General features: G+C 41.6%; 1 protein-coding gene across 2 annotated transcripts; it reads right to left on the bottom strand.

The window, feature by feature from the left end:
• Window positions 1–12,171: 12,171 nt before the first annotated feature.
• STAMBPL1 (STAM binding protein like 1) lies at window positions 12,172–64,971 on the bottom strand. Of its 2 annotated transcripts, none has more exons than XM_040254700.1 (11): window positions 64,791–64,971; window positions 36,438–36,517; window positions 33,687–33,904; window positions 28,573–28,648; window positions 26,306–26,401; window positions 23,343–23,718; window positions 21,559–21,683; window positions 17,367–17,504; window positions 15,324–15,436; window positions 13,736–13,835; window positions 12,172–12,491 (listed from the first exon to the last, which is right to left on the bottom strand). In XM_040254700.1, the coding sequence occupies exons 2-11, from the start codon at window positions 36,465–36,467 to the stop codon at window positions 12,435–12,437; spliced, it is 1,329 nt and encodes a 442-aa protein (XP_040110634.1). In that variant the 5' UTR covers window positions 36,468–36,517; window positions 64,791–64,971; the 3' UTR covers window positions 12,172–12,434. The 2 variants fall into 2 exon arrangements, with proteins under 2 accessions (XP_040110634.1, XP_040110635.1); XM_040254701.1 differs by having other exon boundaries at window positions 33,687–33,926; window positions 64,791–64,938.
• Between the last annotated feature and the right edge of the window lie 7,118 nt (window positions 64,972–72,089).

Below are 72,089 nucleotides of genomic sequence, written 5' to 3'. Positions count from 1 at the left end.
TGCTAGTTATCCATTTTATATGTAGCAGTGTGTGTGTGAATCCTAAACATCTTATATAGAGAAAAACAGCAGTTGTTCCCTTAATATCAAATTATATAGGAGAGCTGCCAACTTCTCTTTTACTCATCTGGCCCAAGAGGTACAAAGATGTATAAAAGTATTTTCCCTGCCCTTAAGCATTTTTCCTCAAAGCGCTTTTCCTCCCAGGCTTATTAACATCCTTGAAGCGCCCCAGTACAATGCCACTTGTCTTCCTGGGGACAGCTGCCACTCGTTGTCTTTGGGAATGAGGGAGTGGGTTTCCATCCACGGCAGCATCTCACTACAGAGAGCTCAAAGCCAAAGACTGAACGCCTTTTTGATCCAGAAAAATCTGCTGGTCTTCTCTGCCCTATGCTGCTGCTAAGTCGCTTCAGTCGTGCCCGACTCTGTGCAACCCCATAGACGGCAGCCCACCAGGCTCCCCCATCCCTGGGATTCTCCAGACAAGAACACTGGAGTGGGTTGCCATTTCCTTCTCCAATGCATGAAAGTGAAAAGTGAAAGGGAAGTCACTCATAGCTTGACCTAATTAAATCAATACTACACATAATAAGAGCTGGTATGTACTGGGTCCCTGACATGACCAGATCCTGCCAAGCCCTTTGTATTAGGATCTCATTTTATCCTGCGACAGATCTATGGAGTAGATATTCTCACTGCCTTCTTACGGATGGAACAATCCAAAGTCATACTACTGGCAGAGACGAGACTTGGTTTATACTCTTAGTATTTAAGCTAGCATTTCTCAAAGAACAGCTCACACAGGTCGACCTCGTCGGAGGCTCGTCTTTTAAAGGATAACTAATTATGCACTTATTTTTGGCTGTCCTGGGTCTCCGTGGCTGATGGGCTTCTCTCCAGCTGTAGCAAACGGGCTTCTCATCGCAGTGGCTTCTCTTGTGCCAATCCTAACTCTGAAATTGGCAGACAGATTCTTTACCACTGAGCCACCAGGGAATCCCCTGGGGGCTCATTTTAAATGGGCCTATTTCTGGGAGACCCAAAGCCTGCAGGACAAGGACGTCTGGAGCTGTGGTTGGGAACTTGAGCTTTAATCAGATTTCTCTGGTGATTCTTTCGCACATCAAAACTTGAGAACCACTGTAAAATGCCAGGATTGAAATATTCCAGTTGTAAATTTATGCTTACCAGGCAAGGCACTTAATACCCACTAAACTTAAACTTAATGATTTAATATACAACTATTTGGAAACAGATCATAGTCATAATTGAGGGAAAAAAATCACCTACCACTTCATAGTCCATACAGGGTTCAGGTAAAGTGAACCAAGTTGACTGTGCTGTTGTACTTCATATTCACCACCAGAGGGCGCGAGGTCCCTGGTAAAGGCAAGCGCGTCTAGAACAAAGTATCTAGAAACTGGCGTTGCTGCTGCTGCTAAGTCGCTTCAGTCGTGCCCCACTCTGTGCGACCCCATATACGGCAGCCCACCAGGCTCCCCCGTCCCTGGATTCTCCAGGCAAAAACACTGGAGTGAGTTGCCATTTCCGTCTCCAATGCATGAAAGTGAAAAGTGGTGAAGTCGCTCAGTCGTGTCCGACTCTTAGCAACCTCATGGACTGCAGCCAGTGGCCAGAGGTAAAAATCAGGAAAACCAGAACGACCCGCTGAATGTGCATTCGTGAAATGTTCTTTCTATATGAGCACCCAGAGGCAGTGCCTAAGCACTTTCTTCCAGTCACAGATCAGTAATTCCTCCCTTTGATTCCGCAGATGCTAATGACGTGAAGGGCTGGACAGGTGAGAGTTTCTTGTTGAGCCTCACATGAATCTCCAGAGGAGGGAAACACAGTAACAGACAGGCTCGGCTGCTTCCTGAGTCCTCTTCTCTCCCCAAACTCTAACACTCCTTCTGTGACCACAAACTTTCCCACAACAGGCTTATATAGCCCTTGAAGATGACCTGGATTTTTAATAACATTTATTCATATCATGCAAGCTTTGCTGTGAGCATATGAGCAAGAGAAAACATTATTTTTGAAAAACAAATAATTCTGTTATCTCTGAAGCATCATTTGTGTAGTCAGGCTGAGCTTGAGTATTTTTTTAGCAGGATTTCAAACAAAGAACATTCTGGAAGAGAAGTTGTGATGACTGCAATGGAGGGGGCTGTCTGGACTAACACACTCTCTATCTGCAACTAAGCTTATTCAAAAAGATAGGACAAAAAAGGAGAGAGAGAAAAGGGGATGGGAAAGCTGGGGAGATGGCTCTTCTGCATCAGAATATGAAAACCAGGTGGATATTTCGTTCCTAGGAGAGCCAAGTCTTTTCAGGTAGTGCTTGAAGGGCACATGGTAAGTTTCTGCCTGGATGGAATTTACAATTTATGGAGAAAATGGACGTGAAACAAGTAGCTAAGGTGCGTCGTGAGGATTGCAGAAGTGGAAACACACGGGGTATGAGCTCTCATGACTTCAGGAGGCAGGGCTTCAGCAGAGGCTTAAACAGCAAGAGTTAACTAGAATAAAAGCAAAGGGGATGAGAGGGTTGAGGCTGGACGAGAGAAAGTAGAGTATACAGGGGGTGTTCCAGGCACAGGCAAGATTCGGGAGAGGATGCTGCCTGTGTAGAAAAGAGGAGGCCAAGAACTGAACCTGCATACAGACTTTAGAAGTACACGCTGTGTGCTTAGTCGCTCAGTCGTGTCCGACTCTGCCACCCCATGGACGGTAGCCCGCCAGGCTCCTCTGTCCATGGGGATTCTCCAGGCAAGAATGTGGGGTGGGTGGCCATCTCCTTCTCCAGGGATCTTCCAGACACAGGCATCCAAGCTACATCTCCTATACTGGCAGGTGGATCCTTTTCTTCAGATGAGACTCTGCAATAAAATTTTTACAACAAACAGTTCAAGAAAAATGTAACTTTGCTTTAATTTGGTTCTTTTTTTATCCATTCACCTGAGGGTTATAATCAAAGGACCTAGAGCACAAATAATATCTTAGTGGATCCCCAAATCTAGTGCTGTGTCTTTTAACAATTAATTCCTGACATGAAAGTAGAAGCCACTTGCTCCTTGGAAGAATGCGCTTATATGCTCAGTCGCTCAGTCCTGTCCAGCTCTTTGTGACCCCATGAACTGTAGCCTGCCAGGCTCCTCTGTCTGAGAATTCTCCAGGCAAGAATGCTGGGGTGGGTTGTCATGCCCTCCTCTAGGGGATCTTCCCAATCCAGGGATTGAACTACAGGTGGATTCTTTACCGTCTGAGCTACCAGGGAGTACAATTTTCCAAAGTATAGTTCATAACTTTTTCTCTATGAATGTCTATCTTGAAATTAGATACTGATTACAAGCAATTAAGGCAATGTTGAAGTGAGAGCTTTGGTATCTCTGATTTATTTCTCATTCCTGAGCATTTCCCCTTACAGGTTAATTCAACTCTTCATTTCAATTTCAGAAATGTATCTGGGAAATGAATGCACTAATACCATCACCTCTCTCTAATTTGTTCCTGATGACTTTCGCTATGCCGGGCTGTTCTTCTTAGGGTAACTTCATGCCCCTTAAAGACAGAGGGAATAGAAACGATTACCACTTATCTGGTTATTCTTGGAACATGTTTTCTTCCAGGAAAACAGATGTTGAAACAGGCTCTTCTGTAGGGTAGTTAAAGACAATTTTCAGTGGCCTAATGCTCAGGGATCCTTAGGCAGGTTTTCCATCACTGGAGATAAAGCATTGTTCAGTCACTCAGTCGTATCCGACTCTTTGTGAACCCATGGACTGCAGTACGCCAGGCTTCCCTGTCCTTCACTCTCTCCCAGAGTTTGCTCAAACTCATGTCCACTGAGTCAATGAGTCACGCTGTAAAAAAGCATTGCAGTCACACCAAAAGACGCCCTTTTCATATTTCATATTCTTATCAGATTGTGTCTTCTATTTCTTTCCCTCCATATGCAGCTTTGAACCTTATTCCTTGGCCCTTTCATTCAATCACTTCTCTCCGCTCCCCTCGACCATTGCTTTCAACTTTGCGTCTGCTACAACAAAACACCTTAAGAAATGGCCTAAAATCATTTACTTCAACCTTTCTTTATGAAGTGGCTTCACCTACTCAGACCAAAATATATTAAGCAGGTGAATCATATCCTCCAAATTTACAACCAGCCCTCATTCTTAAAAATAGAAGAAGTTATGATTTCAGATGGATGCTCTGATGTAATCTTCTCCTTTGTGAATGTACGTGAAAGTGAAAGCGTTAGTCACTCAGTTGTGTCTGACTCTTTATGACCCCCTGGACTGTAGCCCCCCAGGCTCCTTCTGTCCATGGAGTTCTCCAGGCCTGAACACTAGAGTGGGTTGCCATTTCTTTCTCCAGGGGATCTTTCCAACCCTGGGATTGAACCCAGGTCTCCTGCATTGCAGGCAGACTCTTTACCACCTGAGCCACCAGGGAAGCCTGTGAATGTATAAACCAATGCATTTGATGAAAAGCAAAAGCAGTATTTTAGAGCACTATTACTGTGACTCTAGTTGGTTGCTTGCGCTTATGCAGCCCAGAGTTGACCGTCCTTGATAAAATAAAAATCTGCTTCTGAACTTAGTTCTAGTGAACTTGGTAAGGGCCTGGGACTAGTCACCCACAACAATAAAAGTGTGATAAGAGTGGATTCTAGAAGATCCAGATGCCTTCATCATTACTTCTGCTTTTATTATTAAGTTGACTCTTTGAAAGAATTAATAGTATATTGCTCTGTCAAATGGAGAAGGAAACAGCAACCCACTCCAGTACCCCTGCCTAGAAAACTCCATGGATGGAGGAGCTGCAGTCAAACACCACATCGCACCTACGAGGATGGCTATAATAATAAAAAATTAGGTTGTTGGCAAGGTGAAGAAATCGGAATCCTTGAACATCGTTGGTGGGAATATAAAATGTTTTAGCTGCTATGGAAAAGGTAAGCATAGAATTACGTGACCCTGCAATTCTACCACTAAATATGTGCCCCAAAGAATTGAAAACATACACTGAAACAGGTACATACACACACAGGCTCAGAGCAGCCCCTGATACCCACAACAGCCAAACGGTAGGAACAGGCCACAAGTCCACTGAGGGGTGGATGAAAAGCAGTGAGAAGGAATGCTTTGCTCTATGTTACAACACAATGGACCTTTAAAATGTTACACTAAGGGAAAGAAGCCGACACAAAAGTTCACATACTGTATGATTTCAATTATATGAAATCTCTACAATAGATAAATCCGTAGAATCAGAACGCAAATTGGTGATTGCCAGAGGTTGGGGGAGGGGCATGGGAATAAATGGCTCGCTGGGTAAGGAGTTTCACTTTGCAGAGATGCAAATGTTTCGGAACTAGACAGAGATAGATGATGGTTGTACAACTCTGGGAATGTACTGTGACTGACTTGTTTGCTTTAAAATGGTTAATTTTGTGTTATGTGGATTTCACCTCAATAAATTTCTTTTTAATAAAAAAGAAAAAATAATATATTGAGCTGGAAAAAAAACATTGACAAGTATAAAGTTTTATTGCTGAAAAAACCCTGCAAAATCAGTTAATTCAGACACCTCATTTCTATAGGTAAAGAACCCTTGCCTAAAGTCAAGAACAGAGTAAATGTCTTCCAGTTGTTTGTTTTCCTTGCGCATTAGCTATTAGGAGGAAACATAATGAAGGTTATCTTTTGTACAACCTATAAATGCTTTTTTTCTTGAAAACCTGAAATTTTAAATATCCTCTTCAGATTCAAGAATACAGATTCACTACTCATTGCATTGGTACATCTGGAACACACCCATTCAATGACTAGTTTGAGTAAACTATTTTTTCATATCAACTCTTGTTAACGTGATGCAAATGAATAGTTAATCCTCCTTGACAGAAGTGAGACAAGACACAACTAAACTAATTCTCTCCATTTGGTTTTAGAATGTCTTTTGGTCGAGATAATGCCCAAGACATTCACTTCACACAAATTAAGAAAAGTCGGTCTCCAGTATTCTAATTCTACCCTCTCTCCCCCAGAGTCCTTCTCTGTTTTCCTGGTTTTTCTCTCTCTTATCCTCTGCATTTCCCAAACCCAACTAAACTACCGTTTTTGTCAGCTGCCCCCAAGAAAAATACATTCTTGCCTGGTGAAGAGCCAAGATACTAAAAAAGGAAACAAATTTCTTAAAACAAACAAACAAACCCAGAAGAGTTCTTGGTTGTCTTACCATATCTTAACCAACAATCACATGGTTGTCTTCACAATAAGTAACAAGCTAAAGCCTTCCAAGAATAAGCAGTTAAAAGTTTACCTTTCTTCTATCTTTGCCAAAGACATGACCTTTCTCACACATCCTTTTCACAAAAGGCATTTGCTTGCTAGGAAATTCTACAAGACATGCCAGAAGAGAAACATCTGCTTTCCACATTCCGGACAACTGTAGTTGCTTTTGCAACAGAAACTTCTATTTAAATCCAAACATTACAACAAGGAAGTTGCCAGCATGACCAAGTGGCTGCAGCAGAGGATGAATTGGGGAGAAAAATACTGAGCCAATTCTAGGATGTGGCCATAGCTGACATTTTATATCAAAAATAATGCCATTTTCCCCACAACCCAATTCTACTAAAAAGAAACCAGAAATAACTTCAGTAGCTGAGAATAATCCATAGGCATCCTGCTTTTCTCCTCTATAACTGAAAAGGTCCGTGGAAAAGAGGATGATTTTTGCATGACAACAAAGAAAGTCATTTCTATTCCCTGAGGGGCGGGGGCGGGAACCAACTTCAGTAAATATTTTTGGAGTATTGTGCTGATTTGCTAGGGAGGCCATAACAAAATACCAGGACTGGGTGACTTGATTTAAACAACAGAAATTGATTTTCTCACATTTCCGGAGGCTGGAAGTTAGACATCAAGTTGTTGGCGGATTCGGTTTCTTCTGAGGCCACTCTCCCTGCAGATGGCCATCTTCTCCTTGCCTTCGCAGAGTCTCCCCTCCGTGTCTGTGTCCTGAACTCTTCTTTCATAAGGACCCAGCCACACTGGATGGGGGCTGGTGCTGTGCTTAGTCACTCAGTTGTGTCTGACTTTTTGCAACCCCATGGACCGTAACCCGCCAGGCTCCTCTGTCTTTGGGGATTCTCCAGGCAAGAATACTGTCATGCCCTTCCCCAGGGGATCTTCCCATCCCAGGGATCAAACCCAGGTCTCCCACTTTGCAGGCATTTTTTTTTTTAGCCAGCGGAGCCACCAGGGAAGCCCCCTCTAGTGGCCGAATTTTAACTTAATTATGGGCTTCTCTGGTGGTTCAGAGGGTAAAGAATCTGCCTGCAAAGAAGGAGACCCAGGTTTGATCCCTGGGTCAGGAGGATCCCCTGGAGCAGAAAAAGGCTACCCACTCCAGTATACTTGCCTGGGAAATTCCATGGACACAGGAACCTGGCAGGCTATGGTCCATGCAGTCGGAAAGAGGTGGACCCGACTAAACGACCAAGTGTATGTGCACAGGCGTGTGCGTGGACACACACACACACACACACACGTTGACTATAGAACATGTGCTGTGCTGACTATCAGTTCAGTTTAGTCGCTCAGTCGTGTCCGACTCTTTGCGACCCCATGAATCGCAGCACGCCAGGCCTCCCTGTCCATCACCAACTCCCGGAGTTCACTCAGATTCACATCCATCGAGTCCGTGATGCCATCCAGCCATCTCATCCTCTGTCGTCCCCTTCTCCTCCTGCCCCCAATCCCTCCCAGCATCAGAGTCTGTTCCAATGAGTCAACTCTTCGCATCAGGTGGTCAAAGTACTGGAGTTTCAGCTTTAGCATCAGTCCTTCCAATGAACACCCAGGACTGGTCTCCTTTAGGATGGACTGGTTGGATCTCCTTGCTGTCCAAGGGACTCTCAAGAGTCTTCTCCAACACCACAGTTCAAAAGCAGCAATTCTTCGGCACTCAGCTTTCTTCACAGTCCAACTCTCACATCCATACATGACCACAGGAAACCATAGCCTTGATTAGACAGACCTTTGTTGGCAAAGTAATATCTCTGCTTTTGAATATGCTATCTAGGTTGGTCATAACTTTTCTTCCAAGGAGTAAGCGTCTTTTAATGTCATGGCTGCAGTCACCATCTGCAGTGATTTTGGAGCCCAAAAAATAAAGTCTGCCACTGTTTCCACTGTTTCCCCATCTATTTCCCATGAAGTGATGGGTCCAGATGCCATGATCTTCGTTTTCTGAATGTTGAGCTTTAAGCCAACCTTTTCACTCTCCTCTTTCACTTTCATCAAGAGGCTTTTTAGTTCCTCTTCACTTTCTGCCATACGGGTGGTGTCATCTGCATATCTGAGGTTACTGATATTTCTCCCAGCAATCTTGATTCCAGCTTGTGCTTCTTCCAGCCCAGCATTTCTCATGACGTACTCTTCATATAAGTTAAATAAGCAGGGTGACAATATACAGCTTTGACGTACTCCTTTTCCTATTTGGAACCAGTCTGTTGTTCCATGTCCAGTTCCAACTATTCCTTCCTGACCTGCATATAGGTTTCTCAAGAAGCAGGTCAGGTGGTCTGGTATTCCCATCTCTTTCAGAATTGTCCACAGTTGATTGTGATCCACACAAAGGCTTTGTCATAGTCAATAAAGCAGAAAGAGATGTTTTTCTGGAACTCTCTTGCTTTTTTGATGATCCAGCGGATGTTGGCAATTTGATCTCTGGTTCCTCTGCCTTTTCTAAAACTAGCTTGAACATCTGGAAGTTCACGGTTCACGTATTGCTGAAGCCTGGCTTGGAGAATTTTGAGTGTTACTTTACTAGCGTGTGAGATGAGTGCAATTGTGCAGTAGTTTGAGCATTCTTTGACATTGCCTTTCTTTGGGATTGGAATGAAAATGGACCTTTTCCAGTCCTGTGGCCACTGCTAAGTTTTCCAAATTTGCTGGCATATTGAATGCAGCACTTTCACAGCATCATCTTTCAGGATTTGAAACAGCTCCACTGGAATTCCATCACCTCCACTAGCTTTGTTCATAGTGATGCTTTCTAAGGCCCACTTGACTTCACATTCCAGGATGTCTGGAGCTAGGTGAGTGATCACACCATCGTGATTATCTTGGTGGTGAAGCTCTTTTTAGTACAGTTCTTCTTCTTGACTACAGACAAATACTTAACTTCCTAATAGTCACATTGGATTAGGGAGCCCTCTAGCGGCCAAATTTTAACTTACTTAACCTCTCTGAGGAGATCCAACCAGTCCATTCTGAAGGAGATCAGCCCTGGGATTTCATTGGAAGGACTGATGCTAAAGCTGAAACTCCAGTACTTTGGCCACCGGGTGTGAAGAGTTGACTCATTGGAAAAGACTCTGATGCTGGGAGGGATTGGGGGCAGGAGGAGGAGGGGATGACCGAGGATGAGATGGCTGGATGGCATCACTGACTTGATGGACGTGAGTCTGAGTGAGCTCCGGGAGTTGGTGATGGACAGGGAGGCCTGGCGTGCTGCGATTCACGGGGTCGTAGAGTCGGACACGACTGAGCGACTGAACTGAACTAAACCTCTCTGAAGGTTCTATCTCCAAATACAGTCACATTCTAAAGTATTGTGGGTTTATGACTTCAACATACAATTTCTGGGGGGACACAACTAAGCCCATAACAAGTACATACCAGGTGCCAGGCGCTGAATACAAACAGTGGCACTAAACACTGAAGAAAATTCTCAGTATTCTGAAATGACCTATATGGGGAAAGAAGCTATAAACGGGTGGATATATGTTTATGTGTTAATATAATAGTATAACTGATACACAACAGAAACCAACACAACACTGTAAGTCAACTATACTCCAATAAAAGGTGTAATTGGTTCTTTTTTCTACAGAAGCACCAATCTGAAAAGAAATGAACCATCTTTGCTTTTGATAGAAATGAACTATCTTCTCCTTTGAAGGTAAGGAGGTGGCAAATTGGGTTCTGGAATGGATTCATTTTCAAAAGCAAATTGGGTTCTGGAATGGATTCATTTTCAAAAGAGTGAGTTGCACCGCCTGCTGGAAACGAGCTCTGCCAGAGGAAGCACTTCCAGGGAACATCCATGGTCGCACCCACCCACTCACACTCACGCTCACACTCAGAACCTCCAGGGTGACTCACATGGGTTCGGCTTCAGTCAGCCCAGCCCTCAGGGGTGTGGCCGCCTGGCTGATGACTCCTCTTTCAGACACAGAGAGTCTCCAGGCAGGGCCAGTCACAGGTTGGTTGCCGTCAGCTCTGGGACAGGGTTCTCCCGGCAAATCTGGCTAGTTGGGTTTGCATCCAACTGTAAGAAAACCGCACACCCTTTAAGGGCAACTTTTGCAATATTCGTTTCAGGCCTGACATTTTACATCTCCTTGCAAGGGAATAAAAATGCCAAAAATGCCCCACTCCTTTAGGAGACATAATCTTTTTAATGAAAAATGAGTTGTCTAATTTGCTATTCAGAAGGGATGTAATTGGCTCCAAACGGTCACAGTAGCTCTTTCTGTTCTCTCCAGAAAGCTAAGAAGCTAAAAGTTCTGGGCTTTCAGTTGAGCCCTTTCTATCTCTAGGCACCATTTTGTGACCGTAGGTTTTTCATCAGATGTTTCTCATCTCACACCCTTGTGATCTCTTCCTCTTTGGTTTCTACTCTGAGAATATTCATTTCTCAGTTCTGCCCAGTCCTAACAGTTATTTTTACTTGAATAAGTTATATAATCTTTTCCTGTGATCAAGTATGTCAGGATCACGCTGTCCTTAAATTCTAAGATGTTGAGGACAGCATCACTCCGGGGAATCTGGGTTGTTCGTGGAGCCAGGTTCACAGAGGTCATTTGCCCTTAGCTGACAGAGACTATGGTCTCAAGTCTTGTGCTTTGAGCAGGCAAAGATCTGCTTCCGGGGTCTGGAAACTGAACTTTCCAAGCCTACAAGTTGTCATAGGCAGAAACAAGCCACTGAGCTGCCCACAGTGAATGAGAACTGGAGTAGAAGCTGGCTGCCATGATACCTGTATTAGGGAGCAGACAAAAGGAGGAGGAATGTTATTTCACCTAAGCACAGAGTGTAGGGAGTATTCCTTCAAGGATTACAGAAATCCTGGCACTAAAAAGTGGAAGCTTGTACATGCAGACAAGAGCATTTAGGATACAATGCCAGGTGGAAGGTAAAATTTGGGAAAGCTGTGGTTGACAGGCAAGACTTTAAAAAGAGAAATTAGATCAGGTTAGCTTGCCTTCCTTTCTTCTTTCTTTTGGGCTAAATTTTCTTCATAATGTTTCCACTCTCAAGGTTTTCCTACCAATTCAATTTGTCAACACACTCCATCAGTCCCTCTTTCCTTTTATTAACCCATTATCTTTCAATCCAGGTAAACACTTTTATTATCCAGGTACCAGTCACAAGCCCCATTCTAAGCCCATTGTATTCATGATACCCTATTCAGTTTAAACATATTTTTCTTCCTATTCCCTGTGCCTTGGTTTATATAGACACTTTTAATTACAAATGTTCTTTTCAAATGATTGTATTTCTTCTTTTTGGTTGAGAATTATCAGCATTTCCTATGCCTCATTTCTTCTCCCTGTCACCCTACTGACTTTCACAGAAACAGGTTTTATGCTTCCATCTGAACCTTTTTTTATTCCTCTCTCAAGTGTCTCTGCTCTTACTCCTCTAAATCAAGTTCATGAATCACAGGTTATCTCAGGCCCTCTGACACCTGACCCCTGGATAGTAGCTCAGGCTCTGGTCTCCTACACTAAGATTGACTGCAGACTCTGAGCCAGGATTCCCTGGCACTGAAAATCACAGGATGGACTCAACTGTCTGCAGCTGTATTTCTTCTCACACTCTTCTGGACCACCCACAGGGAGAAGCTGCAGAAACAGATGGCCTGTCCTAGAGATCACCTGGTACTCAGAATTTCTTGTTTGGAACTGCATTTTACAAGGGAAAAAAAACAGTGAAACATCTGAAGCTCTAAAAACTCATGCAGAGATCTCTCAAAATACCAGACAGTATAACTTTTAAAAACTACGAATCACTATGTTGAACACCTGAAACGTATATAATACTGTACATCAACTATACATCCAAAAAGTAAGCTTAAAATCAGACATGTTGTTTGCAGCACAATTTATTATGTGGTCATAGTATCCAGACACACTAATAGGTACTGACAACTCCACTGTAATCTCTTTTAAGACAAAGCAACCCAAAAATAAAGCGTCAAAATGTGCAAAAGTAATAAATATCAAACTCTCTGATCTAAAATGTATAAATATAAAATATCAGTCATTTCTGGAAACATCTTAAGAAAATCTGGCAACCACGGGTCCATGGTAAGTGTCTGGCGTGGAGGGTGCTAATCTGCAGAAGGTATCACCTCAGATCCAGCACGATTATCTTTATGTCTTTCACCAACACATGTCTGCAGACCTAGGAAAGAAAGACTGGCTTTAGCTCATAATGTTTAACATGACTCTCTCTAGAGGAGGAGTATGAATTTCCCGATTTTAAAATGTTCCTAATTTTGAAAAATATTTCCACTCAGAACAAACATAACCATATATACTCATTTTCAACAGCAAGAAAACTATTTACAGAAGGTGCCAAGTAGCTTTCATGTTAAATAAATCCTAACTTCAAAATCATGTTTCTCTGATGTCTCAGACAGGGAACAGCCAAGTAAACAGAAAAAGATGTATTCAGATAATATTACTCTGGAGTTATACAAAGCTCATCAAAAAACGGGATTACAGTTTTCACTGAACTGCTATGAAAAACTAATTTGGTCATATCAAGCAGTAATAATTCAAGACACATTTAATCTCATTTTCTTTAATAATTGCTTGCTTCTGGGGACTCCAAAGAAAACTATAATTGTTTAAATATATATAGACACACATATATACAGTGATGGGAAGAAAACTTTATATGTAATCAACTCTGCTACAGAAATACTCTTTCCTTTGTAAATAAAATAATAATGACAAGACATCAGAAGGAAATACAAAGACTTTGATTAAGTTTTTGAGATAATAAAATTCTAAACCAAGCAATGATGGGTTTTATTCTATATCATACTGCTACTATTTCCCTCTTAAAAACAGAGGCTTATTTGTTTTATAACTGGAGATTTATACCTCTTAATCTTCATCTATTTCACCCTGTAAACCCCCTACCCTCTGTCAACTACCCATTTGTTCTCTGTATCTATTACTCTGTTTTATTTCTGTTTTTCAGATTCCACATATAAGTGAAACCATATGGTATTTGTCTTTTCTGTATGATTTGTTTCACTTAGCATAATACCCTATAGATTCATCCATATTGTTGCAAATGACAAGATTTTATTTTTTTATGACTGAATAATATTTCACTGTGTGCGTGTGTGTGTGTGTGTGTGTACATATACAATACCACATCTTTTTAAGCCATAGGGGTGTAACATACAGCATAAGGAATATAGTCAATAATATTGTAATAACTTAGTATGGGGACAGATGGTACTAGACTTACTGTGGTGATCATTTCATAAGGTATGAAAATGTTACTAAACTGTACAACTGAAACTAACATATTACATCAGCTATATTTCAATTTTCAATTTTTTAAAAAAAGGAAGGGGTGAAAAGTAAATACTGTGTACAGAAAATAATCAGCATTGTCTATCTACTCACACTGAACAGCCTGGGGTCCTTGGTGTGTGGATGAAAGCCCTTCTTTTTACAAGCGGAAACCTCAACCATGCCAGCGTCAGTGAGCCTGAAGATGCCGGTGCTAAATTTTAGGGAAAAAAGGTACAAAAATTAAGGATCATCTGGGCTTTGCAGATGTTTTATTTGAACGGCACATGCATACATATTCCTCAAATGGAATGGAGAAAGAAGCTACAAACTATAAACTTTACAGTTTTTTTTTTTAATCAATATTGTGCTGGTGGCCTAGAGGAAGACTGGAGATACCAATGCTAATGCCAAGCGCCCGAAGGACAGTAACGGGGCAGTGGGTCACCTTAGAGGAAAAGCCAAGACCCCATGGGAAGAAATTACAAGTGATGGATATTTCTATCCTCTATCTATCGTGTATGCCGTCATACATAAAATGACCGGCATACTCATTTTATTGCACTTCACTTACAGCCCTTTAATGATATTGCATTTTTTACAAATTGAAGGATTGTGGCAATTTTTCATTAAGCAAGTCTACTGGAGCCATTTTCCCAACAGCATCTGCTCACTTCAAATCTCTCTGTCACATTTTGGTAATTCTCACAATACTTCAAATTTTTTTGTTATTGTATTTGTTATGGAAAAGCATGATCAGTGATCTTTGCTATTACTTCTCTGACTTGGTGAAGACTCAGATGACAGCATTTCTGAGTAATATGGTTTTTTAAAATTTAAGGTATGTACAGTGTTTAGACATAATGCTATTGCACACTTAACGGACTACAGTGTGAACCAAAGTTTTATGTGCACTGGGAAACCAAAACATTCATGTGACTTGCGGTAGTTGCTTTATCGTGGTGGTCTGGAACTGACTCTGCAGTATTTCTAAGGTATAACTAATATTTATACAGTCACAGCAAATATGTTTTGAATGCTGGCTATAGTTCCAGGCACCATGCTAAGCCCTTTACATAAACTACCATCTAGGTTCACCCTCATATTAATCTGTGATGGGCAGGTCAGGGATCTGACAAGACTGAGGCTCACAGTGGTCGCTAATCAAGCTGGGATTCCAGTGGCTGACTCCTCTGTTCATAACTGTGCTGCAATAATTGTCCCCAAGACTTAAGAAGATTTTGGAGATAATTAAGCTAAATCTGGAAATTTTTTTTCTTTCTTTTTTTATTGGCCACACTGTGAGGGAAGAGGATCTTAGTTCCCTTCATGCCCCGACGAATGGAAGTGTGGAGTCCTAACCACTGGACCACCAGGGAATTCCCTGAGCTGGACATCTTCTCACAAAAGAAATCATACAACAGAACTAAGATCCCAAATGGCAAACTGAAACATCTGGTTTATCCACTTCAAGGTCACACTAAGTAAAGAAAGAATTCTACGGTAATTCTACCATGGAAAAGATCTTAAAAAGCAAAAGACTGCAGAGCTACACATATTTGGAAGCCAGCAGGAACCAATCTCTTTTCCCTAAGGGCATGGTGTACTTGCTTATCCAAGGGCTTCAACCTGGTGTGCGGGCACACCTGCACCCAGCAGCCCCCGATGAAACCTTACTCACACCCTCTTGAGTTACACTTACTCTTTATGCTTTGGTGAGCAGACGATGGCAATGGCCTCTGGCAACATGAGCTGATAGGAACAGTGAGTGTGGAGATCGACACTGGATAAGAAAGCAGTTTGGGTTGGATGTGTCTATAAAAAGAAAAGAGGACAATCTTATTGAACAAGCAACAGATAAGTCTTGGTCAAAACCAGAGCCCATTCCAAGAAAAAACTCTAGCTATTTGCTTTATCCTTTTTACCACCATGAATCAAATAAGGATTTTGAAAAATGTCATACTGAAAGAATCCTTCCCTTCATACATCTATGGAATAACTATGACTTTGAAAAGAGACTCTCGGGAGTGTTTATAAACTTTCTGCTTATTGGGAAAGATAAAACTGGAGATTTGCCAGAGGCTTTAAACAGATCCTCATTTAATCATTGCAACTCATCTGGGAGATACTTATTATTAATATCTCAGTTTTATGTATAAAGATCCTGAGGCTCCTTTAAGTAACTTGCCTGCAAGGAACAGAACCTCAACTGCAAGGTACCTAAGATATGAAACTGTGCACACAGAAGGAAAATTCTTGCTAAATATATCCCACTATGCTGGTGTCCTTTCATGGGTCTCCACTCTCTACAATAAGAGAAAGGAATTCTCGGAGCTGTTGAAGATGTTTGGCGCTCATCTTGCATGATGAGAAGTAAGGGGAGATTATAAATTAAAAGAACTATCTTCTGGGTTTTAGAAGTGTTTATGAGAGGCAAATCAGAAGTCTATATTTGACTATGAAAAACACATGCATTCATAATGGTTTTTAAATTGACAATAAACTCCAACCACTTTCGAAAAGGAATGTGACCACTTAAATCATGAATCCAAGGTCATATTCATGCTGGGTCCTGGCTTCCTCACTTACTAGTTGTATGACACTGAAAAAATTCTTTAACATCCTCATACCTATGTCATCAGTTGTAAAATAACGATAATAATAATTTTCTTAATGGGATTACTATGAAAATTAAGTGAGACAACCAATGTAAAATTCATAGAACAGTGCCTAGTACACAGAAAGCTGTCAAAATCATTAGCTGTTATGATTGCTGTTATTGCCATTACTGTTATTTTAATAGTGTTATTAAATACTTCTCTATAAAGCAAGCAAAATAAAAGGTGGTTCTTTCTCAGTCTTTGGTGAGACGACGTGTTCCTACCCCAAGCCCAGTGTGAGCCTGGATGGAAAATGTTCACCAAATAGGGAAAACATGGATAGCAAAAGTACCGTATCATCACCTATAACAACTGCTTCAATATTCTGGGTCCCTAGAAGAAAATGTGTTGAGAAATTCGCCGACATGCAAAGTCCACTACTATGTCCCCATTTTATGGAAGAAAAGCTGATGCTGAGATTGCTTAAATCACTTGCCAACATTCCTACAGTGAATTCTTAGCAGAGCTGATATTTAAACTCATGTCTTTCGATTTGTAAGCCCTGTCCTGCTTCTATGGTGGCTGGGTAAATGCTGGAACACAAATTTTTGGTCCCACTCTTTGGCTATATACACAACGGCACAAATATCTGTGGCCTGTAGGGGAGGTATTTATACAATGGAGTGTATGGTCCCTGTTTGACAAGTACACACATTGTTTACAAGAAACATTTTCAGAAACATTTTCAGAAATTTTCTTAATCTACTTTAGACCCACAGCCAGTGGAAAAGGAATATTAATAACTGTCTAATCACATTAGACAGATAAAAATCTGCCTAGGCCTCCATTAGACTACATAAAATCATTAAGACAAGCCAATCTGACTTCCAAAAGTTTCCCTTTTAACTTAGAATGGTAGGAAAAAAAGCATATTTATAATAGCCCTCTCCAAATCCAGATTTGACATATTTAGACATTGCCTCACATTGAAGAAAAAGCTTTAATATTATGTATTTATTACACTTGGAAAAATTAAAAATAATAAATTATTTCAATTAAGCTGAAATTCCTCCAGGAGGAAAAAAGCCTTACACACACACACACACAAACCAACAACAACCTAAAACCCAAAAGGTCGAACGTACATGGATCCACCCCAGAGTGAGGAGATCATGTTGATCCTGAACACTGAATAATTCTTCTACATTCTCCACGTCACAATAGTCTGGTCCCGCAGACTGCTTTGGCACTATTAAGTGGGTAATAGTAAATTCATTATGTGTCTGAAAAACAAAGAGCAAAGAGAATAAACAACACCTGAGAGAGAAAAAAAAAAAAAAGCCTGAGTAGGAAGTGTAATGTTTTAATAAGACTAGAAAGCACCCACCACTTACATCCTCCTCCTCCCACCCACATCACAATTCAAAAACAAAGGCCCAGACTTGAAAACAGATCATTTACCAAAAACTTTGAGAGTCAATTGTTTGGCGCTTGAAACCCATTTTCACAACAGAAAAACGTATCATAAATAGGAATCAGTATCCTGGGCTGATCCCTGGAAGTTTAGATAGTAAGTAAAACGCTGCATTAGAACTGCCATAGAAAAATCAGAATAAAATAGCAGCAGGTTTCTCTGGAAGGGGAGATGGTCATTAAATAATTCTGTGGTTTTATTGAAGGACAATTTCTAATGGTTTGTGAAGGTTGATGGTCTTTCTTATTATTTAATTTCACCTGAAGACTCACGACTTTCTTTTACTATTGCGGGGAGGGATTCACAGGGATTTTCCATAATTAAGACACTGTTTTGGATAGGCAATTATATAAAGGGGAAAGAAAAAAAATCTTTTATCCCTTTGTTGTTGTTCAGTCATTAAATCACGTCCGACTCTTTGCGACCCCATGGACTGTGGCACGCCAGGCCTTCCTTTCCTTCACTATCTCTCACAGTTTGCTCAAACTCATGCCCATTGAGTCAGTGATGCCATCCAACATCTCATCCTCTGTGACCCCCTTCCCCTCCTTTATCCCCTTAGGTAAAAGATAAAGAGTTGAAAGTAGAGGGTTGTAGTGATAGGATCCTCAGGTAAGAGATGTTTGTGCAGTGAGGAGCTATCCCTCCTTCGACAGCACCATCCTGTCTGCTCTCAGGACGCTTCTGCAAACTGGACGCTGTTCCTTTCACCTTGATTATAACACTTCCCTTCACCCCAGCCCCTCCTTTCATGGCTAACTTTATGTATTCTAAACATATGTAATGTAAATATTACCTTTCAAGGGAAGCCCCCTTTTTTTTTGAATTTTAAAAATCATTTATTTATTTTAATTTGGCTGCACTGGGTCTTAGTTGCTGCATGTGGGATCTAGCTCCTTGTCCAGGGATCGAACCCAGGCCCCCGGCATTGGGAGTGCAGAGTCTTAGCCACTGGACCACCAGCGAAGTCCCAAGGGAAACCCTTCTTGACCCTCTTCCATACACCTTCCCAGGATGCCCTACACTTCCACTGAGAGCACCCAGCTCCATTTATAATTAATTAAATGTCTGGTTCTTTATAAGCATCATATAGGTATCGTGTGGCAAGACTGTGGCTGTTGCAGGCTTCTGAATGCCAACATCTAGGGCAGGGCCTGTGAATATCTGTTTGATGAAGGGATGAATGAAGAATGAATGAATCAATCAAACTAAGTACAACAGAAGAACTGTACAAAAAAGACCTTCACGACCCGGATAATCACGATGGTGTGATCACTCACCTAGAGCCTGACATCCTGGAATGTGAAGTCAAGTGGGCCTTAGAAAGCATCACTATGAACAAAGCTAGTGGAGGTGATGGAATTCCAGTGGAGCTATTTCAAATCCTGAAAGATTATGCTGTGAAAGTGCTGCACTCAATATGCCAGCAAATTTGGAAAACTCAGCAGTGGCCACAGGACTGGAAAAGGTCCGTTTTCATTCCAATTCCAAAGAAAGGCAATGCCAAAGAATGCTCAAACTACTGCACAATTGCACTCATCTCACATGCTAGTAAAGTAATGCTCAAAATTCTCCAAGTCAGGCTTCAGCAATACGTGAACCGTGAACTTCCAGATGTTCAAGTTGGTTTTAAAAAATGCAGAGGAACCAGAGATCAAATTGCCAACATCCGCTGGATCATGGAAAAAGCAAGAGAGTTCCAGAAAAACATCTCTTTCTGCTTTATTGACTATGCCAAAGCCTTTGACTGTGTGGATCACAATCAACTGTGGAAAATTCTGAAAGAGATGGGAATACCAGACCACCTGACCTGCCTCTTGAGAAATCTGTATGCAGGTTAGGAAGCAACAGTTAGAACTGGACATGGAACAACAGACTGGTTCCAAATAGGAAAAGGAGTACGTCAAGGCTGTGTACTGTCACACTGCTTATTTAACTTATATGCAGAGTACATCATGAGAAATGCTGGACTGGAAGAAACACAAGCTGGAATCAAGATTGCCGGGAGAAATATCATAACCTCAGATATGCAGATGACACCACTTTTATGGCAGAAAGTGAAGAGGAACTAAAAAGCCTCTTGATGAAAGTGAAAGAGGAGAGTGAAAAAGTTGGTTTAAAGCTCAACATTCAGAAAACGAAGATCATGGCTTCTGGTCCCATCACTTCTTGGGAAATAGATGGGGAAACAGTGGAAACAGTGTCAGACTTTATTTTTTTGGGCTCCAAAATCACTGCAGATGGTGACTGCAGCCATGACATTAAAAGACGCTTACTCCTTGGAAGAAAAGTTATGACCAACCTAGATAGAATATTCAAAAGCAGAGTCATTACTTTGCCGACTAAGGTCTGTCTAGTCAAGGCTATGGTTTTTCCTGTGGTCATGTATGAATGTGAGAGGTGGACTGTGAAGAAGGCTGAGCGCTGAAGAATTGCTGCTTTTGAACTGTGGTGTTGGAGGAGACTCTTGAGAGTCCCTTGGACTGCAAGGAGATCCAACCAGTCCATTCTGAAGGAGATCAGCCCTGGGATTTCTTTGGAAGGAATGATGCTAAAGCTGAAACTCCAGTACTTTGGCCACCTCTTGGGAAGAGTTGACTCATTGGAAAAGACTCTGATGCTGGGAGGGATTGGGGGCAGGAGGAGAAGGGAATGACAGAGGATGAGATGGCTGGATGGCATCACTGATTCGACAGACGTGAGTCTGAGTGAACTCCGGGAGATGGTGATGGACAGGGAGGCCTGGCGTGCTGCGATTCATGGGGTTGCAAAGAGTTGGACACAACTGAGCGACTGAACTGAACTGAACTGAACTGAAGTACAACATGTGGTTTTGGGGAAGACGCATCTATAGCATACTGCCTCCCTGCAGGGCAAAGAAGGTAGCTGTGGGGAGGAAATGACAGGTGCTTATCTTCTCTGCTTCCTCTGCCCTGGAGGAAACCATGATGACGCAACATTGGAATACAGTAGGAGAATGTGTGTTGAATGAAAGTGAAGTCACTCAGTCGTGTCTGACTCTTAGCGACCCCATGGACTGCAGCCTCCCAGGCTCCTCCGTCCATGGGATTTTCCAGGCAAGAGTACTAGAGTGGGGTGCCATTCTCTTCTCCAGGGGATCTTCCTGACTCAGGGATTGAACCCGGGTCTCCCGCATTGCAGGTGGACGCTTTACCCTCTAAGCCACCAGGGAATGAAACATATCATTAACTAACAGTCCTCAAGTAAATGTTTAGGAATGAAAATGTGCCTGGATTCAGAAATATAAACTGATACCCCAAAGAAAGTATATTTTTCTTGAAGTAGAAAAATATACGCATCTTCTCTCTTTTATCTCCTAGTTTGACATTGTCTTTCATCACTTATTTCTGATAAAATCTTCCATACTTAAATATGACCAGTGCTCTGTGATTGCGGTTTCCTGAAACTACTGCTTTAAAGAAAACAACAACACCCTAGCTTTATTCATCACATATCTGAAAAAGGGTGGCAAGATTATCACTGCCACAGATACAAGCAAGTTGAGTTAATTATAGGAATGCATCCAAAACTAACAGTGGCAAGGGAAATCTGATTTAGAAAACTAGACAGTTCTGGAAATCTAACCCCCCCCTTTTTTCTAAACAAAGACTTAATTTACAGTATGATTAGTTCTTTACAACAAACTTTATAGCCTCCCTGAGATTCTGCAATCTATTTTCTAGAAGGATAATTCCACTAATGACAGTATTTTTATCACAATAATCTATATACAGGTAATTTCATCATGACCCTGAGGATGTTTCTGTTCTGCTCAACTCATCACAAGAAAGCCAGTTTTACTGACAGTATCCTGTGCAGAGAAGACATGAAACAGTCCATACCAGCTTCCCACAGAGTATTCCACAGGTTTCTATTCCTCTCACTGTATTGGATTCTGCCAGCAGCAGAAATCTGTGGCAAAGATCTCTTGATAAAACGACGCATCTCAGTCCTTCAACCACGAAATCTAAGAAACAGAAAAGGGAGAAAAAGCTAAAAAAACAAACCTTACATCCCCTCCCTCAAGTGACTACAGATAAATATAAATTCTAAAAATGAAATTATCTGGTGCTCCCCTTCCTGCATTTTGTTTTAAAACCTATAAAAGTGAACAATAACCGGAAGGAAGGTAGAATTGCCCTTTGCATACAGATTGTTTGTGTGTAAGTGGGAAGGTGCAAGCGCTTTTCCATCGTGGGGTCTTAGATCCAATGTTCACACGCGTGCGTGTTGTTTTCACTTGGCGCAAAGCGCAGAAGCTACAGACAACACATCTCATACTCTGTAAGCCTTAGGATATTCTTTTTTCGTGTTTGCCATGTGTTGCTTATATCTTATGAAGTTGGTCATCATTAAGTAATAGCACCATGTTTTCAGCAATAACTAGCAGTAGAGTAATTTATAGCATGACTGCTTATCATAAGTCTTTCCAAATAAAAAGAAATACAAACTCCATCTGACAGCGTTTGCTGGGAAATTTTCCCATTTGGTTTTGGAAACCTGCCAGCACTGATGTAACAGTCCCAAGCAGCACTAATTCTTGGCAGAGACACATAATCCACTGGGAGGTTAACCACCCCTGTGTGCATGTCCTCCTGGGCCAGGGAAATGCTAAATATTTACATTTAATGACTGAGCAAAGTTCTGGACAAACAAGTTTGCCAGCATCTTCTTTCTTCTCCAGTGTTAAGTGTTTACCTTTTAGGATTTATGTGTTTCTTGATTAAAATACATGAATGAAAAAAATGCTCAGAATTTTTCTCTTCTAAAATATCTGTACCGTGATCAAATATAATCTTGTTTATTATGCAGTCTCTGCTCTGCTGCTGCTGCTAAGTCGCTTCAGTCGTGCCCGACTCTGTGCAACCCCAGAGGCGGCAACCCAACAGGCTCCCTTGTCCCTGGGATTCTCCAGGCAAGAACACTGGAATGGGTTGCCATTTCCTTCTCCAAGGCGTGGAAGTGAAAAGTGAAAGTGAAGTCGTTCAGTCCCGTCTGACTCTTCGCGACCCCATGGACTGCAGCCTACCAGGCTCCTCTGCCCATGGGATTTTCCAGGCAAGAGTACTGGAGTGGGCTGCCACTGCCTTCTCTGAGTCGCTGCTCTATCAGGGGGCAAATCACATTTCCTGAATGTTAAGGTTACATATAGCAAAACGCAGATGACACAGTCATTCATACCACATCATAACAGGGGAACTACCACGGCTCATGATAAAATGAGTAGACCCTGCCCAAATGTCACAGAAATAGGGTTCCACAACGAACAGACTTGTGGACACAGTGAGGGGAAGGAGAGGATGGGACAAATTGAGTCAGTAGCGCTGAAACATATACGTCACCATATATAAAATTAGATAGCCAGTGGAAATTTGCTGTATGACCCACAGAGCTCAAATCTGGTGCTCTGTGACAACCAAGAGGGGTGGTATGGGGTGGGAGGTGGGAAGGGGGGCTCAAAAAGGGGGGACATATGTATACCGATGGCTGATTCACTGATGTATGGCAGAAACCAACACAATATTGTAAAGCAGTTATCCTCCAATTAAAAATAAATACATTTAAAAAAATGAAAAACAAACCAAAAAAGAGGTGATTGCATGTCTTGTGGGCGTGTATCACTTACTCTGAACAGCACTTAGAGTGGCAGCTGGCTTTAAGGCCCTGTTGACGGGAGGTGAGTGGCCAGCATAACTAGTTGCGTCGCTTTTATTAGACTGATCTGCAAGTACATTCAGCAAGGAATTGTTCTGGTGTGTGGAAAAGCAGGACAAAGCACTGCCATCGATCTGCTCTGACAGTGCCGGCGTTTCCTGGCTTCGCAGCTGACTCCGGGCTAATTCCTGATTCCGGGCTAATTCCTGCTTCTTGAGCTGATCTTCAAAAATCGAAAACTGCTCTGACTCCAGCTGCTGCTGGCGCATCTGGGCGATCCTCTTCCTTTCCGCCTCAATCAACCTCTGATGCTCCAGTTTTTTGAGGATTTCAGCTTTGTATTTGTTCTAGAAAATGTGGTTGCCACAGGAAAAGGTTAGTTTCCAGGCCAAAAAAGCAGATGCTTTCAATCTTCCAGCAGACACAGCTATATATTCCCACATGCCTACAGGGACACTCCTGAGACCACCAGAGAAATATATAACATAGTGGCTGCTGCTGCTGCTAAGTCGCTTCAGTCGTGTCTGACTCTGTGCGACCCCATAGACGGCAGCCCACCAGGCTCCGCTGTCCCTGGGATTCTCCAGGCAAGAACACTGGAGTGGGTTGCCATTGCCTTCTCCAATGCATGAAAACGAAAAGTGAAAGTGAGGTCGCTCAGTCGTGTCCAACTCTTTACGACCCCATAGACTGTAGCCTCCCAGGCTTTTCCATCCATGGGATTTTCCAAGCAAGAGTACTGGAGTGGGAACACAGTGGCAAAAGCCCCTTAATCTGATTTCAGGAGCAGTTTGGAGTCCGCTCATATTTTACCAGAGATGAGCCAGGATAATCAAGTTCCCTCCATCCTCCTGTGCTTTTAAATACTAGAAAATCAAAGTCAGGACTGTCTGCATAGCCTGGCTGATCAGACCGTTTCACAGAAGGGTCATATTACCCTAGACTGCACTGTCCTATAGTAGCTACTAGCCACATGTGACTATTGAAATTTAATTAAAATGAAATGAAATCTGAAATTCAATCCCCCAGTCCCACTAGCCATGTGTTAAGTACCACAGGTTAGTGGCTCCCATATGAGACAGTGCCGGAGAGAACACTGCCATCATCATCCGAAGCTCTTAGGGACAGTACCACCCTTGAACCCTTTGCATCGGACTCTTGAAGTCATAGAGCTGGGACTTAATGGAGAAGGGGGTATCCCTAAAAAGTGGTTCTCAGAATGGGGTCATCATCTCTATCAGAACAAACTAACAGGAGCTTTGTTAAAAATGATGATTCTCAAACTCCCCAGCCTTAACAAAAATATCTAGGGTCAGAGAATTAATCTTTAAGAAGCTTCCCAAATCATTCTGTTGAAAACTAAACTTTGGGAGCTACTAGGAGGCTGGAGCGAGGTGGGGGACACAGTTTGAAGCAGCACTTTATGTTCACGAATCTCCTGGGTCCTGTTACAGGGCAGACTGGCATTCAGCAGGTCTGGGGAGGGGCCAGAGAATCTGCATTCTACCAGACTGCAGGTGATGTGAGTGTTGCCTGCAGCAAAGGCTTATTGCCATGTCTATGTCTCCCAGACATAAAGGCTGCCATGCTACCCCCCAAATATTTCTACTTGTCATATACTTGGGATCCTATTGTGGACTATCCTTAGTGTCACTAACAGCAGACCACAACTGCTGACGCTGTTCCTCCCAGAGAGCAGAGGGGACTAGCGTTCACACCGCTGAGTAGGGAGGGGAACTCAACAGGCTTCGCACCCCCCTTCCTGTTGTCCTGTCTGGGCCGCCAAAATTACTTCAATCTTTCGCGTGTGTGCTTGCTAAGTCACTTCAGTCGCATCTGATTCTTTGCGACTCTATGGACTGCAGCCCATCAGGCCCCTCTGTCCATAGGGATTTTCCAAGCAGGAATACTGGAGTAGGTTACCATGCCCTCCTCCAGGGGAATCTTCCTGACCAAGGTCAGGCAGGGTCTTTACCACTTTAACCCTTTCCCAGGGGCCACCTGGGAAGCCCCAATCTTTCACAGTTCAAATCAAATGATCACTATCCACACTGGAGGGAATCTTCTGATTTCAACCTTCCTTCTGTTACTCAGTGCACATGGCTCACTCAAACCTACTTCCAGGACGCCAAAGGAAGTAAACAAGGCCTGTGACCATGTTCAGCAGTAACGAGACTGGACTGAACTGAGAATCAGTAAGAGTGAAACTTTCAAAGCACATAAACACACAGTCAAACAAAACAGCAAAAAGAAGCTGTAAACCTTAAGAGTTCAAGTGCTGAACTGGAATATCTTATAGACTAATCGGTCAGTTTCATCACTTAATGCCCTTTGACCTCAGACATAATTTTTCTTTTCACTCTCTATTTAATAAGAATCCAGAAGTCATCATCCTTTGATGATATGATTACATTTCACTCATATAGCTAGTATTATTCTATGTTATTATAGCAATTATAATATTTAAGAATAACATAACATTAAAATATTTAAGAATCAAATTAGATACCTCAGAAACTATGTACTATTCTCCCTACCTCTCTTATTGCCTCCTTTCATTGCTAAAGAGCAGCCATCTGGTTCAAGATTACACTGGCAAGAGTTGGTCAAAAAGCTCTGTTTATTCTTTTTTTCCCCCAACTTTAAACTTTTAATTTTGTATTGGGGTATAGCCAACTGACAATGTTGTGGTAGCCTCAGGTAAACAGTGAAGGAACACTCTGGTTAACTTACTGTAGAAAGTCTATTTTCTAATGCTTCACTTTATTAGATCTTGTTGGGGAATAAAAATTTAAAAATCTTTGTGTTTTCCATCACTGTTTCTTTAATTTTAACTTAAATGCATATGAGATTTGAAAAACTCATGAAAATAAAATTCAAAAAAATATTTGCACAGAAAACAATTCAGGAAATAAATGTACCAATTGAACTTACTTTGCTTTGCAAATATTCTTGGTATTCTACGTTGTATTTCTTTAAAAGGTCCTTTTTCAATTCATCTGTCCTTGGGAATGCAATCTCCTTCAGTTTCTTTTAAAAATATATATATACATATTGATTAGTAGAATTTTCAGTATAGTCTTTCAGATCATCAGCTGAGAAAGGAAAACAACTGGTATGTGTATTAGAAATCAAGACACAAGTAACCAAACAGGAAGGTGGAAAAATCAATATTTTCTAGGGCTCCAAAATACAACTTTTCAGTAAAGAAGAGAAAAAATTATCCCCTTTGTAAGACCTTTTTTGACTCCACTGGTTAGGTAAGCATTTTGTATAGGGAGGTACCTCATTTTCAGGTAGTGGATTTGTAACTGCACATTCCATGGTATGTAAATTATATGGCATCATAGTTAAAAGGGACATTGGAGAACACGGTAAGTAGAGATCCCTAGGCTTAGCGGGACTGTAAAAAGCAGCTGAGGCACCTTTTATAAAAATATAGATCCCCAAGCCTAACCCCAGGTTTACTGAATCAACATAGTCAGAGAAAGGGTTGGGATCTGTATCTCAAACAACTTCTCAGTGATTCTTGATGGCATGAAAATACCGTCCAAGTACCCACCCCAGCCTTAGTACAGATGAGGAAACAAAGGCTCAGAGAGATCAAAAGGCTTGTCCAGCGTCATATAACTGACTTATGGTCTCCTTATGACTAAAACCCAAAACGCCTAACTCTAGCTAAGCTCTTCCATTAAAATTTCTGTGCTCTTAATTTTTTGTCATCCATTGATCCATTTATTCAATGAGCACAAACAGAAAATGTATATGCTTTTGCAGAATTTTCTCTCTATGAGTGAAAATAAGAATAATCCTAAATTAGAGTGGGCTTCCCTTGTAGCTCAGTCGGTAAACAATCTGCCTGCAATGTAGGAGACCTGAGTTCAATCCCTGGGCCGGGAAGATCCCCTGGAGAAGGAAATGGCGACCCCCTCCAGTATTCTTGCCTGTAAAATCCCATGGACAGAGGAGCCTGGCAGGCTGCAGTCCATGGGGTTGCAAGAGTCAGACATGACTTAGCAACTAAACCACCACCACCAAATTAGAATAAAAGAGTCATCTTGGCAGCCTAACACCTTGGTTTTCATCCAGAACTTTCTGACATTAAATGAACAAGAGAACTGAAGGGAAATGTTACACGAAGGCTGGATAAGCAAGGACCCTTCAGACAGTGTACAGAAATTTAACAGTGAAGATGACCATTTGTGTCCTACTTACAGGCACCCTCAGGCCTGACATAACTGGTTGTTGTAGTTTAGTTGCTAAGTGGTGTCTGACTCTTTTGTGACACCATGGAATGTAGCCCACCATGCTCCTCTGTCCATGGGATTTCCCAGGCAAGAATACTGGAGTAGGTGGCCATTTCCCTCTCCAGGGGATCTTCCTGACCCAAGGATCCAATCCACATCTCCTGCATTGCAAGTGGATTCATGACCACTGAGCCACAAGGGAAGCCCGACATAACTGGCTAAGAGCGTTTTTATTCCATTATGTGGTAAAATATTTTTGGAGAGTAATTTCAAATTTCATGTTGTGATTGACTTTGTGTACATTAACTCCATCACATAAAATCAATCCAAACTACTTAAGATAAATAAATGGAAAACATTGCTTAAATGTTATATAAGAGGATATATTGTCAGCTAAAGATATCTGAAACTATATATGTAGCAAACATTGATGCTAAATAAATACATTTCAACAGCCTTCCTTTTCCTTTGGAATATTTCAGGTCACTCACTAAAGACTTCATTGTCTAAGAGGTGAGTACTATTAGAAGAAAATGACCGAACTTTGTGGCTGCCTTGATAATCAACACTGATTTTCAAATAGGTATTGAGTTGAGGATTGTATGGAATAATCAAAACCAGCCAAAATGATTGTCTTAAATAAATATGGGGAAAGAGACAACTATTCTTTCAATCTCTGAGAGGAATCATAAAATAATTCCTTCTTCACATCATAAGATAAGTGCATTCTTGATTTTTTTCTTTTCTTCTCCCAGTTTTAAGCAGACATCCCACAGTAATGATGACTAAAGGTCTAAGAAGAGATTGAAATATCATAGCTAATGGAATGATTTTTTTTTTTTTTTTTGCACTGAAACTCTCGAGAGGATTAGACAGAGGAGGAAAGAAAAGGGATGAATCAATAATGGATACTTAGGGAACTTGAACCTCTGGAGAGAGTTGATCACTCAATACCTTCATAATATCTTGCTTTTCAGGTACTGCACATTGCTGGTAATCCCGATGGTTGGGAAGCTTTTCTACAAATAATCTGGAGAAAGAGAAAACACATCCTTAGAGTTATATGACAGTAAAAGCTCAGTGATGGTTTCTAATCTAAGAATGAACCTCCTTTTCAAAAGGACACGGTTAATGACATTTTTTATCTGTACTCAGTCGTGTCCAACTCTTTGTGACCCTATGGACTGTAATCCGCCAGGCTCTTCCTTCATGGGATTGTCCAGGCAAGAATACTGGAGTGGGCTGCCATTTTCCTTCTTATTTAACCTATATTCTTTCCATCTGCCATCAAAGGTTGGTATGAATATGATTTTGGCATTACAGAGGAATTAAGCTCGGCAAACTAAGCACTGAGGTTAAGAGGGTTAAAGTCAGGATGCTTCTCAACAGATCACATCACTTTAGTTTTTCTCAGGTCTTGGGCACTTAACCCCACTAGAGCACCATTCTACTTGTGTATGTATAGTGCTGGCAACACTGAGTGTCACATGAAAATGTAAGAGTTCGGAAAGACGGATAAAAAACACCTTCTCATAGAAACAGACTCAAAGGGCCACTGATGAATCAGCAGTGCCATGGTGTGAAAGTTACCCAGTTGTGCCCAACTCTGTAATCCCATGGAATAGTCCATGGCATTCTCCAGGCCAGAAGACTGGAGTGGGTAGCTGTTCCCTTCTCCAGGGGATCTTCCCAACCCAGGGATCGAACCCAGGTTTCCCACATTGTGGGAGGATTCTTTACCAGCTGAGCCACCAGGGAAGCGCGACATGGTATACATATGTGTATTAAAACCTTGTATATGAAAATTCATAACTCAGATAAATGTCAGCCAGAATCCTTAATGGAATCTCACAGGCCAGTACAGTAATGTTCAAAATTCTCCAAGACAGGCTTCAGCAATACATGAACCGTGAACTTCCTGACGTTCAAGCTGGTTTTAGAAAATGCAGAGGAACCAGAGATCAAATTGCCAACATCCGCTGGATCATCAAAAAAGGAAGAGAGTTCCAGAAAAACATCTATTTCTGCTTTATTGACTATGCCAAAGCCTTTGACTGTGTGCATCACAAGAAACTGTGGAAAATTCTGAAAGAGATGGGAATACCAGACCACCTGACCTGCCTCTAGAGAAATCTGTATGCAGGTCAGGAAGCAACAGTTAGAACTGGACATGGAACAATAGACTGATTCCAAATAGGAAAAGGAGTACGTCAAGGCTGTATATTGTCACCCTGCTTATTTAACTTATATGCAGAGTACATCATGAGAAACGCTGGGCTGGAAGAAGCACAAGCTGGAATCAAGATGGCTGGGAGAAATATCAATAACCTCAGATATGCAGATGACACCACCCTTATGGCAGAAAGTGAAGAGGAACTAAAAAGCCTCTTGATGAAACTGAAAGAGAGTGAAAAAGTTGGCTTAAAGCTCCACATTCAGAAAACTAAGATCATGGCATCTGGTCCCATCACTTCATGGCAAATAGATGGGGAAACAGTGGAAACAGTGACAGACTATTTTTGGTGGCTCCAAAATCACTGCAGATGGTGATTGTAGCCATGAAATTAAAAGACACTTACTCCTTGGAAGGAAAGTTATGACCAACCTAGATAGTATATTCAAAAGCAGAGACATTACTTTGCCAACAAAGGTCTATCTAGTCAAGGCTATGGTTTTTCCAGTGGTCATGTATGGATGTGAGAGTTGGACTGTGAAGAAACCTGAGCGCCAAGGAATGGATGCTTTTGAACTGTGGTGTTGGAGAAGACTCTTGAGAGTCCCTTGGACTGCAAGGAGATCCAACCAGTCCATTCTAAAGGAGATCAGTCCTGGGTGTTCATTGGAAAGAACTAAAGTACTTTGGCCACCGGATGTGAAGAGTTGACTAATTGGAAAAGACTCTGATGCTGGGAGGGATTGGGGGCAGGAAGAGAAAGGGACGACAGAGGGTGAGATGGCTGGATGGCATCACCGACTCGATGGACATGAGTTTGCGTGAACTCCAGGAGTTGGTGATGGATAAGGAGGTCTGGCGTGCTGCGATTCATGGGGTCGCAGAGTCGGACACGACTGAGTGACTGAACTGAACTGAATTAAGAGTTAATTATTTTTCATCACCTTTTCAGGAACAAGGGACAGTAAAAACGAAGGGAAATCCTTACAGCAAACCAGGTTCATTGTTTCCAGGTAAAGTTAAGGTTTTGCTTCCACTAGGGCATGAAGTTTTGTTTTTTTTTTCCTCTTACTGATGTATCCTCAGCCTGTAGAATAGTGTCCATCTCATCATAATAAATGCCCAATAAATATTTGTTACATGAACGAATGGCCCTTAGAGCAAATACTAGTTTTGATTAACATAGTAGCACATTCTTCCTTCCTCTGAAATTGTTTAATTATTGATTCACCACAGACATGTTTCAATTAACTACTTAGTTTTTTATTGGCTGAAAGAGGTTAGGCTATACTGCAGTAACTTAACAACCTCCAAAGCTCAGGGTCCTAAAATAACAAATGTTTATTTCCCAGGTATGGTTGGTATCAGTACAAGCTGGGGTTTGTGAGAAGGTTCAGATACTTGGGAAACCAAGCTGATGGAGGATGGAAACCGATGGAGACCCTGGTATCTTGTAGTTACTCTGTTTGGAACATAGGTCAGGGAAAGAAAAGGGACTGGAGCATCACTAAGGACTTCTGATTGTTTCAGGTTGGAGCTGATACATGTAATTTTCCTTCACATTTCATTAGGCAGAACTCCTCATATCTTCCTAACTGCAGAATGGCTAGGTCTCCTTTACAGAAATGAGAATAGGAATTTTTGACCACTAAGAATATCTACACCTATGGGTGGCTCAGATGGTAAGTTAAGGAATCAGAAGATAAGGAATCTGCCTGCAATGCAGAAGTCCTGGGTTTGATCCTTGGGTCAGGAAGATTCCCCAGAGAATGGAATGGCAATCCACTCCAGTATTCTTGCCTGGAGAATCCCATGGACAGAGGAGCCTCACAGGTTCCAGTCCATGGGGTTGCAAAGAGTTGTACATGAATGAGCAACTTTCATTTATAATTATTGATGTTCTGTTGTTTACAAATCGTATACACTTACATCTCGTCTACTGAATGCATAGGCATGGTATTATAATTCTTATTTCTCAAATGAGAAAATTAAAGCTTACATAAACTACATAAGGTGTCAGTTACCTAAGTCTTTTATATGTAGATTAAAGTCACTGATATGCAGAGATGAAGAGACCTCAGATTTTCACCTATAAGCCTTTAATTTATGTAGATGAGAAATTGAACTCACAGCAGATAACTGAACTAATGGTCATATCGTTAGTGTTGGGAGAGAATTCAAATATTCTGATTCCTCAGCAACTCAGAGAGATGTGTGTGCACTTAGTCACTCAGTCATGAACAATTCTTTGTGACCCCATGGACTGTATGTAGCCCACCAGCCTCCTCTGTCCATGGAATTTTCCAGGCAAGAATACTGGAGTGGGTTGCCATTTCCAACTCCAGAGGATCATCCCGACCCAGGGATCGAACCCAAGTCTGATGGGTCTCCTGCATCAGCAGGTGGATTCTTTACCACTGGTGCCAATGAGAAGCCTTCAGATAGTATAGTGGCCCTTCACCACTTATGTGTGTGTGCAAAACTCAGAAGGTGAAAAAAATATTATAAATTTGTAACTTACACTTCAGAAACTAAAATGGAAAATGTGTACTATCGATGACAGTTGATAACATCCAATTTGATAGTTATTTCTTAACCTTCTTGAAAGTCTCTGATTTTTCCCAGTTAAAATGAATGTTGCCAACTATTCTCTAAATTTCCAATAAGTTAATTAACGTGAATAAAATGAAGAGATCACTTTGCATACTATACTAATTGCCTTTAATTTCACCCATGGTAGAATCATGGATGCAGCATTTAAAAGACCTTGACTTCCCTGGTGGTGCAGTGGATAAGAATCTGTTTGCCAGTGCAGATGACACAGGTTTGATCCTTGGCCGGAGAAGATCCCACGTGCTGAGGAGCAACTAAGCCCATGTGCCACAACTACTAAGCTAGGGCTTTATGGCCTGAGAGCGTCCACTACTGAAGCCCCTGTGCTTACAGCCTGTGCTCCACAACAAGAGAAGCCCCCCAGCACCACAACTGGCTACAATTCCAGAAAGGCTGCACAAAGCACCAAACACCCATCGCAGCCAAAACCAAGTTTTAAAAAACAGTTAATCTTTTCAATTTCTTGCATGTTCTCAGATTAAATCCCCAAGTAAATTAATACACTTAATCAATGAGTGATTTTCAGTGGAAACAAAGATAAGGGCTTCGACTCTGATGAGATCACTTTTGGTAACAGGAGATCTTCACAATCAGTAAGAGGGCAAATTGGTATAGGAAGTCCAAATCCCGTTTTTTTAGTTCAAATGAGGATACATTATTAACAAATATCTAATGTGAAGTGTGATATTTTTACATGACTATTTTGATGTTGCTACTTTCAACCTATTGGAAGATCTTTTATACACAATTCTTACACAGCTAAATAACTGCCTTAAGAAATACTGACTGCAATGTTAAATCAACTACTACACTCTGTGCCCCAATCAGTTCCTTCCTAGGATCGTCGATTTACCCCTTGTTTCAACCCATCAAATTAAATTGCAAGAATGTTCATGGCACGTTTCAGATGCTCTAGATAGAGCCACAATATGATGTCTGCTCTCAAAGGCTTGCATTCTTGTGAACGGAGAATGACAGGCAACAAGAAATTTTGTGGAGAGAGAGAAGCAGGCACTCAGGTTACAGTGCTGGCCTATGGATATACATCCCTGTACCTCAGGCATCTCTGCTCTTCCACCCCTAAGCCTCAGAGATGATATTGGAACACCTTTGAGTACACGACTTGGTAACTTAAAAACCTGGCCCTCTCCTGCTTCTGGAGATTGTAAATTTGATCTGAGTATGAATACATGCCTGGCATTGAAGCTGTCTCATCAAAATAGCATGTAAATATTTGTTCCCAATGTTCTCATTTCAAAGATCTCCAAGATAAAATACTTACGTTATAAATTTATTATAGAGGACAAATGCACTTTCCAGGTTTCCTTCTTCCAAATACACAGACGCCATCCTCTCCATTTCTACTCCGGATCTAAAGTAGCGGCGTGGAGTGATATCTTCATTGATGGTGATGTTCCCGCCCAGCTTGCTTAGGGCACGGACTCGTTCTTCTGGGGTGAGGGAGACATCCGTGTGGTCTGGCATCGCAGCTAACTTTCTCTGCAGAGCCAAATTTGAATCTCTGGTTATAAGAAGAAATGAACAGACTGAAATTATAGATGTATTTTTTGTACTAAATATCTGACATCAGTACCTAAGGAAAGTTTTTTTTTTTTTTAAATGAGTTAATAACATGATAAAAGTGAGGTCTTTTTGCTTAAACATGTGGTCTGCACACCAAAAAAGCACATATCTGCAGGGTAAACACACCCTTTTGGACTAAGATGTCTTGCAGGTTTCAGCTACAGTTATGTGGCAGTTCCTGGGTATGTGAATGTTATAGGTCATTTTAGGTAAAATATCATTGTCCATTATATCCTTATGGAAGTAAGCCAAGAGATGGATTCCTGCCAGGGTAGGGATCATATCATTATACTTGAAGGGTCTCCAAGACATGTTTTGGATCCAAAGTTACTGTATGTATTCAGTTCTATTCCAAAATACATTTGGTTTAATGAGAAGCTTTCAGGGCCTTTTTGCATCTTTACCAAGTGAATAAAACCCCACCAGTAAGTCTTAGAGAAGCATTTTTCAGCATATGGAAACACCACCTGCCCGCGCCCCCCCCCCCGCCCCGCACTACCCCCCAGCCCCCCAACATAATTATACTGTTAATTCATCCCTAAGAAAATAATGATAATAACTGAAAAAGGATCTGTGATATTAATACATTCGTGTTTTATTAATAAAACCACATACACATTTGGAAAAACACAGAACATATAAATTCAGGATAATTATTCAATAAAAAGTCAGTACTTATGAAAGGTGAAAAAGTCAACAATTTTTTTTTTTCCTGTTAAAGGCCCTATAGCACATCTCTTAGGCTCTGTGGGACAGAGTCTCTGTGGCAGCTTCTCAGCTCTGCTGGTGAGGAAACAGCATAAAGCCCATGTAACCAAATAATCCTGACTGTGTTCCAAGAATGCTGTTATATGACCACAGATTAATGCTTCAGTGACATCAGAAAAAAAATCTAGGAAAATTAGGGCAGACTTCCAGCATTGCATGCATAAAAGTAACTTGTCCATTTTTTTACGATGCAGTCTATGCTGAGTTATAATTATTTGTTTACAAGTATTTTTGACTCATTATAAGCTCCTTGAAGGAAAGGAATCATTTTACACTCATCTTTGTGCTCTGGAATATAGTATAGTCCCTGTAACACAAATGATAACCAATAAATACATCAAATAAAGGAAGAAGACAGAAAGGGAACAATGTGATTATAATTAGACTATCTTTTTACCTGAAGAAAAAAATATTTATTTTCCATCTATGGGAATGGTGCTACTCTGCTTAAGCTTAAAACTGGTTTCAGAGATAAACTGGGAAACAGCCTAAACTCTTCATCAATCTATAATTTTTCTATAATTTTTCAAAATGAACTTCTTGGATGTAAATAAAATTTTCCAGATGACAAAGCCTTAGTGTTCATTTTTTACATTGACATGTCCACTAAAATTTTAATTATTTTCACATAACGGTCTAGAAAAACACACAAGGAACTGCAGGAAAATGACTCCTACGGAGGTGGAAATGTGACAGTCTTGACAATACAGTGTCAGAAAATAAAAAGTGCCTACAACTTTCTGCCCCTCAAACATACTCACAAAAGCAACTGAGCAACTGTGAAGGACTTTTTCCACTGAGAGAGAATACTACCCTATTTCAGAGCAAGCACTAGGCCCCCTATTTGCGTTCTGGTGCTAAGCTTTGTGTGTATAGGGTATTCAGTATATTGCTGCCCCCAGGGCGACAAGTTTAGTGAGTGGGTTTGGAAGTGTCATCAGGAGAAGGTGGATGGTAATGACAACCTTTGTTTATCAAGCCCCAGTGATAGGCTGGTAACATTAAAACTATGGTTTCCAAAAGTCGTAAGGCACAAAGTACAAAACTGGGCCATGGAGATTATATAATGTCGCTATATTCACATTCAGAGACTGATCTGGAACACACAATAAACCCATGGGGTCCCTAGGCCCCTGTTATTTCCTCTCTAGCACATTATTTCTCCTAAGATGTAGCTCAAGAAGGTGTGTACTATGATGGCTCTTACAAGAGGAAAAGATGAAAAGGACAAGTGTTTCAGGTACTTGCGCATTTACGCAAGGATCCCAAAGCCGCATCTCGGTGTTAAACATAAAATGTTTCCTTAGCTATTACTACACAAGCTAAACCTCTAATTTTTCATCTGTGAAAACACTGACGCACGGAACAGTCAAAGTACCTGTTACAATGTCATCTCTGACATTACAAATTCTCTCTGGTGTCATGCTAAAGAACTACACTCCTGGAACCAAACCAGAGAATTAAAATTTCATACTTTCATGGAAAAAAAAAGAATTATTTTTAATTCTAGCAAAGATGGTTTTATTAGTCACTTCCTCAAAGGAGAGGACCACACAGATGGATGAAAACAGCAAGTGTTTAACTTCTTGAAGTCACCATGACTCATTTCACATTTGGCGTGTTTCTGTTCTTCTTTCTGGGTTTTCGAACCACATGTAAAATATCAGTCAGTGCCACCTACCAGGGAGTTCACAGTTAACGGCTGATCCATGCTGTCCTGTCTACAAGATGACGACGTTTACTGTTTCTTAATCACTTCATCTGTTTCAAAGGCAAAAAAAAAGCAGAGCTAGGGTTATTTCTTGAGAACTCAGGTCTCATATCCCAAAACCCAGGGTCATTTCTGCCTGAGAAAAAATATGAACCAATTGCAATAAGTTATATATTCTGAGACTACTAGAAATTTCTTTTTGAAAATACAGAACTGCAGGTGGTTATAAGGTTTCTTGAAGCAGACTTTGAAAAGAGGAGGTATGAAGAGATTTAATTATTGCATAGTACCCAGTAAGAATCTGCTGGGTGTTATCTTTCTTAGAACACCATGCAAGGTTATAAAGTGGGTTTACTTGCTTCAAAAGGAGAAAGAAGGTCATTGTGACTGAGAGCATGGACTCTTAGACCTGGAGCCAGTCTGGGCTTAACCTAAGCCTTCCTGGCTATGGTAGGTAGAATTCTAAGATGGTGCAGTGCTACGCCTTGGGATCCACAGGTTTATAGAATCACCTCCCCTTGAGTGTGGAGAACACCTGTGACTAGCTTTTGACCTCAGCACAGCATGGCATAGGTGACGGAACATTACTCCCATGTTTACATCCTGTCATATGGCAAAGATGAACAGATTTTTGCAGATACATTAAGGCCCCTAAAGTCTGACATTAAGTTCATCAGAAGGGAGATTATCCCGAGTGGGAGATCATTCAAAGAAAAAGACATTCTTCTGCTGACCTTGAAGGCTCAGTCATCATGAGTTCCATAGCTACAGGGAGATTCTGCTGCCAAGAATGACGTGAATAACACCAAGAATAATGACGTGAATACTGCCAAGAATAACACCCAGCAGATTCTTACTGGGTACTAGGCAATAATTAAATCTCTGTATACCTCCTCTTTTCACAGTCTGCTTCAAGAAACCTTATAACCACCTGCAGTTTTGCATTTTCAAAAAGAAATTTCCAGTAGTCTCAGATTATATAACTTATTGCAATTGGTTCATATTTTTTCTTAGAATAAGACCTCAAGCCTCAGATCTGATCCTAACCTTGGTCAACACCTCCATGCTGCCTTGTGAGACCTCGAGCAGTGGACCTAGTTATGCCTAGGCTGCCTAGGCTCCTGACCCCACGAAACCGTGAGATAATAAATGTATGTTGTCTTAACACATGAAGCTTGGGGTGATTTGTAATGCAGCAATAGAAAACAGAATACTTTATCAGGGTGACTGCAGGTAAATATATAGCTTTCTGGGCATCTGAATAAAGGGGGAAAATAATAGTACCTAAGTCATGTCGATGTGATCAGGATTAAATGACTTAGCACATAAAGTGCTTAGAACAGTTCCCAGCACACAGGCAATATCATATCAGTGTTTGCTCTTATTAGAATCTTGATTTTGCAATTGAGAAAGCTGAGACTTCAGGATGTTAAGTGAATGTACCCAAGTTCAAATACTCAATAAATCCTAGTCTCCTTCCTTCGTGTGCTAGTTTAGATCAAGCACTGCATTATCACTTCCCACTTCTAAATTTATTTTGGCTTTTAAACTCCACTAGTCAATTATGTGATGTTGGACACATAACTTCTCCTCAGTTCCTCATTCATGAAATGAGGGAGCTAAGCTTTTCAAGTTATAACCTGCTGTGATACTAGAAACTTCAGAGGTACATTATTCAATCCTTTTGTGCTATTTCTGGCCTGAATGTAAACCTTTCCGAGGAAAGTCACTCAGTATGTTCCGATCTCTCACCTTCCTCCCCTCCAGTGATCCCTGCAGTAAACATCAAACTGTAAACCAGTAGGCTGCAGAAATGCCCCAGAAAGAAAGGACCTGCAGAAGCACCAGTCATGGTATAAAATCCAAATCAATCCTGGGACCACTGAATATAAGCAATCCCATTGGGGGAATTACTACTTCTCAGGGAGAATAAGCCAGGAAAAAAAAAAAAAGACATTAAAAGAGTTGGAGACAGAACAAAGAGGCTTAGGGAGAATTTGAGGCTGGGTGGAATGAGACGAGGACAGGAAATACTAGTTACTCATTGATTAGAGTCTCCTAAAAACAGAGAGTGAATCCTTTGAGGGCTTACTCAGATCTTTAAACAGAGCACAAATAATCTAAAAAGTTGGAAACATTAGGAGAGCAGTTCTAAAATCATATAAACCTGAGATGTTTAAAATGCAGGTTGCTGGGACTTCCCTGATGGTCCAGGGGTTAAGACTCTGTGCTCCAGTGAACTGGGGATGGGGGTGGGTTTGATCCTTGGTTGGAGAACTGAGATCCCACATGCCAGGTGGCATGGCCAAAGAAAGTGTAAGTCGCTCAGTTGTCTCCGATCCTGTGACCCCATGGCTGTAGCCCACCAGGCTCCATGAGATTTTCCAGGCAAGAATACTGAAGTGGTTTGCCATTTCCTTCTCCAGGGGATCTTCCCAACTCAGGAATCAAACCTGGGTCTCCTGCATTGCAGGCAGACTCTTCACCATCTGATCCACTAGGGAAGCTTCTTTGGCATGGCCAAAGAAGAAAAAATAAAATAAATGAAATTCAGATTCCTGGAACTCAAAAGGATTCTGGATCCATCAGTTTCAAGTCCACTGACAGGCACGGATTGTTAGGATGTGGCCCAGGTAATTCTGATTCATGAGACTTCCAAGCAATGCTTTGAAAGACACTACATCTGAGAATGGATCAAGCAGGATTCTCAGTTTCAAGCAAAGAACACACAGAATGATAATGGAAGGATCACAAATTTCCATGAGGGCCGGAGAAACTGGGCTTGGAGGCTATATATCTGGGAACATCACTCCAAATCACACAGCAGCTGTGGCCTGCTGCCTGTCGCTGGCGGGTAGGGCAGCCAGCAGCTTCCACTGCCAATACCAGCTGCTGTCCTGGAAACCACCTGGGGAGCTGCCACACACTTTCTCATGTCACTGGTTTCTGTTTCAAAATATGAGATGGAAGTGCATCTGACCAGCAGAACCTAGGTCACATGCCTGCAGCCAGGCTGCGAAGGGGGTTGAAAGTGCAAATATCTAGTGCTTTACTCCTCCATAGGAGGCAAAGTAGGATCTGCCAAGTGCCAAAAGGTAGATACAGAGCTGGGTGGCCAAAAGCAATGATAAGCGTGCACAGAAGTCAAAGCTTTCCACGAGGAGCTTCTAGATGTATAAAATGTTTAATTCAACATATCTGAAACACCAGAATTTACTGAGTTGCTATAGATGAAAACCAATAGTTAAACCTCTCTTTAACTCTACTCCACAGAAACAAATCTTTTCAGGGTTCTTAGTAATTTTTAAGAGTGCAAAGGGGTCCCAAGAACAACAACAACAAAAAATTGAAAACCAGCTGCTCTGGACCTTTTATGCAAACAAAGAAACAAACAAACAGAAAACAAACTTCACCAAGCTACTTTGATTTAACCAGAAATACAGTGGGCTATAAGAATCTGAAAGATGAAAAAATTGTTGTCAAGGATCAGTGGTAGAGAATCTGCCTGCCAGTGTTGGAGACAGGTTTGATCCCTGGTCCTGGAAGATTCCACCTACAGTGAAGTGATTGAGCCTCTGCACCACAACTATTGAACCTGTGCGCTAGAGTCTGGGAGCTGCAATTACTGAAGCCCGTGCTCTGCAACGAGAGACGCCACTGCAATGAGAAGCCTGCTCAAGACAACTGGGGAGTGGCCCCTGCTCGCTGCAACTCGAAAAAACTCCATGCAGCAGCAAAGACCCAGCACAGCCAAAAATAAAAACATAAATAGAATTTTTTTAAAAAAGGATCACCTTCCATTTGTACCACTGAAGTCTTACTAAAATAATTAGAAAATTGAGGACATAATAAGAGATACCTTACCTCAGAGAACCCAGTACCCACAAGAGCAAATGTGACAGATGGCTATATAATCTGCAATACCCATTCTCTTTTTCTGCTATAAAAATGTAACCTTTTTATAGCCACTGGGGTAAAAACCTACACTTCTTGGCTTTCTTGGAATCAGATGTGGCCATGTTACCAAGTTCTGGCCAATGGGGTGTGAACACAAGTACCATGATCAAAGTCTGGATCCTGCCTTTAAAGAAAGGGTCATGGCCTTCACCCATCCTTCCCTTCCCTTCCCACCGGCTGGAATGCTAACCTGCAGCTGAGCCATCTTTGGCCTATGGGAATGAGCCTTAGCGAATCGAGAGAAGGAGCACTCTAGTTTGCTTACACTCAGACCATTATGACAAAGATAAGTTTCTGTCTTACCTAATACTTTGTTTACAACTCTATATTGACAAATGCAGTAAGTTTAACCTAAAAAGGGTAGTTCAGTATAACCCAAGGGAGACTACTGCCATTACTGCTAAGAATGTACCTCCTCCATCACCCTTCCCCAACCCTGGTGTCAGCACTCTGCCTGTCCTGCCTCCACACTTTTGCTCCAGGTACCAGAAGCCACAAAAAAACACTCCTTCTCTCTTTCGTCCCCACAGCACACCTAAATCCCGCCCATCCTCTAAGATACACTTACCATCTAAAAGTTGCAGACTGCTTCTGAATTGATACTATGTTATCCTTCAAACCAGCAGATATTATAAGCAAAGCCCAAAGGCAACATATGGTGGTGATAAATATTTAATTTTGTTGTCACAGTAAATTTAGAAATTCTAATTTAGTTATCAACATTTAAAAACTGAGAGATCTCATATAAAAATTCAGATTAAAGCTTCTCTTAAAAATAAAGTCAGAGAATCTGGCTCCCCTGAGCCTGATACTTGGAACACTTATTTGTTATTATTTGTCTTCTATCCTAAGTTTCTAACAGTGCTTCCTACATAATAAGGTCTATATATACACTCACATAAACATATATATATATATATATATATATATATATATACCCACACACATGTGTGTGTGCTCAGTTGCTTCAGTCATGTCCAGCTCTTTGGGACCGCATGAACTATAGCCTGCCAGGCTCCTCTGTCCATTGGATTCTCCAGGCAAGATTACTGGAATGGGCTGTCAAGCCCTCCTACAGAGAATCTTCCCAACCCAGATATTGAATCTGCATCTCCTGCATTGCAGGTGAATTCTTTATCCACTAAGCCACCCGGGAAGCCCTACACACACACACACACACACACACACACACACACACACACACACACACAATTTGTCGAACAACTGAAAATGTAATTCCCTTAAAGTATACAGTACACTTCCCATCACATTCCCAGGAATATCACAAAAGCTTAATAAATATTTGGCTGTAGATCTGTATTAAAATGTATCTTCCTAAGGCACTAACCAGCCTTTAAGAACTTATAGGTGACTCATTTAATTTTCTTAATAGTCAATTTATTAACTCAATCCTATATTCATTCAACAAACATGGACTGAACACCTAGAATGTGCCAGGCATTATTCTAGGTATGTGGAGGTCATCAGTGAACAAAACTGGCAAAGATTTCTGTCCTTATGGAGTGAACATACAGAGAATAAACCTGTTCAATAAGTAAACTGTATAAAAGCTGGAAGGTAATATGTATTATTGAAAAAAAAGTAAGAAAATCAGGAATGCTGCAGAGGGCATCTGTCGGGCAGCAGGTAATAAATGGCATTTTCAAGATAGGTATCACTTTCAAGGGTTTCCCAGGTGGCCCAGTGGTAGAGAACTCACCTTCCAATGCAGGAGATACAGGAGACGTGGGTTTGATCCCTGGGTCGGGAAGATCCCCTGGAGAAGGAAAGGACAACCCACTCCAGTATGCTTGCCCAGAGAATCCCATGGACAGAGGAGCCTGGTGGGCTACAGTCCACAGGGTCACAAAGAGTTGGACATGACTGAGCAGGCACGCACGCACGCACACACACACACACACACACACACACACACACACTCTCCACTTTGAAGCCAGAAAGAAGCAGGGGCTTGAAGGAGATGAGGATTAGGAAAGAGCCAGTGCAGATGCCCTAAAGCGGCAATGCGTCTGTTTGTGTTTGAGAAAAAGCAAGAGGAGCAGGGTGAACGGAGAGGAGAGTGGTGGGGCATGAAACAAGAGAGGCAAGGAAAGTAAGAGGTCACCACAAGGTCACCAAACAGACTTTCACTTTTACTCAGAGTTAAATGGGGAACTACTTAGGGCTATGGGCAAATGAGGGACATCTATGGCAGTATAATTTAAAAAGTGACCTTGAGATGTGCTATTGAAAATGGACTCTGGGCAGCAAGGGAAGAGGGGAGAGGTGATGGCACCTTGCTGACTGCAGGGATCAAGCCAATATGATGTCTAGTATTTCCTCCATTTCCAGCGGAAGGAAAGACAAATTAAGTGCCATAATAATAAGCAAATGGTCCTTAAAGGAAGGAAGTAATCCATGTAACATCAATGACAGGAGAGCTGGCATGATGCTGGAAATGCTGTCTTCTCCAGATCCTCACACTTCAGCACTTATCATGGGAGGACAGACGGAAAGTGACTTCGAGTGCTAGAGATAAGATAAACCTTGCAGTTTGGAGGATCAGAAATATACAGAAACAGGACACCCCAGAGGATGCCAAAGGCACAGGGAAAGGACTCGACATCATACATAAATAAAATATAAAGTCCCTTTTCAAAGTGGAGGCTCTGGGACTTCCTGGCGGTCCAGTGGCTAAGAATCTGCACCCCCAAAGCAGGGGGCCTGGGTTAGATCCCTGGGTGGGGAACTAGGATGGTTCTGTAACTAAGACTCAGCACAGCCTAAATAATTTTTTTTTTTTTTTAAGTGGAGCCTCCAGGACCACATAGTGCAAAGACAGCCTTTGGCTTCAGCTTGGATGTGAGTCCCAACTTCATTAGCTACTTGCTAGTCATCCTCATTGGACCCTCCCAGGCTCACTTTTCTCATTCACAACCGGGTTCCTCACCACTCCATCAATTCAGAGTGGTCTGTGCTGTGCTGTACTTAGCTGCCCAGTTGTGTCTGACTCTTTGTGATCCCATGGACTGTAGCCACCAGGCTCCTCTGTCCATGGGGATTCTCCAGGCAAGAATACTGGAGTGGGTTGCCATTCCCTCCTCTATACCCTTCCTAACCCAGGGATCGAACCAGGTCTCCCACATTGTAGGCAGATTCTTTACCATCTGAGCCACCAGGGAAGCACAAGAATACTGGCCTTCTCCAGGGGATCTTCCTGAGCCAGGAATCAAACTAGCGTCTCCTACATTGCAGGTGGACTCTTTACCAGCTGAGCCACCAGGGAAGCCCTCAGAGTGGTCTACAACTAATCAAAAACATTCATCAGGAATGCCTGATTTAATCTCAACCTGCTCCCTACTCTCTGTCCCCAGAAGAGTCCATATTCCTGAAGCTTGATAACATCTAAACTACAGCCTTGCGATACATTTAGCCTGTAAGATACCTCTTGAAAGTTCTTTTTGTTTTAGACCTCCTGTTTTCTTGCCTTTATCTCTGGACTATAGGCTCCAAAGACACAACCATATTTCCTCTTTGAATGGACCTTTTAAAGAGTAAAGAGTCTTCTCTCTGTACATCCTCACATACAACACTGTGGGGGAATCAGGCACAGAAGGGGTTTCGGGACCATATATTTACAATGAGCACACGGAGACCAACCCCAGTACCCGTGGAACAGCTAACAAGTAGCTCCAGGAACCATCTGAGCAACTCCTGACTGTGCCCAGAGGAGGTGGGGCAAAAATCAAATCTCAGCCAAGAGTGGCCTGGGAGGGGGCACGGCCCTCTCCAAACTGATATAGCTTTGACTTTTACTCTCTCTATGCCCTCAAGGTATTACACCCAACACCAGGATCCTTCTGGGTTCAGGGTCCCACCTGGATGTCTATGTGGCTCAACTGTCCCCAAGGAAATGAAGCAGCTCTATGATCTTGCACTTCATAGCCAGGAGCAAGTAATGTCAAGAATAAGAGGAAAATGTCCGACTGGTTAACACAGTGTTTCTTTTGTGACCTTTTGAGCCTTAATTTTTAATTCCCTTAATTTTCCTTCTTTTTCTTACTTTGTGTGTGTGTGTAAGCTCAGAATCCTAACTTCCTTGCACACACAGAACCAGATTTTCCAGAATACAAAGTATAGAATACAGACCAACCAGCCAGTGAACAGTCTCCTTAGAGACGGGGCACGCAAGACAGCCAATGAGACCTTGGCACAAACATGTCATTGGCTCCCTGGCACTCCTTTCAGACTGACCGCTGTACAGAACTGGATAAGCAGGTGTAGGCTGCTGGCAGGCGAGAGAGGCCAGAACACCTCACGCGTGTCCTGGAGTCTCATTTCTAATTGGTCAATCCAGCAGCCTTTCTTCTCCCCACTGGGTTATAGTTCATGTTTTCCAGGAAGAAAAGGGTGCAGTTTACAGCTGGAGATAAAGGAAATGATCATAACCCAGGCCGTGGGCTGCAGTGACCTAATCTGATTTAGATAAAAGGAAGCAAAGGGTCACTCCCATGCCTTTAATGACAGATGCAGAAAGATGGAGCTCCTGAGTCACACATTTACAGATTGGGACCTGCTTCAGGAAAAGAAAAAAAAAAAAAAAATGACCTAAGCCCATTCTTGCTATTTGGAAGGATTCAGACATTAAAACCCAAGATTATTTTTTTATACTTGAAAGATTATTTCTATGTAATATTTGTAAATCAAATCTGCCGTGACCCAGAGGATATCTTATTTGTATTAAAATATTGGTAAGATAAATATGAAATTTGATCCAAACATGAGAACTAGCTTTTATTGATTTTTTTATATGCTTGTTAAGTACTACATTCGAGTACTCATGGGGATCAGGTGTTTGTCTCCTATCCCCAGGAGGATGTTGTGTTAGTCATTCAGCTGTGTCTGACGCTTTGCAACCCCGTGGACTGTAGCCTGCCAGGCTCCTCTGTCCAAGGAATTCTCCAGACAAGAATACTGGAGTGGATAGCTGTCCTCCAACCCAGATATCAAACCCAGGTCTCCTGCATTTCAGGCAGACTCTTTACCATCTGAACCACCAGGGGAGCCCATCCTCAGAAGGATATCCAAAGGTAAACACACCTTGGCAGTGTGGTTTAGATTAGATCAATCGGCAGGAATGCAGTTGCTTCAGGAAAGATTATTAAATAAATCACCACACCCAACATATGTTTTAAATTACTCTGAGGTAAATCTAGGCCACTCTGAGTGCAATCAAGCCGCACTTTGGGCCATAAGAGAATTATTTCTCATAGTGCACTACAATGTTCGTTCTGACACCAGGATGAAGTCACTGCATAGTCTTAACCCAACAGTTCAGGCTTTGGGGCCATATACCTGTAGGAGATTCCAGCTTCTACCACTTGTGAGACAGCAGTGCGATGGTGTCTTATTTAACTTTTTTGTGCACTTTATCTTCAACTATTAAATGGAGAGACCTAACAGTTTTCCAGAAGAACTGGAATGGAAATTTATTTAAAGAAACACACAAACAAAATTCTATTATAGTTCCTGGCACGCAGTAGGAAGATAAAAAAAAATCAGCCCCTTTTCACATCAAATGGTTAGGAAAGTAAAGTGATACAGACTTCGATTGTAGATATCAGAAATGACTAATGTCTAACTACTTGCTTCGTTGCAGTTAGCTTTTTGCCAGACACTGTCAGTTGTCTATCCAACAGCCACCCACTCCTCCACCCCTCACCATTCTTCCTGCCAGCAGGGTCCAATCTCACTAGAGATACTCACTTTTCCAGACTCCTTGGCACTCAGGACTCGACTAGTTGACAGTTGACCAAATCTTGGACAAAGGGACAAGAAGGAAGCAATTTGTTGGGAGGACTCTGAGAGACTTTCATCTCCTATACAAAAAGACTGCAGAATATGTGCCTTTTCATCAGCTGGACATGTGTCTTCATGTAAAACTTGAAATGCAACAGCCATCTTGCAACCCAGATGGGTCAAGCCTAAGAGGCAGCTGGTGTGCGGAGGATGGCAGAGGTGGAGGGTGGAGGGAGCCTGGCTCCTTGCAGATACTGCTGAGCTGCTGAAGTTTATCTTGAAACCATTCTTTTCTGAACTGTTATTGTGTAAGACACAAGTACCATTGTCTAAGGCACTCTTTCTGCTGCTACTGCTGCTAAGTCACTTCAGTCTTGTCCGACTCTGTGTGACCCCATAGACGGCAGCCCACCAGGCTCCCTTGTCCCTGGGATTCTCCAGGCAAAAACACTGGAGTGGGTTGCCATTTCCTTCTCCAATGCATGAAAGTGAAAAGTGAAAGTGAAGTCACTCAGTCGTGTCAGACTCTTAGCGACCCCATGGACTGCAGCCTACCAGGCTCCTCTGTCCAAGGGGTTTTCCAGGCAAGAGTACTCCAGGCAATGGAGTGGGGTGCCATTGCATAATCTGCTGCCTAATTGATTCAGGGTTACTCTGGCAATACAGGGAAATCCTGGTATTTACCTATGTGAATCCAGCGGTGAAAGTGGTGATTCTGAATATCAATAAGACAAAGAAGGAGAAGAATTTTGTGAGATTTTTTCTAAGACAATATTATATTTTTCTTTGATTAAAATATAAATAGTGGCAAAGAATTCACCTGCCAGTGCAGGAGACCCAAGAGATCCCTGGGTTGGGAAGATCTCCTGGAGTAGGAAATGGCAACCAGTTCCAGTATTCTTGCCTGAAAAATTCCATGGACAGAGGAGTCTGGCAGGCTATAATCCATAGGATTGCAAAGAGCTGGACATGACTGAGCAACTAAACACACACAATACATTATATTATATACTCTTTCTTGATGACTCAGCCTCATTTCAATGTACCTGCTAACAGCAATGTTTCCCTCTATTTCTAACTTGCTTTCATCTAGAAAATCACTTGGAAAAATAACTTCGCCAAACTGCTCTGACTTCAGTCTTTCCTTTTAGCCTAGCTCCATCACTCTAATTTGAGCTTATTTGTAAAATCAAAGCTGAACTGGACACAGGTCTGAAGGGATCTCCTGTATAGTCTCCTGTGAGTAAACTAAATGCTGATTACAATGACAGCTACATGACTTATAATTTGGTTGCTCAAAAGTCATTTTTCTTACCTTTCCCCCCACACTTCCTTCTAGATAAGAGCAAGTTGAGTTCTGTGAAGGTGAGGTAAGATTATGTATATCACCTTTAATTCAGCAAAAGCTATCATCATAATAATAGATAGGGCTTCTCTGGTGGCTCAGATGGTAAAGACTCTATCTACAATGCAGGAGACCTAGGTTTGATCCCTGGGTGGGGAAGATCTGCTGGAGAAGGAAATGGCAACCCACTTCAGTATTCTTGCCTAGGAAATCTCATGGATAGGGGAGTCTGGCACACTACAGTCCATGGGGTCGCAAAGAGTCAGACACGACTGAGCGACTAACACACACACAACTACCCAAAAGCTTTCCTTCTCCGGTTAACTGAAATAATGTGCTAACCCCCGTGAGCTCAGTCCTCACAATAGCCTTATCAAACAGGAGGCAGTTGAGTCTAGATGAAACCAACGGTGGCAAGAGGCTCGGTGGCAGGAAGCACTCATCAACTGATAATGATAATCATCTCCATTTTAAAGGGGAGGAAACTAGAGCCTAGAATAGGTAAGCAAGTTAACTAAGCAGTGGAGCAGAGACTTAAAACTAGGTGTGTAAGATCCCAGAGTTCATACTATTAGTCACACAGTGATACTGGCAATTCATATTTAATAGTCAATGATGAAATCATGGGAAGGTCAAATTCTTGGGCTTCGGATAAGAGCAGAAATGAGACTTCAGTTTGGCATTACTAGCATCTGATTCATAGTCTTTTTGCTGCCGAAAAGTCAAAGGGCATCCACTCCCTCCACTTGTTTCTTAGGCAGGATGATTCGATGTCTGTGGACTGAACGCCTGGAATATGTAGTTAAGAAATTCAATGCAGGGCTTCCTCGGTGGCTCAGTGGTAAAGAACTGGCCTGCCAATGTAGGAGACACGGGTTTGATCCCTGGTCTGGGAAGATCCTGTGTGCCATGGGGAAACTGCGCCTGTGTGCCACAAACTACAGCCTGTGCTCTAGAGCCCAGCTCTGCAACTACTGAGCCCACGTGCTGCAGCTGCTGAAGTCTGCACACCCTAGAGCCTGTGCTCCGCAACAAGAGAAGCCTGCGCACAGCCCCCACTGGCTGCAACTAGAGAAAAGCCTTCAAAGCAATGAAGACTCAGCACAGCTAAAAAATAAGTAAATAAATAAAAACAAACATTAAAAGAAAAGAAATTCAATGCATAGTTATCTAACCAAGACAGTTCAATTTAAAATATTTACTGGTTTTTAATATAAATTTGCAGTGGTATTCAAATTACTTGGCCATAAGAAAGAACGAAATAGTTGCCTTTGTAGCAACATGGATGGACCAAGAGATTATCCTACTGAGTGAAAAAGACAAATATTATATGATATCAGTTACACGTGGAATCTAAAAAGTAATACAAATGAACTTACTTACAAAACAGAACAGACTCAGAGATAGAAAACAAGCTTCCCAAAGGGGAAATGGAGGTAGGGATAAATTAGGAGCAGGGAATTAACAGATATACAATACTATATATAAAATAGATAACAAGTATGTGCTGTAGAGCACAGGGAACCATAGTCAATGTCATATAACTGATAATGGATGCAAATTAGAAAAAAATACATATGTATAACCGAATTGGTTTTCTGTACATCTGAAACTAAGATGATATTGTAAATCAACTATACTTCAATACAAAAATAAAATAAAGTATGCTATTCAAAAGGCATTTCATATGCTCATAAATGTGCTAATCTATGATTCTGCTGTATTTTTAAATGAGATGATTCAATTAATATTTTCATGAAACAATAAAAACTTCATAAAACATTTGGAAAATGAATTTGAAGTGCTAGGAAGAAATGCAGCTAATTTGTCACCATAAATTCACAAGAGCTCAGCTGTGTTATCTTGCTGTTAAAATACTAAAATTTCCTAGAAATTATGCATTCTAAAGATAAACCGCCCATAAACCACCAAACTCTAATATCCACTTGAACATACTTCCCTTTTATTGTAATTTGCTTTTAAGAAAATACCATCCAGAAGTTATCTAATTCAATGAAGCATAATGAGTCAGAAATAAAATTTCTAAATATCATTTTCTTTGCCTGACAGATGCCTGAAGCCCAGAGATGAGGTCAGCCCTTCGGCATTATTAATCAATTAATTTTCATATATTTCCTAAGGGCAGTACACGAACAAGATGAATTTAATCCGCACTGTTTTCAAAAGCAAAATCTGTCCTAGAATACCTCCTATCCACTGCTTCTCCAGGGTTTCTCAACCACAGGAAATATTCTAACTGTTCAACATATTTCATAGATAGCTGCAGTCACATTTCTGGTTTTGAAGTAGACAATCTCTTCAATGTAGTGGACAAAATCAAAACAGGCTGTGTCCCTCCAAAACTTTCCCTGGCAGGTTACTTTTAAATGCTTAAAAAATTCCCTATACTCCCAATTGTGTGCTTAGTCGCTCAGTCATGTCCGACCCTTTGTGACCCTATGGACTGTAGTCCATCACGGTCCTCTGTCCATGGGACGTTTCAGGCAAGAACACTGGAGTGAGTTGCCATTTCCTCTTCCAGGGAATCATCTCCTATGTCTCCTGCATTGCAGGTGGACACTTTACCAGTTGAACCATCAGGGAAGCCCCTATATACTGCCCAAATCATTAGCAACTGGCAGTCCAGTCCCCTGTTTCTCTTTGCACACCCCACTCACTTCCTATTTTCCTTTCCTGCAGCTGACATCCCTCCACTCTGATGTAGTTCCCTCTGAGTGTGGTTCCTGGGCCACCTGCAGCATAATTACTCAGTAGAGGAGGAGGGTGGTTGTTAACAAGAAACAGATTTCTATGCCTCACCGAGTCAGAATTTCTGGGAAGGGTGCCCCACAGATCTCTATTTTTATCAAGCACCCCAGAAGATCTTTATGTTCATTGAAACCTGAGACTCAGTACATTAGGAAAAAGGTCTCTAAGACAGTTACCAATAACCTCTAAACGCCTGGCCTTGATCAGCTGAACAGTACCTGCTGCTGCTGCTGCTGCTGCTAAGTCGCTTCAGTCATGTCCAACTCTGTGCGACCCCATAGACGGCAGCCCACCAGGCTCCTCTGTCCCTGGGATTCTCCAGGCAAGAATACTGAAGTGGGTTGCCATGTCCTTCTCCAATGCATGAAAGTGAAGAGTGAAAGTGAAGTTGCTCAGTCCTGTCCGACTTTTAGCGACCCCGTGGACTGCAGCCTATCAGGCTCCTCCACCCATGGGATTTTCCAGGCAAGAGTACTGGAGTGCGTCGCCATTGCCTTTACAACAAACTCCTGCCTCATTTTAAATGAAGTAGAGGTAATTCCATTCTCCTCCCACGTCCCTCAGCTTTGTTGTTCAGCCACTCAGTCGTGTCTGACTCTTTGCAACCTCATGGACTGCAGCAGGCCAGGTTTCCCTGTCCTTCACCATATCCGGAGCTTGCTCAAACTCATGTCCATTGAGTTGGTGATGCCATCCCACCAGCTCATCCTCTATCGCCCCCTTCTCCTCTTGCCTTCAATCTGTCCCAGCATCAGGGTCTTTTCTAATGAGTCAGCTCTTCGCATCAGGTGGCCAAAGTATTGGAGCTTCAGCTTCAGCATCAGTCCTTCCAACGAATACTCAGGACTGATTTCCTTTAGGACTGATCGGTTTGATCTCCTTGCAGGCCAAGGGACTCTCAAAAGTCTTTGCCAGCACCACAGTTCCAAAGCATCAATTCTTTAGCACTTTTTTTTTACTGTCCAGCTCTCACATCCATACATGACTATTGGAAAAACCATAGCTTTGACTATATGGACTTTTGTAGGCAAAGTAATGTCTCTGCTTTTTAATATGCTATCTAGGTTGGTCATTACTTTTCTTTCAAGGAGCAAGTGTCTTTTAATTTCATGGCTGCAGTCACCATCCACAGTGATTTTGCAGCCCAAGAAAATAAAGTCTGTCACTGTTTCCATTGTTTCCCCATCTATTTGCCATGAAGTGATGGGACCAGATGCCATGATCTTAGTTTTCGGATGTTGAGTTTCAAGCCAGCTTTTTCTTTTAACACACTTTATGTTAAGTCTTTTCTCTTAATGTTCTTTTATTCCATGTTTTTTCAAGGCTTCAATTAAGGCTTAGTCTGAGCACTGTGTCTTCACTCCAGATACTTTCACCATAGCATCCAACTGGGATTGAGTGAGAACTCAATAGTTCCAAGGCTAACTACCTCTTTCCCACAAGTATTACCTCTAAGTAAATTCATTCATTCATTGACTTATTCAACATTATTTATGAAGCTCCTACTTCCTGCTAGGAGCTAGTGAGCAAATATAAAGACACTATTGATCTTATGAAACTTATATTCTGCTAGAGGCAGGAAGTTGAGCAGAGAGATGCTAAGATATTAACCATCTGCACAAATAAATCATTAAAACTGTGGTAAGTGCTACAAATACAAAATACAACAGATAGTTATGCATTTTGGGGGCAAAAATACCTCAGAAGTGGTGACGTGTTCTTCTCAGTACTTCAGGAAGACACTGAGTTGCCTTGTTACCCGATGTCAATTTTGATCACCTAAGTTACACCTGCCAGGTTTCTTCCCTGTAGAGACACTAATTTTCCTCTTATAATTACAAAGTATCTTATAGTGAGTTACCTTGAGAAATGCAAATATACTTTTGCCTATTCATTTTAGCATTCAAAGATGATTCATTCCTGAAGCAGTTATTTCTGTGTAGAGTTTGAAAATGGTGAATTTTATATTTCTGTCCTTCTATATCATTATTCTATATTGATTAGTTTAGTTGGAGTTTTTCTTGAAGGTTGTTTAATTTTTATACAAAATTTTTAAAGTTTTAGCCTAATAGATCTATTTTTCCTTTATGATACCTGGGTTACACATCATTCTTTAGAGGGTCTTCAAACTCACTAATGATAGAAATTTTAAATATGTTTACCAATCTTTTTCTCCTAGTAGTTTTATGGTTAGTTATTTTTCAATGAATACCTTTGATCTGTGTGGAATTTACTTTTATGTAAGAAGCAGGACAAGGACACAGTTTCTTTTTATCATGAGGCAACCTGACCCTGAATCTCTTCAATTTTGCTCAGCTTTTTGTTTAATTCTCAACTCTGCTCAATAAGGTGATCTGCCCAAACTAGACACATTTGTTCATTCAAATGAAGTAATCTCTGGTGGCTCAGGCGGTGAAGAATCTGCCTGCAATGTGGAGACCTGGGTTTCATCCCTGGGTTGGGAGGATTGCTTGGAGAAGGGAATGGCTACCCCCTCCAGTATTCTTGCCTGGAGAATTCCATGGACAGAGGTCCTTGACAGGCTCCAGTCCATGTGGATGCAAAGAGTTGGACATGACTGAGCACCTAACACCTCAATGAAGCTGAAAAAAAAAACAGAGTCTGTGAATGATGGGTAATCTTACATAGAAAAAAAAGATACTGGCAATTCAGAAAGGAGGCAAGGATGCAACTATGTTTGAGGTACTCCAGGACTGGGCTGCTGTCTATGGGGTCGCACAGAGTCGGACACACTAAAGCGACTTAGCAGCAGCAGCAGCAGCAGCAGCAGCAGCAGCAGCAGCAGCAGCAGCAGCAGCAGCAGCAGAACTGGACTGAGAGTGGTAAAAAAAAATGTAGAAGGATAAATAGCTATTGGGAGAGATTCTGAGGGGAAAACACATAGAACTTGGAAGTGAAGTGGACAGACTGGGATTCAGAAGCACAAGCAGCAAAAATACTGTGAATGTTGCATGTAAGGGAAGCAGAGATGGTGATGCATCTGACTTCAGAAGAGATTTTTCCTGTATTTCAGTGAATGCCATCAACATCCAATCAGTTACACACACCTGGGAAAACCTGGAAACAGTTGCCATACATCTCCTTCCTCCCTCAATCCACATCCATTCTATCACTCTATCTACTGAGTCACCCTCAAGATAATTCTCAGATCTGCATTTTCTCACCATCTTTCTTCAGAGGAGCCTAATCTGTGTCACTCTTTATTATGTCTGCATCACTAGAATAGCCTTCTAATTGGTCTATTTGTTTCCATCACTGCCTCTTTGTTTAATTCTACATACAACCGGCATGCCATTCAAATATTGTCATTTCTTCCCTTAAAACCCTTTAACAGCTCCCCATCACTGTCAATATCACATATCTTTAATAGGTCCCACAGAGCTGGGTCTGATCCAGCTGCCAAACCACCAGCGTTCTCTGAACCCTCATTTCACACGTCTACTTCCCCTGTATCCTTCCAGGGTTAGTTTAAGCATCTCTTCCTCAGGCAGATATTTTTGACTACTTCCAGACTAAGCCACACTCTTAGTCATATACTCATGAAGAAATGTAAGGCAAACCTATACTGAGGGATTTTCTACAAAACAACTGGCCAGTGTTCCGAAAACGTGTCAAGATGATGAAAGACAGATAAAGACTGAGGGAACATTTCTGATCCAAAGGGACTAAGAAGACAGGACAGAAAAATGCCACGTGTGACCCTGGATGGGGCTCTGGAGCAGAAGGAGGACACTGGTGGAACGCAAGCAAGACCTGTAGACTAGGAACGCCACGTGTGACCCTGGATGGGGCTCTGGGCCAGAAGGAGGACACTGGTGGAACGCAAGCAAGACCTGTAAACTAGGCAATATAGTATTGTAACAACGTTAGCATCCTATTTTGATAACTACCATGATTAATGAGGTGCTAACATTTGGGGAAAATGGGTAAAGGATATACAGAAATTCTATGTACTATTTTTGCAGTTTTCTGTAAGTCTGAAATTACTTCAAATTAAATATTTGTAAAATGTTCAGCTAGTACCTTAACCATCCCTTCAACAAAGGACAACAAAAGGAAAAAAAGTTTGCATCACATGCAATATCTATAATACCGGCTATGTCTAAACTATAAGGCATATTTGGGTAACAGTAAGGAAGAGATAAAAAGTTGAATAAAAATAGGCAAATGAACAAGTCATGAGAGAACTATGAATGGCTAAGCAACATGTGAAAGAATGTTAATTTCACTAGTAATTACGAAACTATGAATTTGAAACTGTATTTTCATTTCTTTGATAAACTTTACATGATCCACCATACTTAATATTGAAGACTGGAAGAAAAATTGGCTGTTTAAAAAATAGTACATGTTTCTGTTGACCCAGCAATTCCAAGTTTTTCCCATAGACTGTCCTGCCCAATAAAACACTAATAACACACACACACATACACATACACACTCAAACACACACTTGCTCTAAATCAATGCAGAATAGCTTAAAAATATTACAATTCTGGAAACTGAAATATGTAGGAGGAAATGGAAATATGCAAGAGGTTATTTAAAAAAAATATTCTATAGTAAATGAAGCCATTAGAAAAGACTTACATCTGTATGCTCTGAACCAGGAAGTTGTCCCCATTACAGCATTAAGTGGAAAAAAAAGCAAGCTGTAAAATAACACGACTCCCATCTTGTATTCCTAATACATATGTATCTAATGTATGTTGGTGTTTGCAAGAAAAAAGTTGAACAACATACACTGGATTGTTTTCAGCTGGTGACTCAGACGGTAAAAGAATCTGTCTGCAATATGGGAGACCTTGGTTCGATCCCTGGGTTGAGAAGATACCTTAGAGAAGGGAATGGTGACCCGCCAGTGTTCTTGCCTGGAGAATTCCATGGACAGAGGAGCCTGGTGAGCTAAAGTACAGGGGGTCGAAAAGAGTCGGACACAGTGGAGACTAACACTTTCACTTTCAATATAATTTGTTACAGATATGTATCACTTTATAATCAGACAAATAATACTTTTTTTAAAAAAGCCTATAAATCATAAGTAGGTAGCTCCAGATTTTTAGTCCAGTCTTGCCAGTTTCTAGATGTATGGATTCTGATCAATTATTGTGATCAATTATTCCCTGAGTTTATTTCCTTGGTCTAATGTGAGACTCATGCCCAACCATGTTATGGCAGTAATACTAGTTGAAATATGTAGTTATTCAAGGGCTCTCAAAGCTGAGAGAGACCATATGTCCTTATGGCTGGGCTGGGTGACCTTGATGTTACACCATAACATGCAGCTGCCTGTTGTTGTTTAGCAAAGTCACCTTTGAGTCCTTTATGAACCCCATGGACTGTAGCCCACCAGGTCCCTCTGTCCATGGAATTTTCCAGGCAAGAATGCTAGAGTGGGTTGCCATTTCCTTCTCCAGGGGATCTTCCCGACCCAGGGATCGAGCCCACGTCTCCTCCATTGGCAGGCAGACTCTTAAACACTGCCACCACCACTGCGGCTGCTGGAGACAGCAATTCACTGGCTACAGACCTTACGGAAAACAGCTTGGGAGAATTCTGCTTCATGAACCTTTCAGTCAGTCCTGCTAAAATCAAAGCCTAAGTGCTCACCTGCTCCCTGCTGCCTTTCATGAATCCTCTCTTCTGGACCAGGTATCAGGTGTCCCTTGCACAAGAGTAAGGCTTGTTTGCATCAGGTTAGTCCCCTACTCAAAAAAGCAACTGGCAACCTACTGCCCACCAGAAGAGGTCCAAACACTCTTGCCAGCCCTCGGGCTGTGCACGATTGACTTGTTTCCACTGTTTCGTAATATACGGCTTCCTCTACTTCTCTTTTTGAGCAAACCCTCTCTGCCCTACCCCAACATCCGCCATTTAGAAGGTTTGACATCCTTTCTAAAACTTCCCACCAACTCTGTGGTTTTCTGATTTCATCTATTTAAAAATAGGTAATAACAAGGAAATAAAACACAGTATTATTATAAAAACCCCAAGGTAGCACTGACACGTTATTCCATAAACATGTATATGAAAATCAGAGGAATAAATGCATAAAACTTAAGCACAAATCTAAATATGAAATTAAATTTAGCTTCTAAATAGGTTTTCCTCTAAGTATGGTTTATGGACCACCTGCATCAGAATTCTCTGAAAAGGTTGTTAAAAGAAGTCTCCCAGGCCCTGTCTAGACTTACTGAATAACAAATAACCTATGGGAGGACTTCTCTGGTGCTCCAGGGGTTACGACCCTGCACTTCCAATATAGGGGCACAGGTTCAGTTCCTAGTTGGGGAACTAAGATCCCACATACTACATGGCCAAAAGATAAAACAAATTTTTTTTTAAACTTATAGGGGTGGCATGGAAGTCATTCTGGTTTTTCGAGACTAGTTTGAGATGCACTGCCTTAGTGACCTTTAAGTGTTTCAATAATATTACACTTGACAAAAAGAAAGGGCTTCGCTTGTGGCTCAGATGGTAGAGAATCTGCCAGCAATGCATGAGACTCGGGTTCGATCCCTGGGTTGGGAAGATCCCCTGGAGAAAGAAATGGCTACCCACTCCAGCATTCTTGTCTGGAGAATTCCATGGACAGAGGAGCCTGGTGGGCTACAGTCCATGGGGTCACAAAGAGTCGGACACAACTGAGTGACTAACACTTTCACTAACATTCTGATGAAAGAAAAGGAACCTTGATCTCCTAAGAATGTCATTTACATTTCTTTCAAAGCCATATTTGAATTTCTTGAACTTTTCAATATTTGGACAAAAAAGTTCCACACCCACTACTGATTCCAAATGATTTTCATTTTTTTCCCCCTTAAAGAGGTATAATGATTCAGTAAGCAGTTTCTCTGCCCCATTTTTACAAAAACACAAATGTATGAAGGATTTATTCTAGGTTTCTCTTTTCTAACCTCATTCCATTCACCACTTCCAATTGTTCTTCCCGTTAAAGAAAATTTATCTTGTGGAACAACTTAAAGCCACTCTTTCAAGGACAAAACAGATTGGAAAAAAAAAAGTGGAGTCAACCCATCAGAAGACTGAAGCGTGAACCCACAGGCATGAAGGCCTCCCCATATTTCTTCCCAGTGGCTGAAATTCATGCTCCCAGAGTTAAAAGACAAGGCTCCAGAAACTGGTTAAATACAATTACAGGGTCCTTAGATGAGCAGAAGTTAACCAAGGTGGCCATTAGTGATTATAGTTTTCTTTCTGCTTTTAATGAAAAGGTGCAGTTGATTATCGGCCTAGCCATTCAAGTCTGAAATGTAATACTCCCCCAGAGACCCACCCTAAGAGGTACCTTAGAGTGTACCTCTAAGTACCTGCGAAGACAAAACAGGCAGGCGTCGTTAACTGGGGCCTAGAAGGGTTAAAAATGACTCATCACTGGCCACCTGTTTCCAGATAAACCAGAGTCAAATCAAGTGAAGCAATGAAAGTGAATAATTTGTGATGGGTCTCTGAACAGTTATCTCTTATATGAGCCTGGGTTGAATCTTTGGTTCAGTTACTGCAGTACTGCTGAAACCTAAGTATAGCAAAAGTGTAAAAGCAAAACACCAAATTCATCAAAACTCAAATTCTTTCATCCTTAATTAAGTTTAAACTCACAAGTTTTTAAAACAGTTCCTTTAAATAAACTGGACTTTAGTTAAATAATTACTTACACAAAAGGGTAAAATCAAACAACACAGGCTGTATTTTTTAAAATCAGATTTAAAAAATATTCCTCAACTAAATAGTACCCATGAACTTTTTACACAAGACCCAGAATAGTTTTTGCCTCCTTAGAAAAAAACAATGAGTTACAAATTTCTGAAAGTTATTTATGAGAACAAATAATTATAAGGACGAAATTGCCAACATTCATTGGACCATAAAAAAAGCAAGGGGATTCCAGAAAAAAATCTACTTCTGCTTCATTGACTATGAGAAAGCCTTGGACTGTGTGAATCACAGCAAAATGTGGAAAATTCTTAAAGAGATGGGAACACCGGACTACATGATCTGTCTCCTGAGAAACCTGTATGCGGGTCAAGAAACAACAGTTAGAACCTTACATAGAACAACTGACTGGTTCAAAATTGGGAAAGGAGTATGAGGCTGTATATTGTCAGCCTGCTTATTTAACTTATATGCAAAGTACATCATGTGAAATTTGGGGCTGGATGAGTCCGAAGCTAGAATCAAGATTGCAGGGAGAAATATCAATGACCTCAGATATGCAGATGATACCACTCTAATGGCAGAAAGTGAAGAGGAACTAAAGAACCAAAAAGCGAAGAGGAACTAAACAGCCTCACCTTGAAAAAGGTGAGTGGAACAGTTGACTTAAAACTCAACATTAAAAAAAAACTAATATCACAGCATCTTTTCCCATCACTTCACAGCAAATAGAAGGGGAAAAAGTGGAAGCAGTGACAGATTTTCTTTTCTTGGGCTCCAAAATCACTGTGGATGGTAACTGCTGCCATGAAATTAAAAGACACTTGCTTCTTAGAAGGAAAGCTACGACAAACCTAGACAGCATATTAAAAAGCAAAGACATTACTTTGCCAACAAAGGTCCATATATAGTCAAAGTTACGGTTTTTCCAGTGTTCATGTACAAATGTGATAGTTGGACCATAAAAAAGGCTGAACACCGAAGAATTGATGCTTTCGAATAGTGGTGCTGAAAAAGACTGTTGAGAATCCCTTGGACTGCAAGGAGATCAAACCAGTCAATCCCAAGGGAAATCAACCTGAATATTCACTGGAAGGATTGTTGCTAAAGCTGAAGCTCCAATACTTTGGCCACCTGATGTGAAGAGCCAACTCACTGGAAAAAAACTTGATGCTGTGAAAAACTGAAGGCAAAAGGCGAAGAGAGTTGCAGAGGATGAGATGGTTAGATAGCATCACCAACTCAGTGGACATGAACTTGAGCAAACTCTGGGAAATAGTAGAGGACAGGGAAGCCTGGCATGCTGCAATCCACGAGGTTGCAAAAAGAGACAATTGAGTGACTGACCACCACCAACAAAGTAATGTTAAAATATTGGAATCAGTGATGACATACTCCTTCCTAAAGAAGTTCTGGAGGAATTGATAATTTTTTATTCTTTGTTACCACAGCAGTCTTACCACCTCTAATTAAAATCTGGTATCTATTTTTTTTTAATTGAGGTATAGCTGAAGTATAATATAATGTTAGTGGCAGGTCCAATAATAAAAAAGGTCTGGCCTTTTATAATTAGATGTGATGTAATTATTTCAACAAGTCAAAGAACAGCTGATATTTATAATATTAAATTTAAACTAAACTAAAATAATATTACATTAATATTAATATATTAATATATAATTAATATTAAAGTTAATTAATATTAAAGTTAAAATATTTAACTTTAAAATAGTTAAAATATTTAATTTAAAATATTTAAATTAAAATATTAATACTCTAAAACATTCTGAATGAAAATGGTCATGAAATGGCATCATAACTTCACCATGGCTTATGAATGGGAGATATAAAAATGGTCATGAAATGGCATCATAACTTCACCATGGCTTATGAATGGGAGATATATGAGATTCTAAAAAAGTGGATAAAGGTGGATGACATAGAAATTTTTTTTTTTAATTAATTAATTTATTTTTAATTTTTACTTTACAATTCTGTATTGGTTTTGGCATAGATTGACATGAATCCACCACAGGTGTACATGCGTTCCCAAACATGAGCAAACTACTGATACATGCCCAATAATATAATATGTACATACTCATCTGTAACATCTCTCCTTATCCAGTGATTATATATAAATATCTCCCTAATATAATGTATTATACAGCATGTATATTACATATAATGTATATATTTTATAATGCACACATTTATATAATGTACACATTATATTATGTATACACTACATACATTGTAGCTTCCCAGGTAGCTCAGTGGGTTAAGAATCTGCCTGCAATGTAGGAGACACAGGTTTGATCCCTGGGTCCATAGGGTTGCAATGAGTTGGACACAACTAAAGCGACTCAGCACACACACACATTGTATAAAAGATACATAGTACATATTACACGGGCTTCCCTGGTGGCTCGGATGGTAAAGAATCTGCCTTCAATGCAGGAGTTTGATCCCTGGGTCAGCAAGATCCCCCAGAGTAGGAAATGGCAACTCGCTCCAGGCTTCTCACCTGGAGAATCCCATGGACAGAGGAGCCTGGCGGGCTACAGTCCCTGGGGTCTCAAAGAGTCGGACACGACTGAACAACTCACATCTTATGCTTCCAGCAAAGGTTCACTAGGTATAAGAAGGGATGTTACAAATGAATATAATTACATAGGTCAACTTTTAGGCAAAAGCAAATTGGAACCCTTCTTAATAAGGAATTTAATGAAAAATACCATTTACAAAACCATTAAACATCAAGGAAAAATAGCAAAAATTTTGTACAAGAATCTGAGTACTAATTCTATACAGGAGATGATAAACTCTACAGTGGAAATGATTGGAGCACCAACTCTCATGAAGACGAGCCCCTACTTTTCTCACTCCAATCAGTGTCCCCACCTAAGTCAGGAAAGCAGACACTGAGTCAGACTGTCTTAAGTTTGATGCTCAGCTCTGTCACTCTCTGAGCAATGACCCTGAGCAATTTACCTAGCTTCTTTGTGCTTCAGTTTTTTAATCTGCAAAATTGTACCTATTGCATAAGATTGTTTTATGAATTAATAATAATAATAACAAACACATGGAGCAATTAACCTCGTGTCAGACACTTCTTAGAACTTTCCATTTATATCTATTTATTCATTTACTCCTCCATGTCTTAGAGAAAAACTAAGACCCCAATTGAAAGACGAATAAACTGAAGCTCAGATAACTTAGGAACTCACTCAAAGACACATAACTCGTAAATGGCAAAAAGAGTTCATGTTCCTAACCACTACATCATCTTTGAGATAAAACACGTAAAGGCTGAGTACAGTGCCCAGCATATGGCACATGTTTCATAACTAATGCTTATTAATAAGCATTTGTCAAATGTTTGCAAGATTCTGAGGTTACATCAGGGCTTGGGAGGAAAGAATATTTTCATCAAGTGGGGAAGTGTTCTGTGGATGTGGAACAGGTGTGTGACCACTTTATGTACCCCAGGTTAACACCTCTCTTCCACATAAAACAAAGAATCCTGATGTCTGGTTGTCTGAAGTCTTCCCTTCTTCATCCCAGTGTCACTGGGATCCTATGTTAGGCTGTCATTGTCTGACACCAGATTACACCTGTACTCTCTCCTTTTGCCAATCCACTCACCACCCAATTGCCAAAATGCCCTTCCATAAAGATTCTTTCACGCCTACTCCTTTCAAGAAACCTATCTTGAATTGGCTATGTTGCCAAAATCAAATTTCCACTCCCTTGCTTTCAAGGACCTTTAATAAGACATGAAAGGAACACGACTTTAACTCTAGTCCAAGTGCTCTGGTGCCTACTTACCAAATAAATACTTGATAAGAAAGGCCATGTTTCATTATGCAGAGAATAGCAGTGTTTGTGTTACTTCAAAACCATGATAAGCAGTTTTAAAATTTTATTTATTTTGGGCACAGCCCAAGAGAAAAAGCCTTAAATATTTAAGTATCTCATCTTAAACAGCTTGACTGGAGTCTCAACAGGGAAGAATACCAGAGAAAAATCTGCTTTACTATATGCACTATAATGTTAGTATCTAGGTAAATTTCAGTCAGCTTTCTGATCTTTCACTCTGAAATTAGATCATGAATCACAGGGTAAACCTCCAATGACTGAGGATGGAAAATGAGAACTATGGAGCATAACACCCTTCATATTCAAGATCACACAATGCATTCATTTCCAAGAGGGTCTTGAAAGGCTAACTAGAGCTAAGCAAAAATATGAATTACTGGTTCTTATCTCACAGAGCTGCCTTTAATAAATACAAGTTGCTAAGTAACCAGTGGTCTGAATTAATGTCTTTTTTCCAACCACATCAATGGACAAACATCGTATAGATTTAATTTAAAACTCAGAAAGAAAATCAAACATGAACTTCAAAGACTTGGCTATTTGTCAAATGTGTAAGTGACTTTTCCACTCAGCATGAGAAGATGAAGGATTGTACTAGAAGTTCATCTGATTTGCTTAGAAATCCAACTAATTTCTGACAAAGGGCATATCCAGATGTAGCTACATCCAGATCATTCCTGAGTTGAACGTTCTGATGTCAACTCAGGATTTCTGAATGTACACTCAACACATCCAGTTGCACAACTCACATGTTCAGACAGCTGAAATAAGCAAGTCAGTAGGTACCACTACAGTGGTTTTTCATTTTGTTTTAGAAGGATTCCTATTGTTCCTTCAGCTGGTCTTAGTTGACCATATCAATTGGCTCCATTTTGATGAAATGGTTAATGATTCCTATAAAGTGACAGCTAGAAACAATCAACATTAAAAGAGGTTATATAGCAAGCATGGGAAGATTCTAGAATTGGTATTCATTTAAATGAATAGTGTACAGCTTAAATATTAGCCTCCAAAGACAGGGAACTGACCATCATATTTTCCAGAATGACTGTGAGTCACTTTTCGTAGTTTCAACTGAAGTTACTTCTAAGTTTTTCACAGGGCCGAGGAAAAAAAATGCTAGGATTAGACAGAATCACAAGCCCAGTGGTTTAAAAGTGTGTCTAATCGGTAAATGTGTCCTCCAGGGAGGCACCTGGTAGTTTCTGGGCAGCATCTACTATTTCTTCTACCCCTTAGATTTTGAGCAAAAATCACCAGGCTTTCCTTCTCTGTAAAAGGCAACCTCACTCCCTGGATTGTAGCTGTAAGTAGGTTTGAGAAGAATCCTTGAGGGAGGAATGTGATCAAACTGTGTTAAGTCCTTTGTGCTTAAAAAAAGAGAGAGAGAGATAACTATTGCTAACAATTCTTTAACTATTTTTATCAGTCCTTCTCTGAAGCCAATCCCAGAAAGTCTCCTCTCCAGGAACAAGTCTCTTTACTGAGGTCCCCTCCATCCTGGGGACCATGATGCTCCCATTTCTCCCTCCAAGCCTCTCACTGGGAATGAGGCTTATGAAACAGGGTGAACGTAGGCAAGAAACTGGCCCTGAAGACCACAGTGGATAAAGTAGTAGGATTCTCTACTTGCTGATTTAAATGGTGCTTCCTTGACAAAAGAATGTAAGAAAACAAGTTTCTCCCTAAAATTCCCAAGAACCAGCTGATACATAAATTACAGTTAAAATAGTATATTCAAGAGCAGATTCCCAAGAGGCAAGCAAGTTGCTGTATATATGCCTGAACAGAAAACAAGCAGCCAGTTCATTTTCTAGGGGGATTCCAATAACATATCAAGTTTCTGAATGAAAGAGATGTAATGGAGTAAATGGTAAAGAGGAACCTAATTCTCAAAGGCACTGACTCAGTATTAAATGGAAACATAGATCTTCACGAAGAAGCTATATAATGCCCACTATAACAGAGTCACAGAGTACATCTTGGAAGTTAAAGTTAGCATCCATCCCACAAAGACTGCCAACTAAAACAAGGTTTGGAAAAACATAGAAAACAGTGGCTTCATCTATATAAAACCACCATAAAAAACTACTCCCCTAAACTCGAAACAGAAAATCAACCATTCAGGTGTACTTGAACTGCTGAAACGAATCTGCCATACTGACCTTGACAGGGCCTTGAATCATGAAATCAAAAATCAGCATCCTGATGATTATCCATTATAAACTCGGAAACGCCTTAAAAGCCAGGACTTCATTTTATTCTCAGTGGCTAGCAGGATGTTTGGAACGCAGTGTGCTCTCCGGAGCTCACTTAGATTTCTGTTTTACTTACTACCAAACACTGATTTCCATAAAGCCACCCCTATGCCACTCAAGCACGTAAGATTTCCTTCAGTCCTCCTCATCAGGTTCTGCTTCCTGAATTACTTCTTGTTTCTTTATTTCTAAATGTCTGTAATTACAACACCTTAGGCTCTTATCAGCGATGTGGGGTTCTTTCAGAAAGTTCTGGAAAATTATGTTTTAGTGACCTGCCACTTTGTGCATTTCATTAAGGCTTTCAGTTAAGGCTTATACGTTATTCAGGTGAGAGGGAAAAAGCCTTAAGAGTGGCTCATCAAGGGCATAACAGTAAGCATCAGATACAAAGACCTGCCACACGTCCCTCCCGGACGCCCGTTTTTCCAACCTCGCCCCTTCCTTCCCCACACCACGCACCCCCAAAGACAGTGCGGTGGGCTCTCTGAACCATCTCCGAGGCCGCACCCCAAGTCCAAACCAGAAACACACGCGGGTACATGGATCACCGCCAGGGTCCCGCCCTGCCCCCCAGGAGTCACAGCTTCCTGCTTTCCCCATCAAGGTGAAACTAACCCCTGGGGGCCCGCCGGGGGGCGGACAGAGGCAACGCAGGCGGAGACAGGCGATCGCAGGGCCGGCAGGAAGGAAGTGAGCGGCTGGCAAAGCGCATTTTCCTCCCGCGGAGCAAGCCCGGGACAGGACGCCGCTAGCGGAAGAGGGGCGAGTGCGCGCCAGGCCGGTGGCACACGCGCCCGGCGTGCACACGCATCTGCGCCGGTGCGCGCTCACCCGCGGGCGCGCGCGCCTACTCACCAGCAGCCTCTGATGTCCGGAGCCCGCGTTGCGCGGCGACTGCAGCGGCTCTCTCCACGCCTGCCGTGTGGCCTGGGCATCCGTCTGGCCGCTGCAGCCCGGGTCGCGGTGGCTTTTGCCAGAAGGCAGTGCCGCCGGGTGCTAGTGCGCCCAGGGAGCAGGCGCCCGCTCCCTGGCTTCGGCGACCCTCCTCCGCGGCTCTGCGGACGGGTGGTGCTTTGCGGCTTTCACTTGTTGGGTCTCGGTGCGCTCCTCCCCTCCTCTTCGCCGCCGTGGCTCCCCAGCCTCGGGGCAGATCGCTCCCTCAGAACCCCACGCGCAGGCCTGGCGAAACCGAGCCTGCAGCAGCCGTCCCTGCTACCGCCGCGGCAAGATAATAAACTGCCCCTGCGATGGTCCTGGCCGCCTCTGCTCGCGCCCCCGGGTGCCGCCTCCGCCTCCGCCTCCGCCCCCCTCCTCCCCGGCGGCGGCGGCCTCCAGGGGTCCGCAGAGAGAGCTCGCGGTTGGAAGCGGGTCTCTGCTTTCGACTTAGAGGGAGTGTGAAACGATGGAGCGATGGAGCGCGACTTTCTCTCCTGAAACTCTGCCCCTCCCTTGCTCGCCCGGAATTTTCATTTTGCTCCGCCGTCAGTGTCACCCAGGTGGACCGGAGTAGGTGCCTTTTAAGTGTACACGTGTGGTGATACAGTAGGATTTGAGCGTGAACTCGTGGCGCAGTGGTAAAGAATCCGCCGGCCAGTGCAAGAGACACAGGAGTCTGGGGTTCCTTCCCTGGCTTAGGAAGATCTCCTGGGGGAGGAAATGGCGACCCAGTCCAGTATTCTTGCCTGGACAATCCTATGGACAGAAGAGCCTGGCGGGCTGCAATCCATGAGGTTGCAAAGAGGCAGACACGACTGAGCGCGCACACACACTCGCATTGGAGTCAGGGAAGGAAAGGGTTTTGATGGAAAATCTCATTAGACCTCGTTAGGAATTTCATCTTGAGATTTATCCATTACCCACCACCACCATGAAACACTTTAGTCTTCTTCCTTTCTGCCCACTCTTTGTCCTCTGGTAATGAAAGCTGTTATATATGCTGGATATTACATTAACATGCGTAGTGTTTTCAGTATGGCCTTGGCATTGAGCCAGGCACTCTTCACGTGAAATACGTCATCTTTTCCACAGCCTTAGAAAAGTTACTGCTATTTTTCCCATGACTGAAACGCAAAGAAGCAAGGTAATTTGTCGCAGGTTACCTACCTAGAGGCCTTCTCTGGTGGCTCAGCGGGTGAAGAATCTGCCTTCAGTGCATTAGACGCAGGAGAAGCTAGTTCCACTGCTTGGTCAGGAAGACCCCCTGAAGAAGGAAATGATGGCAACCCACTGCAATATTCTTGCCTGGGAAATCCCTTGGACAGAGGAACCTGGGATCCTTAAAGAGTCAGACATGACTAAAAGACAGGACAGACACACCTGCGCTGGGTTTTGAAATGGAGAGGTCTGACTATTGCAGGCAGTCTGCAGCCTTGATTTTTAAGAAGCAATGATGTCATTGGGGGGGAAGGAGTCAAGAACGGGTTATTTTGCTTTTGAATTTTAAATGTGAGTCTAAAATTTAAAATCAGGAAATTTGGGGATTTTGCTTGATGGTCCAGTAGTTAAGACTCTGCCTTCCAAAACAGTGGGCACAGCTCCATCCTTGGTTGGGAAACTAAGGCCTCACATGCTGTGGGGTGCAGCCAAAAATTAAGAAAATAAATAAGTAAAATCAGGAAACTTTATAAAAATTCAGACTTTGGGCATGTGCTAGAAAGTAGGAAGAACTTGCAATTTTTGGATCATGGTGGGTTCTAGCAGCCATCATCTGGAACCAAGTAGTATGTGTCTCCTTTCAACTGGGAATATGCACTTCACATATCCCACACTCCCACCACTCTTTTGTACCCCACCTCACTGACAATGAGGATATGGCAGACAGTTGAGTGTGTAGTCCTCAACTAGATAATCCCATGACGCTCAGTCACATCCAGCTCTTTGGGACCCCGTAGGCTATAGCCCTCCAGGCTTTTCTGTCCATGGGGATTCTCCAGGCAAGAATACAAGTGGGTTGCCATGCCCTCCTCCAGGGGATCTTCCCAACGCAGGGATTGAACCCAGGTCTCCCACAGTGAGGGTGAATTATTTACCATCTAAGCCACCAGGGAAGCCCCATGACCTACTAGACAATCTAAAGTTCATTGGTAATTTAAAATATTCAAGATTTCTAAAATATATTAATACTCTGAAACAAAGAATCCCACATAAATATTTACAGTAGTCGTTGATCATGGTCTTGTTGCCTAGAATCTCAAGCTCTCATGAAAGCCAAAATGGCCATGCTCACGGTCTCCTCCCTGTACCAGCTAAGGCACTGCCATGTGACCCACTTTATTCATGTCTCTGAATCTGGAATCTGATTCAAAGAGACATTTTTGAAATAATACCATTATCTGTAAAGTGGCTTTTGGTGCCCATAAATAGCAGTGTTAGTGGTGTCCTACGAAGGCTGTTTGGGTGGTATTGCCTGTTCTGATTCCAACTACCCAGTGGCCCTGCCTGTTTGATGAGCCTGCCTTTCCAACCTTCCTGTCTCTTTGGTGTTCTATGTAATGGCCTTCCAAGACATTTCCCTTCTGCTTAAGTTAACCAGAATTGGTTAACTTGGTTTCAGTTAATTGGTTTCAGTTTTATCTACGAGAGCTCTGAATTGGTTAATTTGGTTTCTGTTCACTGGTTTCAGTTATATCTACGAGAGCTCTGACACAGTGCCATTGGGTTGATCCAAACTCTGCTTCCCTTTCATTAATTGAATTAATGAGAAGTAGGCACAGATACTTCCGCGGTGTGTCTAGTGGTTAGGACTCCATGCTTTTAATGCAGGGGGCACAGATTCGATCCCTGGTTGGGGAAGTAAGATCCCTCACGCTGCACAGTGGGGCCTCAAAAAATAATAATAAATAATGATAATGATAACAATAATAAGGTGGGCACAAGTCTGTTATACAACTTTTAAAAATTAATTAATGTTATTTTGGTTATTCTGGGCTGTGTTGCTGCAGGGGCTCTTCTCTGGTGGCAAGTGGGGGCTACTTAGTTGCCATATTTGGGCTTCTCATTTTGGTCATAACACAGGCTCAAGAGCTGGGCTTCGAGAATATGGGATCTTCTTGGACCACGGATTGAACCCGTGTCTCCTGCATTGACAGGTGTATTCTTTACCACTAACCCATCAAGGATGCCCTACAACTTTTATCTTAGAGAATTTTAAAGTGTTCTATAATTTTTCTTCCACTTGTAGAGATTCTATTTCAGCGTTAATCCCTTTAAAAGATAGGATTTTTCACTTTTATCCATTATACTAACAAAGATTGTGTATAAGAAAGTTGACCTCAATGCTAGTGAGGATGCAATAAAATGAGCCCCTCATCTGGTGGTGCAATTTGGATATACTCCCAGGGATGGAATTTATCAGTATGTTAATTTATTTAACAGAAGCTATAAAATACACACATCTCTTTGCCCAAAGTAATTCCACTTCCGGGAAGCAATTTATCCTAAGGAAACTGGAAATGAGTAAGACTTTTTTCCACCGAGATATTTATCACCAACTCTGGACTTTAAAGTTATATTTATGATGAAGCTGCTTACAATACAATATTAAATACATAAGAATGGTACAAAACTGCATATATATATATATATATATATATATAAAATTTCAAGTAGGTAAAAACAGAGGGAAAACACATAAGATAATTTATTAAAATTACCCCCTAGAGATTAGTTATGGGCAATTTTAATTGCTTTCTTTATACGTTACTGTAATTTAAATTTCCTGTAAAGTACATGATTTTGTCTTATTCAGAGAAAAGAAATATTAAATAAAAATAAACAGTATTGTAATCAGAAAAATAGTAATGTTTTATCTGTCACAGTGGGCTTCCCTGGTGGCTCAGTGGTAAAGAATCGGCCTGGCAATGCAGGGGATAAAGGTTTGATTCCTGGGTCAGGAAGGTCCCCTGGGGAAGGAAGTGGCAACCCACTCCAGTATTCTTGCCTGGGAAGTCCCATAGACAGAGGAGCCTGATGGTCTACAGTCCATGGGGTCTCAAAAGAATTGGACACAACAACTTAAGGACTAAAACAACAATAGTCTATCACTGCCGCATTTGTAATAGTTACATAACAAATGTTTGAGAAAAATCTAAAGGTAGGAATAAAGAAGGGAGGGAGAAAGGAAGTAAGGTCACACTATTTCACAAAATGAATTAAGGGATAGTGTCTCCCCTGTCATTTGCTTAGTTGACGGTACGTATAGAAACTGGAATGCCATTCTAAATTGCTTTATTAAGTAATGCTGCATTTGAGTATTTCCCAACTGTAATAAGTGGCAAAACAGTAATACCTTTCTCACTGGATGAGTAATAGGGAGATTTTTTTTTTTTTCCTGTTCCACAACATCAGCGATAAGTCTGTTCAGAGAAGTTGGATGAGCACAGGGTGTTAGTGTTTAAGACAAAGAGGCAACTTCTTGCCTCTGATTGGCCTTCACCTGGCTGCTTGCCAACCCTCCTTGGGGCACCCACAAGTCCACAAGTTTGGAGTAGTCTTTGCTCTCCCCATCAGTCAACAGCCTAATAGAATCTTATTTGCTGAAACTGACAACACTTGCACCTTGGAAATAAAGCTATGGGATAAACCTAGACAGCATATTTTTAAAAAAGACACATCACTTTGTCCACAAAGGTCTGTATGGTCAAAGCTATGGTTTTTTCCAGTAGTCATGTAAGGATGTAAGAACTGGACAGTAAAAAAAAGCCTGGGCCTGAATTGATGCTTTCAAAGTGGTGCTGGAAAAGACTTTGGAGAGTCGCTTGGACAGCAAGGAGATCAAACCAATCAATCCTAAAGGAGATCAACCCTGAATATTCATTGGAAGGACTGATGTTAAAGCTGAAGCACCAATACTTTGGCCACCTGATGCAAACAGCCGACTCATTGGAAAAGGCCTTGAAGCTGGGAAAGATTGAAGGCAACAGGAAAAAGAGGCAGCAGAGGATAAGATGGTTAGATAGCATCACCGACTCAATGGACATGAATTTGAGCAAACTCAGGGAGACAGTGAAGGACAGAGGAGCCTGGCATGGTGCTATCCATGGGTTCTCAAAGGGTTGGACACAACATAGAGTCTGAACAGCAACAATGGTGCAAAGAGAAAGTGGGTAGGGTTGAGTTTACATTGATTAAGAAACTGAAATTGCATTTGTGCATTCCGCAAATTGTTTGGTGTGTGCACATAAAATGGTGGTCTTTGGAATGCTTTCCTGGTGGCTCAGATGATAAAGAAACTGCCTGCAGTGCAAGAGACCTGGATTTGATTCCTGGGTGGGGAAGATTCCCTGGAGAAGAGAAGGCAATCCACTCCAATATTCTTGAGTGGAGAATTCCATAGACAGAGGAGTTCTCTATCTGTGAAGAGTCGATCATGACTGAGCAACTTTCACTTTCTTTACTGGGGGTCCTTCCTGAGACCAGATGAACTGGAATTCTTGTTCTTTGTTTCACAGATTTAAAATTTCCTGACTCTGGATTATCTTTAAAATCAAGGGGGAAAAGTGAATGAAAATGACCAACTCATTCTACTGGAAGAAAAACTCATCTCATAGATTGTGTATTTAAAAGCACATACTTTAGCTATTATTATATTTTTAAAAACATTTGTTCTTAAAACTCTTGGGTTTGCAGTTGTTTATACCAATGCTTCTCAAAATATGGAAGTGACCCTTGAAATCTTTTCAGACAGCCAGAACTATCCAGTCTGTTCCGAAAGGTCAAAACTGTTTTCATGAAAACATAAATCCATGATTTGACATTTTTGTCCTCAATTTCTAATGAGTTCGTAGTGAAGTTTTCCAGAGCTGCATGGATGATGTCTCCACAGCTAGAGTGTAGACACAGGTGTGAGAATCCAGTCATGTCCTATGAAGCCAGATGCTGAAAGAGATTTGTAATGATATAAAACAGGGCCAGTTTTCTTACTAATTTGCATTATGTTTGGTGAAAATACCATTATATTGTAATGAAAGTGAGTTGTTTGGTTTAACATAGGATCAGTTTATTATTTTTATTACATTGATAAATATTTTAAATGTGTCTATATTATTTTCTAGTATAGTAAAAAATGGATAGACATAACTCAGATAAATAGAAGCTCTCTAAAGTCCTCAATAATTTTGACACTTGTTTTAAGATTGTATAGATGTACACTTAAAACTAACACAACATTGTAAATCAACTATACTTCAAAAAAAAAAGGAAATTAAAAAGAAGATTGTATAGAGTCCTGAGGCTGAAAAGTTTGCAAACCAATGATCTGTGACATCAAGGGGTTATTAATAATAAGGGGCTTGTTATTATCTAAATAGGGACTTCCCAGGTGGCTCAGTTCAGTTCAGTTCAGTTCAGTCACTCAGTCGTGTCCGACTCTTTGCGACTCCATGAATCACAGCATGCCAGGCCTCCCTGTCCATCACCAACTCCCAGAGTTCACTCAAACTCACGTCCATCGAGCTGGTGATGACATCCAGCCATCTCATCCTCTGTCGTCCTCTTCTCCTGCCCCCAATCCCTCCCAGCATCAGAGTCTTTTCCAATGAGTCAACTCTTCGCATCAGGTGGCCAAAGTATTGGAGTTTCAGTTTTAGCATCAGTCCTTCCAAAGAACACCCAGGACTGTCTCCTTTATGATGGACTGGTTGGATCTCCTTGCAGTCCAAGGGACTCTCAAGAGTCTTCTCCAACATCACAGTTCAAAAGCATCAACTCTTCGGTGCTCAGCCTTCTTCACAGTCCAACTCTCACATCCATACATGACCACTGGAAAATCCCAGGTGGCTCAGGTGTGAAGAATTTTCCTACTGATGCATGGGACACAGGAGACACAGATTCGATCCCTGGGTCAGGAAGATCCCCTGGATTAGGAAATGGCAAGCCACTCCAGTACTCTTGCCTGGAAAATTTCATGGACAGAGG

The sequence above is a fragment of the Oryx dammah genome, unplaced genomic scaffold, assembly GCF_014754425.2.
Source record: "Oryx dammah isolate SB20612 unplaced genomic scaffold, SCBI_Odam_1.1 HiC_scaffold_14, whole genome shotgun sequence".
NCBI classification, from domain to species: domain Eukaryota; kingdom Metazoa; phylum Chordata; class Mammalia; order Artiodactyla; family Bovidae; genus Oryx; species Oryx dammah.
The sequence above is the reverse complement of the archived record's forward strand: the minus strand, read 5'-3'. Positions and strand labels throughout refer to the sequence as shown.

Bases quoted from the DNA above. Each gene is read 5' to 3' on its own strand.
- STAMBPL1 (XM_040254700.1), bottom strand. From the start codon at position 36,467: ATGGATCAGCCGTTAACTGTGAACTCCCTG. The intron at 23,719-26,305 runs GTAAGTTCAATT...CACATTTTCTAG, and splicing joins AAGAATATTTGCAAAGCAAA to AACAAATACAAAGCTGAAAT. The intron at 15,437-17,366 runs GTACGTTCGACC...TTCTTTTTATAG, and splicing joins TCACTCTGGGGTGGATCCAT to ACACATCCAACCCAAACTGC.